The sequence below is a fragment of the Plecotus auritus genome (assembly GCF_963455305.1).
Source record: "Plecotus auritus genome assembly, chromosome: 15".
NCBI classification, from domain to species: domain Eukaryota; kingdom Metazoa; phylum Chordata; class Mammalia; order Chiroptera; family Vespertilionidae; genus Plecotus; species Plecotus auritus.
In genome coordinates this window covers 4,576,982-4,646,300 of record NC_137781.1, presented here as the reverse complement: position 1 = coordinate 4,646,300, position 69,319 = coordinate 4,576,982, and the positions used below count along the sequence as shown (strand labels likewise).

The window sequence follows — 69,319 nt, the reverse complement described above, 5'->3', positions numbered from 1 at the left end:
GGCCCCCACAATCCAATCTCAGCCTGCCTATCCTACTGGCTCCCTCCCGGTCCTGACCCTGACCCTGACCCCGACCCCACCAGGACCAAGCTGCCCTGAGGAATGGCCTCTAAGCGCCAGCTTCGGGAAGAACTTCATCCCGAAAGTTAGAAACCACAGAGGACATGGCGAATGCACCTGACTCTAAAACATACGTGGGAAAATGATCTCCAGGTCAAAAAATGGAGAGTCAGCGGGGGGGGGGGGGGGGGGGAGGGATAATAATAATAAAAGATCTTTCAGACAAGTGAGAGACAAATAGCTCACTTACCTTGTATGCAAAGAAGTTGTATCCCCGGCTGGTGTGGCTCCGTGGTTGAGCATTGACCTATGAACAAGGAGGTCACGGTTGGATTCCCGGTCAGGGCACAGGCCCTGGTTGCAGGCGCCATCCCCAGTGGGGAGCGTGGAGGAGGCAGCCGGTCAATGATTCTCATCACTGATGTTTGTCTCTCTCCCTTCCTCTCTGAAATCAATAAAAATATATTTTAAAAAAATACAAGAGCCCTCACCGGTGTGGCTCAGTGGATAGAGCGTCGGCCTGCGGACTCAAGGGTCCTGGGTTCGATTCCGGTCAAGGGCATGTACCTTGGTTGCGGGCACATCCCCAGTAAGGGGCATGCAGGAGGCAGCTGATGGATGTTTCTCTCTCATCGATGTTTCTAACTCTCCCTCTCCCTTCCTCTCTGTAAAAAATCAATAAAATATATATTTTTTAAAAATACAAGAGCTTCTCTCCCTCCCTGGAGTCCAGGGGAGGAGGGGCGCTGATGCTGGTCTCTGCACCCCCATTCCTAGGACCCCACTCCCCCACCCCTACCCCCACCCCCCCAACCACCAATTTCACTAGATTCTCAGGAGCAGTTCCCTCACCCGCAGCCAGGGGGCGCCCCCACCCTCCTGCCTGGCCCAGCTGGACAGGACGGGGGAAATGGATGCCCCAGGCCTCCTGGCATCCGAGAGAGCTTGTGGGCTTGATGAGTTTACTTTGCTGAGTAGTCCCAAGTACGATCCGCTTGTGGCTGCGTGCTGTGTGGACGTATGTCAACACGGATACCCACGCTGCTGGGGCAGGCCAAGGCCCGAAGGAGCCCGGGGCAGGCGGGTGGCTAAACGCGGGGATGGCCACTAGCTGAGCTCCAGAGCTGAGTTTGCTCCGTTTCTATTTTTTTATTTTTTTTTAAATTGTTTTCCGAGAGGAAGGGAGAGGGAGAGAGAGAGAGAGAAACAGCATTGATGAGAGAGAACCACGGATCGGCTGCCTCCTGCACGTCCCCTCCTGGGGATGGAGCCCGCCACCTGGGCAGGTGCCCTTGACCGGGAATGGAACCGTGACCTGTGGTTCCTAGGTCCACGCTTCAACCACGGAGCCACGCCGGCCGGGCTGTTCTAGGCGTCTGTGCCTGATGGATGAATGGAGACTAGAGTCACGGGTTCCCACAGCAACCAAGCCCTCACAAGAGGCCGGAAGAAGGCCACACACCGCCTCCTCTATGGAGCGGTGAGCCCTCGCTTCCTGGCCTGGGGTCTGCCCTCCTCTGCATCAGCTACACTTCTGACTGCCCAGGAATGGGTGGGTGGGTGGGTGGGTGGGTGGATGGATGGGTGGGTGAGTGGGTGGGTAGATGGACAGATGGAAATCTCTGGGACAGGGGACCCTGGACAAGAGCTCACGGTGTTGGGAGGGTGGGGAGGGGTCTGAATGGCCCTCTATCAACAGAGACCCGGGCAGGCGGTCAGCAGCCGTCTTCATTGACCATGGGGATGAATGGTTCCTAGGCAACAGGCCCTGGGAACCCCCCACGCAGATGCCTTTGTCTCCTGCTGTGATGCTGTCCCGGGAACTCATCACCAAGACAGAAGGGGCGGGGCAGGGGGGGAAGGAGGGAAGGGGGAGTTGGCCTCCCAGCATGTGCAGCCGGAAATGACCTTGACCTTCTCCCACCCCCGTGGTGCTCAGGGGAAACAAAGGCCCCCCAAAAGGAGCAGCCAGCCCAAAGAAGTGTGTCGTTACCAGGGCAACACGGCCCAAGCACTCGCTGGCTCCCGGGCCTGGGAATCTGTCCCCGTTCCTCAGTGGGTGGGTGTTTGTTTCGGTTTTTTTTTTTGTTTTGTTTTGTTTTTTTTAAAAGACTGAACCAGGTCGGGATTTTAAAATGCGGCTCCGGGACCGGGCACCCCTGGCAGACAGCCTGAAAAGGCGGATTGAGGCGGAGAGCCCACACCGTCCACCCAGGACCCTCGTGGGTTCCCAGACACCCAGCTCCGTGTGCAGGAGGCAGCCGATCAAGGATTCTCTCTCATCGTTGATGTCTCTCTCTCTCTCTCTTTTTTTCTCTCTGAAATCAATCATGAAATATATATATTTTTTTAAATTATATCCTTTTATTTTTCAGTCCTCACCAGAGGATATTTTTCCCCATTGATACTTAGAGTGGAAGGAAGGGAAGAAGGAGGGGGGGAGAGAAAGAGAGAGACAGAGAGAGAAACATCAACGTGAGAGACACATCGATTGTTTGCCTACCCACCCATGCCCTGGCCAGGGCTGGGGATCAAACCACAACCACGGTAGGTGCCCTTGCCCAGGAATCGAACCCGAGACCCTTCATTCCCTGGGCCGGTGCTCTAACCACTGAGCAACCGGCCAGGGCTCCTTCCACCCTTTCTGCCCTGGGCATCTCGCCGGTCCAATGTGGAGGCTGGTTGAATTGACCAGGGGGTGGACACCTTCTCCTTCTCCTTTCTCCTCTTCTTCCTTCTTCTTCTTTTTCATCTTCTTCTTTTTGTTGCTTTCAGAAAGGAAGGGAGAGGGAGATAGAGAAGTTGATGAGTGAGCAGCTGCCTCCCGCACCCTCCCTACTGGGGATCGAGCCAGAAACCCAGGCATGTGCCCTGACCGGGAATCGGACCGTACGGAGCTTTTAGTCTGGGACTCCTGGGGACAGATGGTGATGAGGATCCTGCAACCCTGGGAAATGCACACACTGGGAACCGATGACATGAAACGAACGCTCCTTTCCGTGACGTGCTTAAAAAGGGTCCACTTTGCACCGTGTATGTTTCACCGTCCTAGGAACAAGGCGATCTTACTTCTCTAAATAAACTCTCGGGGCGCCTAAGAGGAAGTCAAGACAAAATAGTGTCGTTTTGCAATGCAGCCTCCACAGGGCCCAGGGCTGAGGGGGGGGTGGGCAGACCCAGCCCGGCCTCCCCTCGCTGCTGCCCACCCACCCTTCGCTGCTGCCCACCCAGTGCCGGCCGGAACCGGGCCCAAGACAATCTAGGCCGGTGGTTCCCAGCCTTGTTCTGGCCACGGCCCACCTCAGCATCTCTAACATCCTGATGCCCCCCCTCCGGTGACATAGAATTCTTATTATTAAAAAAGGGAACTCCCGCCGAAACCGGTGTGGCTCAGTGGATAGAGCGTCAGCCTGCGGACTCAAGGGTCCCGGGTTCGATTCCGGTCAAGGGCATGGACCTGGGTTGCGGGCACATCCCCAGTAGGAGGTGTGCAGGAGGCAGCTGACGGATGTTTCTCTCTCATCGATGTTTCTGACTCTCTATCCCTCTCCCTTCCTCTCTGTAAAAAATCAATAAACTATATTTAAAAAAAAAAAAAGAAATTGTTAAAAAAAAAAAAAAGGAACTCCCGTTCATGTGGAGGAAGCCAAAAGGCCATGAACTTGGTCTACACAAGCTGCCCAAGACCATGGCGTCCATGAGAGAGAAAAACAAAAGGACGAAAGGACAGTGGACGTCCTGAGGAAGAAACCACTAAGGAATTGTTAAAAAAAAAATAATAATAATATGAAGGGATATGCAAAAATAGCAAAGTTTCAAAATGTATCATGGAGAACGGAGATGCATAAATATGTCACCGTCTATATTTATAGACTGTCTACGAGGCCCCTCGAACCGTAAGACACGCAAAACATTCTCTGTGAATAACGCCTTCTCGAATCGCCCCCCTGAAACGTCAAACTGCCCTCCAGTGGGGCGTGTGCCCCACGCTGGGAACCACTGCTCTCCACAGAGGAGGCTCCAGGCCAGGGGTCCTCAAACTTTTTAAACAGGGGGCCAGTTCACTGTCCCTCAGACCGCTGGAGGGCCGGACTATAGTTTAAAAAAAAAAACTATGAACAAATTCTTTTTTTTTTTAATATATTTTATTGATTTTTTACAGAGAGGAAGGGAGAAGGATAGAGAGCTAGAAACATCGATGAGAGAGAAACATCGATCAGCTGCCTCCTGCACACCCCTCACTGGGGACATGCCCGCAACCAAGGTACATGCCCTTGACCAGAATCGAACCTGGGACCTTTCAGTCTGCAGGCCGACGCTCTATCCACTGAGCCACACCGGTTTCGGCTGAACAAATTCTTATGCGCACTGCGGGCCCGGGACGCGTCAGCTGCTAAGCAGGACAGGCAGCGGCACCCGGCGGGCCGGTTCCATGTCCTCGGCGGGCCGCATGTGGCCCGCGGGCCGTCGTTGGAGGACCCCTGCTACAGGCACTGTCTGGAAAGACCCTGGGCCCGGGGCCTTCATCCCTTTGTAGCCTGTGGAAGCAGCTGGCGCCCCCTTCAGGCTCAGGTCATCACCTCTGCCTGGCCGGTGTGGCTCAATGGTTGGTGCTGCATCCCTCCCCGCCCCCACCGTTGAGGGGGGAGCCCCGAAGCCTCGTCTTCAAAGAAGCCCTTACAGGGAACTCTGTCAGTTTATTCCCGGCTGGCTGCCAGCAAACCATTGGGGTATTGACCAAGGGTTTCCAAGGATGTGCTGCATGGTCTATGAAAGGTTATACCTGTCACGGGCACTCCATGTGTTCGTCCCAGAGAGAAACGGAGCACGTGTTGGGACAGACGGTAATTTGTGAGGGAATGTTCAGTCACGTCGGTGGAGATCCACGTTCAGTACATGTCATAGATGCCCGGCTGGTGTGGCTCCGTGGTGGAGCGTCGACCTAGGAACCAGGAGGTCACGGTTCGATTCCCGGTCAAGGGCACATGCCCGGGTTGCGGGCTCGATCCCCAGCGTGGGGCGTGCAGGAGGCGGCCGATCCATGATTCTCTCTCATCGTGGATGTTTCTCTCTTTCTTTCCCTCCCCCTTCCTCTCTGAAATCAATTTTTTTAAAATATATTTTATTGATTTTTTTTACAGAGAGGAAGAAAGAGGGATAGAGAGTTAGAAACATCGATGAGAGAGAAACATCGATCAGCTGCCTCCTGCACACCCCTCACTGGAGATGTGCCCGCAACCAAGGTACGTGCCCTTGACCGGAATCGAACCCGGGACCCTTCAGTCCACAGGCCGACGCTCTATCCACTGAGCCACACCGGTTTTGGCTGAAATCAATTTTTTTTTAAAATATTTAGAAAAAGAAAACAGAAAGGCGGTTGTAGGATGTGGTTTTGAACACATTGCTCAACCTCAGCCTAGCCGCGCTGAGGAGGAACTTTGAACGTGCTGGAGCGGAAACGCCCGGTTAGAGAGGAGCAAACAGCTCTGAGTGGGGACGCAGCTGGCCCAGGGGGACTTCCCGAGCGTGGACGGGAGACCGGAACCCAGGCTCTGTGTCCCTGACCCAGCCCAGCACCCCTCTAGGGCAGGGTGGGTGTGCGCCAGGAGGAGTCCTCGTCATTGAATAACTGCTGCTTGGGGCTTCCCCGACTCATCTACCTAATTAGGATGAAGGACACGCCTTTTTCATTTCTGAGAAAACATGTGTATTGATTTTATGCCCAAACCGGTTTGGCTCAGTGGATAGAGCGTCGGCCTGCGGACTGAAGGGTCCCGGGTTCGATTCCGGTCAGGGGCATGTGCCTTGGTTGCGGGCACATCCCCAGTGGGGGGTGTGCAGGAGGCAGCTGATCGATGTTTCTCTCTCATTGATGCTTCTAGCTCTCTATCTCTCTCCCTTCCTTTCTGCAAAAAATCAATAAAATAATTTTTAAAAAATGTGTATTGATTTTAGAGAGAGAAAGGGAGAGGGAGCAAGAGAGAAACATCGATGAGAGAGAAGCATCAAAAAGACCTGCCTCCTGCATGCCCCCTACTGGGGATCCAGCCCACAACCCTGGCACGTGCCCTTGACCTCCTGGTTCAGAGGTCAGTGCTCAACCCACTGAGCCACACTGGCCAGGCTCTCTGCCTTTCCTTGGGTGTTCGTCTAGGACAGTGGTCGGCAAACTCTTTCGTCCACAGAGCCGAATATCAACAGGACAACGATTGAAATTTCTTTGGAGAGCCCAATTTTTTAAACTTCAACTTCTTCTAACGCCACTTCTTCCAAATAGACTCGCCCAGGCCGTGGTGGTATTTTGTGGAAGAGCCACCCTCCAGCGGCCAAAGAGCTGCCTGTGGCTCGCGAGCCGCGGTTTGCCGACCACCGGACTCTAGAAGAAGAAATACGGAGTTGAAAGCGGGTTAGAATATTGAAACCACCCCGTAGGTCACCCAATGGAACATCCGTGCCTCGTCAGATGTGTGCTTGATGGGAAAATCATGGTGAATTGGGCGGGGGGGGGGGGGGTACTGCCGAATTTGGGGGATCTGATGACAAGTCAGGGATCTGCGGCTTTCGGTCTTACTAAAAGCCCCACTGGGACGGTGTGTGAGCCGGTCATTGGCGGCGGTGTGTTCTGTATTTTTCCCACAACCACGGCCAGAACCCTGCATCGTGTATTCACTGCATAATGAGTCATTTTAGACGTGGGTCGCCTCTGAGGGGCGGTGTTTGTGGGAAGGCTGGGGGGGCGGGGGGGGGAGCACTATTTTTGACATAAGTCACAAGTGCCGGGAAACGTGATGCCATTCAAAGGACAAACAGGGGCGGCGCCATTCAACTGCAGAAATGGCCAATCCTCCACCCCCCAGCCCTCCCAACTGTGTAATACGTCTGGCCGGTGTGGCTCAGTGGTTGGTGCTGGTTCATCAGATCATAGTATTCTTCTTCTTCTAATATATTTTTATTGATTTCAGGGAGTAAGGGAGAGGGAGAGAGAGACACACACACACATCCATGATGAGAGAGAGAATCGTGGATCAGCTGCCTCCTGCACGCCCCCTACGGGGCATCGAGCCCCCCACAACCCGGGCATGTGCCCTTGAGAAGGCTAAAAAGGGCTAATTCCAAGGTAACCCTGATAGTTGGGGGCTAGTGATCTGAATCCATGCCAGCAAGCTCAGTGTACATTCTTTTTTTTTTTAATATATATTTTTAAAATACATTTTTATTGATTTCAGAGAGGAAGGGAGAGGGAGAGAGAGATAGAAACATCCATGATGACAGAGAATCATTGATTGCCTGCCTCCTGCATGCCCCCCACTGGGGGTCGAGCCCGCAACCCAGGCATGTGCCCTTGACCGGAATTGAACCTGGGACCTTTCAGTCTGCAGGTCGACGCTCTATGCACTGAGCCACACCGGCCAGGGCTCAGTGCACATTCTTGATAACCTGTCATTAAGTCCCTCTCTCCTTCCCAGGTACTGGTCTTGCAGAGCCTGTTACTGTGAACAGTGCACTGCCCCAGAGGGAGGGTTATTAACGCCGGCGCCAGGCCAGACCATCATCAGATATGGCCCGGAGACCCCCCAACACCTGGGGGCCTTCTTGCAAGGCCCGTGGAAAGGACCGGAAGCATAATCCATGTTTGTGGGACAAGGACCACAGGGAGATATAAGGGAGGGCCCCAGGCGTGTTCCTTCACTCAGATTTGGAAGGCTGTTCCCTGAGCCCGCCGGTGGATTAAACAGTGTCCCTCCTCTTCTTTGAAGCGTCCTTGGTTTTCTTTGGTCTTCTGCAACACCCCAACAGGGAATCGAACCGTGACCTCCTGGTTCCTAGGTCTACGCTCAACCACTGAGCCACGCCGGCTGGGCCAGCTAGGCGTTTTAACAATGAGGAACGCCCTGGCCGGTGTTGCTCAGTGGATAGAGCGTCGGCCTGTGGACTGAAAGGTCCCAGGTTCGATTCTGGTCAAGGGCACGTACCTTGGTTGAGGGCACATCCCCAGTAGGGCGTGTGCGGGAGGCAGCTGATGGATGTTTCTCTCTCATTGATGTTTCTAACTCTCTATCCCTCTCCTTTCCTCTCTGTAAAAAAGCAATAAAATATATTTTTTTAAAAAAACAATGAGGAAAGACCCAAGGATGCCCCCAGGCACACTTATCTTCTGTCTCGAAGCCCTGGGTTCACCGGATCAGATGTCAGGCCTGGGAACATACTCGGCTCTCCAAACGTTTCACTGGAAAACCCCAATATGTTGGCCACGAAGTCACTCGACTAATCCAGGGAAGGCAAAGGTAGATGGACAGTTGTTCGCAGGGGAAAGAATGCACGAATAAATAACAACACGAGAGTAAACTCGTGTTTCACGTACTCGCAACTGGTACCCCATTTTTGCCCCGCCCCGTCTTTCACTCTCGACAAACATTGGTTGTGTGGGAACTTTCTCAGCTTCTGTGGCTGTGGCTGTTGTCCGTTTGTTGTTTTTTTAAGATTAGAAATGCATACAACTGAAACTCCAAAACCTGTCTTTTTATGGATGGACCACATTAAAATGTTGACAAAGGCCTTGGCAGGTTTGGCTCAGTGGATAGAGCATCCGCCTGAGGATGGAAAGGTCCTGGGTTCAATTCAGGTCAAGGGCACATGCCCGGGTTGCAGGCTCGATCCCCAGTGTGGGGCATGCAGGAGGCAGCTGATCCATGATTCTCTGTCATCATGGATGTTTCTATTTCTCTCCCTCTCCCTTCCTCTCTGAAATCAATAAAAATATATATATTTTTTAAAGTTAAAGACTCAGGTTAGGGTACCTGCGGACTATCTGCCCACATAGAATATGGGGGGGAGGGAGAGGATCAGACTTCGCACCCAAGTAGGAACATCCCCTACCATTTATTCCTCATCCATTAAATGCTAGTACTGTTAGGGGCTTGGACAGGAAACATACGCGCTTTTTAATTTTTTTTTAAATTTTTTTATTTTAAGCATCGAAAACGAGTGACAGGGAACAAGGCAACTGAATTCACGGTTCACTCCCCAAGCGCGCACGTCGCAAACGCCTCCCGGAGCTGTTGATTCTATACGTGCTCGTCCCGCCCGCAGAACTGGCGGGAACAAAGGGACAGTGTGAACCGGGACGACGCGGGGAAGGGGCGGCCAGGTCCGCCCGGCTGGAGCGCAGGGCGTGGACGGCGGGTTGATCCGAGGACAGGCTCGGCCGGGGCGCACCCGCTGATCGGGGATAGTTTGGGAACCAAGAAGCCCCCTCCGCACGTTGGCCTCGCAGCGGGCAGCCGTGCCGCCGCCTGGGGAAGCGGGGCCGGGGAGGCGGGGTCGCCGGGCGCCTAACGGGCCACTCGGGCGCCGGTCCGGGATCCCCTCCCGCGCCTGTCAGGCCGTGCGCCCCCGCCGCTCCGAGACCCCGATGCACCCCGCGCGGGTGGGGCAGTGCGCGCGCGCCGGGAGGGCTTTGCTTTTTTTTTTTTTTCTGGTTAAACTTTAGCCACGTGCACCGCCCCCCATTCACTTTTGCACCAATCGGCGGGCGCGGACGGATCCCGAGAGGGGCCACGACGCCTCGCCTCCCCACCGCTTCTTAACGCGCCGTGCGTGACGTGAGGGGCTCCTGTTGCAATGGCGAGCTGAGCCGGAGGATGTGCGGCTGCAGCGGCGGCGCCGGCCACGACGAGGACGGGCACGGGCGCAGCGCAATCGCAGCCGAGCCGGCCGGGGCGCACGCGGACGGGCAGGACCGGGGACCCGGAGTCGGCGGCCACTGCGGTCGCCGTCGAGCTGGCCCTGCGCCCCCGCGAGCGAGCGGGAGGAGCCGCCCCCGCGGCCCCCGCCCCCGCTGCCGCCGCTTTGCGCCCCAGCCGCCGCCGCCGGCGCGCGCCGGGCATGGTCCCGCCTTAAAGGCGCAGGCCGCGGCGGGGCGCGCGCGGAACAAAGCGGCAGCGCGGGGCCTGCGGGCGGCTCGGGGGGCCGCGATGGGCGCGGCGGGCCCCCGGCGGCGGCGGCGCTGCCCGGGCCGGGCCTGGCGGCTCTAGGACGGGCTGGCCTCCGCGGGCGGGGGCGGCGAGCTGAGCGCGCGCGGAGCCGGCGGGCGGAGAGCGGCGCGGACATGGCCGCGCGGGGCCGGCGCGCCTGGCTCAGCGTGCTGCTGGGGCTGGTGCTGGGCTTCGTGCTGGCCTCGCGCCTCGTCCTGCCCCGCGCCTCCGAGCTGAAGCGAGCGGGCCCGCGGCGCCGCGCCAGCCCCGAGGGCTGCCGGGCCGGGCAGGCGGCGGCGGCGGCGGCGGGTTCGCAGGTCGGCGGGGCGCAGCCTTGGCCCCACGGCTCGGCTCCCGAGGGCGGCCCGCGCGACCGGAACTTTCTCTTCGTGGGAGTCATGACGGCCCAGAAATACCTGCAGACCCGCGCCGTGGCCGTCTACAGGTGAGCCCTCCCTCCTCCTGCAGCCGGCATCCTGGCGGGCGGCCCCGCAGACACTCCCACGGCTCATGCCTTTGCCTGGTTCCCAGGACCCAGGCTCCCGGGGCGCCCCTGGGAGCGGGGGGGGGGGGATGCCCCTCGGGGGGATGCCAGGCATTGGGCATCAGAGGTCAGAGGCAGGACGTGGAGTTCATCAACCCAAGATGCAGGGGCTTGTGGGGTCAGAGGGACCACGGTGTCCCTCTGGGTGTGGCCCTCACCCTGACTGTGCAAGGTACTTTCTTTAAAAAAAATTTTAACACATTTTTTTGACTTTAGAGAGGAAGGAAGTGGGGGGAGAGAGAGAGAGAAAGAGAGAGAGAGAAATGTCAGTGATGAGAGAGAATCCTGGATCGCCTGCCTCCTGCACAGTCCCTACTGGGGATGGAGCCCCGCACCCGGGTATGTTCCCTGACCGGAGATCCGTGACCTCCTGGTTCCTATGAGGACGCTCAACCACTGAGCCACACCGGCCGGGCTGCGCAAGGCACTTGAGCTTTCCATGTTCCGCCCTGTCTTTTGTTTAAATGGTCCTGACTGAACGCATCTCCCTCATAAGGGGGTTGGAACAGCTCTGAGGGTGACAGCGGTGGTGGTGGTTAGCTGATGGTCTGAAATGCGCCCCGTTGCCCTGGCCCCAGCCCATGGAAATGAACCCGGTGAGACTCCCCCCACCCCCTTCCTTGGCTTGCGTGTAGATTTCACTTTGGCGGCGCTGCTGTTGGTGAAAGGGGGGTGCCCACTGCCCTCGGAGCCGGCCGGTGTGTGCAGTGGATGGAAAGCGCACCTTTGGGAAAAGCGGGTTCAGCGATGGGATCCCCGGGGCGATGGGATCCCGGCAGGGCCGGGCCCTAGTTGGCCAGATGAGTCAGAAAAGTGGCTGGAATCATGTTCAGGGATTAGCGAAGGGATTAGGCAGAGTCGTCTTTAGGAGGGAGATGGTTTGGGAATGGCAGATGGGTGCTGGAGTGAATTTGAGGTAGACGAGGGGCATGGATCCCTAACAGAAAACTTACACGTGTGAAGTACAGATACGCTGAGGCGCAAACCCGGCTGGGAGGGCCTCCGGGAAGGAAGTTTTGGAGCCCGCAGCCCTGAGCAAGACCAAGCTGGTTGGTTCTTTGTTGTTGTTGTTGTTTTAATATATTTTTATTGATTTCAGAGAGGAAGGGAGAGGGAGAGAGAAACATCCATACATTAAGGATGAAAGAGAACCATGGATGGGTTGCCTCCTGCACCCCTACCCTGGGGATAGAGCCCGCAACCCGGGCCTGTGCCCTGACCGGGAATCGAACTGCGACCTCCTGGTTCCGTTTGCCCTTTCATTGCCTTGATTCGTGAGTGTTCCCTTTAGGATCTCGTCTAAATCCAGAGCTGAGGTTCTCTGCCCAGAAGGACCCTGAGCGACTGGACCGCTCAGAATGCCCCTAAGTGCAAATGTAGACCTTGTGAACCTGCAGATCAAGGTGTGTGTTCCTCCCCCCCCCCACCCCGCCGCCGCCCCGCCCAGATCTAGAGTGAATAATTACCCAGAATTGTGCTTTTTGGCCCGAGAACTATCCACACCAGAAATTGAGGGTGAGGCCCTAACTGGTGTGGCTCAGTGGATAGAGCATCGGCCTGCGGATTGAAGGGTCCCAGGTTCGATTCCGGTCAAGGGCATGTACCTTGGTTGCGGGCACATCCCCAGTGGGGGGGTGTGCAGGAGGCAGCTGATGGATGTTTCTCTCTCATCGATGTTTCTAACTCTCTCTCCCTCTCCCTTCCTCTCTGTAAAAAATCAATAAAATATATTTTTTAAAAAAATTGAGGGGGAGCTTTGAAAGTACACCCACATGACTGCCACTCGGTGACAAGTCCTGTGACTGTATACCATTGGGTAAGTTCTCAGAGTAGTTGGTTCAAATAGTAGATGGTGTGACTCCTTAAACCACCCCCCCCCCCCCCCCCGCACACACACCAAACATACACATTTTTGTGGATGCAAAATCCAGACGGCGTTCTGGTATACCAGCAGGATTCAGAAAGTGAAACTCGGGCTGAACCTAATGTTTTACCCTTGGAGGTGATTTTTGTCCCACAGCCCAAGCTTTTGACCTTTTGTGGCCTCCTTCCAAAATCTCCTCTCTCATCTTTTTCAGAGGTCCCATTTCTTCTCCTTTTTTTTTTTTTTCCCTCCCCCCCTTCAGGCACTTAGAGGAAAATGCAAACACAGTTTACCCTCAGCCCTCCCTACCCCCCTGCTTCTCTGTGACAACTGCCTTTCTGATCAAGAAAAACCTTATCGGGACACATTGTATCCTGTCTTCCTTCTTGGTGGACAACCCTGCCTTTCTGATAAAGGAAAAGCCCTTAGGGAGGGGAAACAGTGTATCCTATCCAGTCATTCATCCGCCCTCCCACATACCTTTTCATTTATCTCTTTGATCTTAAAGAAGTTACAGTTCCTTGGAGCTTGAGAAGAACCTGCCCCGCCCTGTGAAGGGCCTGGGCTTCTCAGCTGTCCACCCTGTGTTTAGACTGGCTGCCAGAGATGGCACAGGACCCTGTTAGCCTGAAGGAACTTGGGAGGCAGGCCCGAAGTGGGATGGAGGCCGTAGGGTGTAACTTATGATTACGACTTTGCTGTGTTCTGCAGCCTGAGCCAGAAGTCGACGCTCTGCTCTTAGATCAGAAAGAGTTCGTGCAGGGCTCTGTGTAAAAGTCAGCTGGGCCCTGGCCCGTGTGGCTCAGTGGATAGAGTGTCGGCCTGCGGACTGAAAGGTCCCGGGTTCGATTCCGGTCAAGGGCATGTGCCTTGGTTGCGGGCACATCCCCAGTGGGGAGTGTGCAGGAGGCGGCTGATGGATGTTTCTCTCTCATCGATGTTTCTAACTCTCTCTCCCTCTCCCTTCCTCTCTGTAAAAAAATCAATAAAATATTTTTTTAAAAAAAAAATTGAGAGGAGATTTGCATCTAAAGTGATGGTATAGTTTGGGGCTCCGAACCGTTCTTGAGCTAAGCTTCCTTGAAGGCTCTGGGTAGCTGGAAGGTGTACAGATAAAATGGGACAATTGTTTTGACTGCTCTGCAAAGGATTTGTATTCCAGGTCATCTCACTTCCGAGTGGTCCCGTGAGTCCCCCGTGGGGACCGTGTCGCGTTGCTTTAGAGACAGATCACCAGGACACCCGGGTTCCTTGCATCTTCCTTTGCTAGTTGCAATTCAGATTCTTCCCCCTTTAAAAAAAAAAAAAAAAAAAAAAAAAAAGAAGTACATTGTTTGATATACAGAAGTGACATCTTCAGGCCTAGCCAGTGTTGCTCAGTGGGTAGAGCACTGGCCTGGGGACTAAAGGGTCCCAGGTTCGGTTCCAGGCAAGGGCACCTACCTGGGTTGCAGGTTCCCCGTCCCTGGTCGGGGCGCGTGCAGGAGGCAGCCAGTGGATATGTCTTTGTCACATTGATGTCTCTGTCTCTGTCTCTCCCTTCCACTCTCTCTAAAAATCAATGGAAAAATATCCCCGGGTGAGGATGAACCAAAAAGGAAAAAAAAAGTTACATCTTCATGTCATTCACTTTTTAAAAAAATATATTTTATTGATTTTTTACAGAGAGGAAGGGAGAGGGATAGAGAGTTAGAAACATCGATGAGAGAGAAACATCCATCAGCTGCCTCCTGCACACCTCCCACTGGGGATGTGCCCGCAACCAAGGTACATGCCCTTGACCGGAATCGAACCCGGGACCCTTGAGTCCGCAGGCCGACGCTCTCTCCACCGAGCCAAACCGGTTTCGGCATCAGGAGAGAGTTTTAAAAGTAACTTTTTTCTTTCCCTAATCCTAAAAGGGGGGGGTAGGAACACCCCAACCTCCCGTTTTCCCCAACCGGTAGATTGTCATGGCACCGTCTTCCCAATCGGCCCCGGTCTCCCTACCAGACGGAAGGCCGTCTCCACCATCCGCCGAGTTCCTGGGTCTGTTTCTGGAATTTGCGATTGGGTTCCCTGGATCTTCCTGCCTGTCCTCATGCCAGTCCCACCGTGGAAGGGACTGGAAGTTGAATAACATTTTAATTTCCGGTGGACAAGGGCTCCTTTGTTACCCGTCTGTCCCCGCCACTTCTTGGCGATCCTTCACCTGTTCTCGCTGGGAGAGTGTTGATGCTATTTAGAGATTTAAAACAATTAACGGATTGATTAAAAGCATACATTCTTAGCTTGTCAGTCCATGTGTAGCCCTAGAGCACTGAGCTAAACCAACACCTCTTTTTTTTTTTAATTAGTTTTTATTGATTTTAAAGAGGAAGGGAGAGAGAGAGACATAGAAACATCAATGATGAGAGAATCAGGGATCGGCTGCCTCCTGCACGCCCCACACTGGGGATCGAGCCAGCAACCCGGGCATGCGCCTTTGACCGGGAATCGAACCGTGACCTCCTGGTTCCTAGGTTGATGTTCAACCACTGAGCCACGCCGGCCGGGCTAACCCAACAACCTTTTTTTATTTGTCTTGGTTCTTAGCTGCCCTGAGCTGAAGACGAGAAACTATTTTTGTTTTGTTTTGTTTTTTTTGTTGTTGTTGTTCATCCTTCCCCTGATGTCCATTCATTTTTAGAGAGAGTGGAAGGGAGAGGGTGCGACTGAGAGAAACATCGATGTGAGAGAGACACGCATCGATGGGTTGCCTCCTGCACACGCGCCCCGACCCGGACTGGGGATCGAGCCTGCCACCGAGATACGCGCCCCGGACCGGAATCGAACCCGGGACCCTTCAGCCCGCAGGCCGGCGCTCTATCCACGGAGCCACACCGGCCAGGCCTTGTTCTCTCTTTCCTTTCTCAGAAGGTAGAGGGGTGGGGGGGTTTCCCTTCATTGCCCTGGGGGTGACACCGGACTCCGGGAGAGATTAGCATCGGTCCGCAGGGAGCTGCGGGAAGCAAGTTTGAGAAACGCCAGCTCTGGATGCCGGAATCTCCCCGCACGATGTCACACCCCTCGGTGGCCTGGTCCCCGCGTTCCTTCCCCGCCCTGGGTGAGGGCGCCCTTCCCGCTTCCCGGAACTCAGTAAGGACCTGGTTGATCTGGAGACACTTTAGAGCCACACTCGGTGCCTCTGCGCCGATCCCAGTGGTCAGCCAGCCTGGCAGGGAGTTTGGGGAGCACAGCCCATCGCTCGTTCTCGGTTTCCTGCCCAAGAAGATGCGCGAACAACAAGGCAGAACAATGAGTTTCGTTTTATGTCACGGGGGCTGGGGGGGGAGGGGCCCTGCGGATCTCGGTGCCCTCAAACGGCTGGAATCATCCAAGGAGAGTTGTGGTTGTCAGTACGTTATCCCCGATGGTGTCTGTTTCCTTTTAATTACGTTTTTATTGATGTTAGAGCAGAAGGGAGGGGGAGGGAGAGATAAAGGCAATCAGGCCCGGCCGGCGTGGCTCAGTGGTTGAGCATCGATCTAGGAACGAGGAGGTCAGGGTTCAATTCCTGGTCAGGGCACATGCCCGGGTTGCAGGCTCGATCCCCAGTAGGGGGCGTGCAGGAGGCAGCCGATCCATGATTCTCATCATTGATGTTTCTCTCTCTCCCTCTCCCTTCCTCTCTGAAACCAATAAAAAATATTATTTATTTTTATTATTTTTAAATATATTTTATTGATATTTTACAGAGAGGAAGGGAGAGGGAGAGAGAGCTAGAAACATCGATGAGAGAGAAACATTGATCAGCTGCCTCCTGCACACCTCCCACTGGGGATGTGCCCGCAACCAAGGTCCATGCCCTTGACCGGAATCAAACCCAGGACCCCTCAGTCCGCAGGCCGACGCTCTATCCACTGAGCCAAACCGGTTTCGGCCAATAAAAATATTTCTAAAAAATAAAATTAAAAAAGGGATCCGGAAAGGCCTGTCCCTGGCTCCGGCCCCTCTTACTTTCCCTTCGTCTTTTCTGTATTTAGGTTTCTGAGAGGAAGGGAGGGAGGGATCGAAACATAATGATGACAGAGCATCATGGCTCGGCCGCCTCCTGCCCTCAGCCTCCCGGGCATCAGCCCGCAGCCCGGGCCATTGCCCTGACCGGGAATCGAACCGGTGACCTTTGGGCGCACGCCCAGCCCGCTGTGCATACCGGCCCGGGCCAGTGCAGCTCCGAGTGTGTTAAACCGTCGGCCACTGCGAGCCTGCTGGGCACCGATGGCGTGTCGGCTCCCAGCTCCCTGGCGCTTGGCCGGGGTCATTCTTGTTTCAGTAAGTCCGCTGATCCCACCCGGAAATGTAGGACTGAGCACGTGTCTGTCTGGTCCCTGGAATTCGGTTTTCCTCGGTTTCCGGAACATCTCCACGTGCGGGTGATCCTGGGGGGGCGGGGCGACCGCATGTGTAACAGGGACCCCGTGTGTTAATGTGCGTCCTCCGCGCTGCCGCCCGCTGTCAGCATCGGTTTTGCCTTCTGGTCCCGGGCAGAATTGGGGGAACAAGAAACAGTGATGAGCCTGGCCGGCGTGGCTCAGGGGTTGAGCATCGAACTAGGAACCAGGAGGTCACGGGTTCGATTCCCGGTCGGGCACATGCCCGGGTTGCGGGCTCGATCCCCGGTCGGGGGGCATGCAGGAGGCAGCTGATCGATGGTTCTCTCTCATCATGGATGTTTCTCTCTCTCTCTCCCCTTCTCCCTTCCTCCCTGACATAAAAAAAAAAAAGAAACAGTGATGATGTAGAAGCAGCGGCGCTGTCCATCTTTTCGTTTTAATCCGGTTTGTGAAGCATTTGTCGCTACCGTTACTTGTTCTGTAGCTGAGGACATTCCTTTTGGGTTGGTTAAATACAAGCTGTAGGCGGACCAGTTTGCTCAGTGGTTGGCGTCGCCCTAGGAACCAGGAGGTCACAGGTTCGATTCCTGGTCAGGGCACATGCCCGGGTTGTGGGCTCGATCCCCAGTGCGGGGCGTGCAGGAGGCAGCCGATCCATGATTCTCTCGCCTCATGGATGTTTCTCTCTCCCTCTCCTTCTCCCTCTCCCTCTCTCTCTCCCTCCCTTCCTCCCTTCCTCTGTAAAAATAAATTTTAGCCCTAGCCAGGCTCAATGGATAGAGCATCAGCCTGCGGACGGAAGTGTCCCAGGTTCGATTCCCGGTCAAGGGCACATGCCCGGGTTGCGGGCTCGATCCCCAGTCGGGGGCGTGCAGGAGGCAGCCGATCCATGGTTCTCTCTCATCACTGATGTTTCTCTCTCTCTCTTCCTCTCCCTTCCTCTCTGAGATCAATAAAAAAAAAGTATTAAAAAATAAAAATCAATCTTAAAAACACATTTAAAAATTCCTTGCACGTTTACCCTTTTCCGGGTAAATAAGGTAGCGCTCCAGCACTTGAACTTGGGGACCATGTCGTGGGATCAGAATCCCCGCCGCGTGCTCAGTCTCCACGTTTTCCTTCTGCCCTTCGGAGAGGGCGCATCTGTGGTCCCTGCTTCCGTTAGCTCCTGAGAGCCTGAGGCCCCTCCTGGGCCTTCTGGGCCCGAGCCCCGGCCATTGTCCCGGTGGGAAACCTGTAATCCACCCGCCGGTAGCTTTGTTAAAGCAAAAATAAAGAGAGAGAGAGAGAGAGAGAGAGAGAGAGAGAAAGGTGACTGTAATTTGATTTGTCTTGTTTCCTTTTTAATCTCCCCACCTTTTTACCTGCTTTCACAAAGCCTGTGAGATCGCTCAGGCCTAAGGTGCTTGCACAATGAGACAGTTAGCGATTTTTAAAAGAGGAAACGGCGCGTCCGGAAAGCACAGAGCGGAAGCAGACGCCTGCGGCCAAGCACCCCGGCGGCCTGGGCCGCGCCCCGCGCGCGTCAGGCCAGGTAACGGCCTGAATCACCGAGTCACGCTCCTGACATCCGCCCCAGCCTGTTCCCTCGGCTCCCTCCCGGCAAAGCCTGGAGTCATCATTCTTAAGCCTTGGTCTTTTTTTCTTTTTTTTTTTTTTAAATATATTTTTATAGATGTCAGAGAGGAAGGGAGAGGGACAGAGAGAGAGAGAAACATCCATGAGGAGAGAGAATCATGGATCGGCTGCCTCCTGCACACCCCACACTGGGGATCGAGCCCACAACCCGGGCATGTGCCCTGACTGGGAATCGAACTATGACCTCCTGGTTCCTAGGTCCATGCTCAACCACTGAGCCACGCCGGCCGAGCTGTAGTATACATGTAATTCCTGGTATCTATCAGTTCTCAGGGGAAAACTCTATTCTCCCTCCCTCCCTCCCTCCCTTGACTCCAAACTCTGAGATGACTTGATCATCTGAGTCCCCTCAAACTTAGCAGACAACATGTGTCGTAGTGATCTGGGGGAACTCACAGACAACCTCCCCTTTTTACCTGTCATAAGCAGCAAAACGTACAGTGTAGGAACTTGTGAGAGAACGTGTTCCATCTCACTGTTTGTCTGAGTTTTTGTCCATCGGGTAGAGTGGAACCTATTTTTACGACACCGGTAAAAGTTTCTGTTGTCTAATCTTTTCAGTGTGTTTTAGATGCTCTTTTAGGGCTTAAAGCGTTCCCCCAAATGTAATTTTTTTTTTCTGACTCGAAAAGCGCCTAGCCGTTGTTCCAGAAAATTTATCAAACGTAGAGAACACAAAGGAGAAAGTGAAATAAGTCCTTTCTGATCCTTCATCCGAAAACAGCCAGAATCGGGCTGGCCGGTGTGGCTCAGCAGTTAGAGCATCGGCCCCCAGACCAGAGAGGGTCACGGGTTTGCTTCCTGGTCAAGGGCACGTACCTGGGTTGCAGGTTCGATCCCCAGCCCTGGTCACGGTACGTGGCAACTAATCAATGTGTCTCGCTCTCATCTATGTTTCCCCCCCTTCTCTCTCTCTCTCTTTTTCACTAGCCACTCCCTTCCACTCGCTCTAAAAGTCAGTGGAAAAAATATCCTCCAGTTAGGATTAACAAAAAAATAAAAAGCAGTAAGCACTTGAAGGTAGAGTTAATAATAATAATAATCCCACACCACAAGTCTATATACATACCACTGTCTGCTTTGTAAACTTTAAAAAAAAAATTTTTTTTTTTTTTGTTAATCCTCACACGAGGGAATTTTTCCATTGATTCTTAGAGCGAGTAGAAGCAAGGGGTAGAGAAACATCGATGGGAGAGAGACGTATCAATTGCTTGCCTCCCACATGAGCCCCGAGCAGGGCCGGGGATGGAGCCTGCCACCGAGGTACGTGCCCTGGACCGGAATCGAACCCGAGATCTTTCAGTCCGCAGGCCGACGCTCTGTCCACGGAGCCAGATCGGTTAGGGCCACTTTGTAAACGCAGCTCTACATGATGAACGTGGACCCGGGACCGTGGTCACGCCATAGATGCAATGTTGCCCAGAAATGCATTTGACGTCGTCATTCTTTTTTTTTTTTTAAATATATTTTATTGATTGTTTACAGAGAGGAAGGGAGAGGGATAGAGAGTTAGAAACATCGATGAGAGAGAAACATCTACCAGCTGCCTCCTGCACACCTCCTACTGGGGATGTGCCCACAACCAAGGTACATGCCCTTGACCGGAATCGAACCTGGGACCCTTCAGTCCTCAGGTTGACACTCTCCAGGGGTGGGCAAACTTTTTGACTCGAGGGCCACAGTGGGTTCTTAAACTGGACCGGAGGGCCGGAACAAAAGCATGGATGGAGCGTTTGTGTGAACTAATATAAATTCAAAGTAAAGGAGCGGAGGGGAGAGCAAGAGAACCGGATAGAACAGCCGGATCCGGCCCGCGGGCCGTAGTTTGCCCAAGGCTGCTCTATCCACTGAGCCACACCGGTTTCGGCGGACATGGTCGTTCTTAAAGCGACACGACGTAGGAACGGAGGCCCAGGAGGTGCCCGCTCCGCAGAGGGCTCCGCGGGGGGGCCGGCGTGGGCCGGCTGTACTGCCCGGCTGTGATTTCCGGCGCTGGCCAGACCCCGTCGGGCGGAAGGCTGCTTGGCACGCTCACATTTCAGGTATCTTATCTGGGCTCGAGCGAGAGCCGGTTATCAGGTGGTGGAAAGCCGAGCCGGCTGGCAGCGCCTTCGCCAGTGTTCGGTGATTTCCATTCAGGGAGAGCTCTCCGTCCCGGTCACCAGCACGTGGCGACGACGCAGCGTGGACGTTTGCTTAGGAAAGTTAGGGAGCTGACCCGTTCCTGTCACAGCAGCTCTGCCTTCGTTTCTTTCACATCGTTCATCCACGCCCCCTCTCCCCCCAGGACGGTAGGTCACCGTGTACCAGTACGTTCAGAGCCCTCTGACGCGGTGGAGCTGTTTGAACTATAGCCACCCTAAGTGGAAAGATCTTCATCTCTTGAGATTGGAGGGTTTACAAAAACTTGAGATCGCCCTGGCCGGTGTGGCTCAGTGTTGGAGCGTCGACCTAAGAACCAGAAGATCATAGTTCAGTTCCCAATCAGGGCACATGCCCAGGTTGCAGGCTCGATCCCCAGTCGGGGGCATGCGGGAGGCAGCCGATCCAGGATTCTCTCTCATCATGGATGTTTCTCTCTCTCCCTCCCTCTCCCTTCCTCTCTGACATCAATAAAAAAATATATTTTTAAAAAATAACATTTTAAAAACTTCCTATTAAGAGATTTGCCTCCAACCACCAGTCATTTAAGATGAGGACAGGGCCACGAGGTTTTCCCTAAAAAGGAAAAGAGAACTGGGTGGAGTTGACCATAAAACGGCAAAGGAGGCCTTGACAGTGGTTTGAGGTTGGATGGTCCGCCTTTGACATTAATTGGTTTCTCTTCTTGGACAATGACATCACTTCAAGTCACGGTTTAGGCACGTACGGTGTCGGTGATGGTCGCTCCGGCCTGGCTGGTGGGCCAGACTTGGACCCTCGGTGTCACTATGAAGGATTCTGGTGTCTTCAGGGGAAACACTTGTCAAGTTCAACGTCTGGTTCGACTGTGACCCTGACGTTGTCTGAGATGGATGGTGCAACGGAATCGTAACCGCCCCGCCGGCGTGGCGCCGTGGTTGAGCGTCCACCTACGGACCAGGAGGTCACGGTTCGATTCCCCGTCAGGGCACATGCCCGGGTTGCAGGGTCCATCCCCAGTGTGCTGCGGGCAGGAGGCAGCCGATCCATGATTCTCTCTCATCATGGATGTTTCTCTCTCCTCTTCTCCCTTCCTCTCTGACATCAATAAAAATATATTTTTAAAAAAACACACAACACACAAAACAGAATTCTAACCCAGAATAAAAGGTGAAAGTCACCTTTACCCCTTACACTTCCCATTGGGGATACATGCTGTTTTGACCCTTCAAGTCACTGTTACCTTAATAAACCCAAATCTAACAGTTAAGTGAGATAGAAATATACCGGGAAGGACATTTGCGGGGGGGGGGGGGGGGGGGGGCTGTGTTTTTTTATCTTACTATGGCTAAATTCACTGATTGAAATATCCTGTATGAGATGTTTTTCCTAGAAGGTGACTATTTCAGCTCTTTTTTTAAAAAATATATATTTTATTGATTTTTTACAGAGAGGAAGGGAGAGAGATAGAGAGTTAGAAACATCGATGAGAGAGAAACATCGATCAGTTGCCTCCTGCACACCTCCTACTGGGGATGTGCCTGCAACCAAGGTACATGCCCTTGACTGGAATCGAACCTGGGACCATTCAGTCCACAGGCCGACGCTCTATCCACTGAGCCAAACCAGTTAGGGCTATTTCAGCTCTTTTTTAAAATATATATATATTTTTTTTATTAATTTCAGAGAGGAAGGGGGCGAGAGAGAGAGAGAAACATCCATGATGAGAGAGAATCATGGATCGGCTGCCTCCTGCACGCCCCCCACTGGGGATCGAGCCCGCAACCCGGGCATGTGCCCTGACCGGGAATCGAACCGTGACCTCCTGGTTCCTAGGTCGACGCTCAACCCCTGAGCCACGCCGGCCGGCCTGATTGCTTTTTTATTTTGTAGAGCGGAGGAGTTTGTGGCGAGGGAGTGGACAGTGTCGGCAAATCCGCCTGAACACTCCGCCCTCGGAGGCCTGGCAGTCGGGTTCTCCGCCGTCCTGGACCCGCTTCAGCGCTCCATCCTTCTTTCTCGTCGTCGTCGTCGTCGTTGTTGGGATTCTCCCGAGAATGAACGGGGACTCGGCGGTCCCCCGGCGCGCGGGCTTCCGCCGAGGGGAAGCCAGCTGCTCAAGTGGCTTCTTATCCGAGTCCCTCTGACACACACACACACACACACACACACACACACCAGCCGACGCCCGGGTGTCGGCGAACGCGGCGCCCTCTCACGTCGCCTCTGCTTCCCGTTCCAGGACGTGGTCCAAGACGATCCCCGGGAAAGTGGAATTCTTCTCGAGCGAGGGCTCCGACACGTCCCTCCCGATCCCCATCGTGCCGCTGCGGGGCGTGGACGACGCCTACCCGCCCCAGAAGAAGTCCTTCATGATGCTCAAGTACATGCACGACCACTACCTGGACCAGTACGAGTGGTTCATGCGGGCGGACGACGACGTGTACATCAAAGGGGACCGGCTGGAGAGCTTCCTCCGTAGCCTCAACAGCAGCGAGCCGCTGTTCCTGGGCCAGACGGGCCTGGGCACGACGGAGGAGATGGGGAAGCTGGCCCTGGAGCCCGGGGAGAACTTCTGCATGGGGGGGCCCGGCGTGATCCTGAGCCGCGAGGTGCTGCGCCGGATGGTACCCCACATCGGCGAGTGCCTGCGGGAGATGTACACGGCCCACGAGGACGTGGAGGTGGGCCGCTGCGTGCGCAGGTTCGCGGGGGTGCAGTGCGTCTGGTCCTACGAGGTAAGAGCCACCCAAACCCGTCTGTTGTTTCATTTTGTTTGTTTTTAGGTATTTTTATTGATTTCTGAGAGAGAGAGAGAGAGACAGAGAGAGAGAGAGAGACATCCACGAGGAGAGAGAGTCACGGATCGGCCGCCTCCTGCACGCCCCCTGCTGGGGATCGAGCCCGCAACCCGGGCACGTGCCGTTTACCGGGAATCGAACCCGGGACCCTTCCGTGCCCAGGCTGACGACGCTCTATCCCAGCCGTGGGCCCGCGGGCCGGATCCGGCCTGTTCGGCTGTTCTATCCGGCCCGCGGAGCCGGAAGAGCGGAGGGTTCTCTTGCTCTCCCCTCCGCTCCTTTACTTTGAATTTATCTTCGTTCACACAAACACGCCATCCATGCTTTTGTTCCGGCCCTCCGGTCCAGTTTAAGAACCCATTGTGGCCCTCGAGTCAAAAAGTTTGCCCACCCCCGCCCGAAACCGGTTTGGCTCAGTGGATAGAGCATCGGCCTGCGGACTGAAGGGTCCCGGGTTCGATTCCTGTCAAGGGCACGTACCTTGGTTGTGGGCACATCTCCAGTAGGAGGTGTGCAGGAGGCACCTGATCGATGTTTCTCTCTCATCGATGTTTCTAACTCTCTATCCCTCTCCCTTCCTCTCTGTAAAATATCAATAAAATATATTTAAAAAAAAAAAAAAAAGTTTGCCCACCCCTGCTCGATGCACTGAGCTGAGCCAGCGAGGGCCGGAAACCCGCCTGTGGATGTCCCCATCAGCTCTGAAGCGATGGCGGGAAATCGGTGGTGAGGACCTCGTCAAGGCTCGGTGTTGGTATTCGGTTATCACACGCTTTTCGTTATTCATACGTTTCTATCGGTTTCAGAGAGGAAGGGAAGGGGAGAGAGAGAAAAACAACAATGAGGAGAGAGACTCATGGATCGGTCACCTCTTGTACACGCGCCCCCTCCCCCGCCCCCAGGATCGAGCGCCCTGACCGGGAATCGAACCGTGACCTCCTGGTTCATAGGTCAATGCTCAACCCCTGAGCCACACCTGATGGGCTATTGCTACATTTTTGCCTTCATTTTTTTTTTTTTTTTTTTTCATTTGAATTCCCTCCTGTTACCTTTTTTTCTTGAACCAAGAAAACGTGCCTTCTATACTTTTTGTCCCGCTTCCTCAGGCAATAAATAGATGACACCTGGGGCCCCCAGAAAAGACGGTTTGCACAGCTCGCACTGATCCCGTCATGGTTACCCAGAAAACGGGTCCAGTCACCTCCCGTTGGTTCCTCAGATGTGATTGCGACTGTGTGGGGTATTCTCATTCTCCCCGTCCCTCCCGAGACCTGGCTTTCCTCCTCCGGTCGTGTTGACCCACACTGTTTACACGTCCCTGTTCTGAATTCATAAAATGAGTAATGCTGTTTTAAAAAGCCAAGAGCATGGGGCTTCGCCTGGCTTCTCAGCCTGGGCTGTTTCGATAGCTATTTTGATCTGTTGTTCTGCAATATAAGCTGTTCCTTTTGGGATAAGGGGTAGGCAGGTTCCGAGTGATCTTGAGACAGAGGTGCAGGATTTTTTTTTTTTTTTTTTTTCGTACTAGAGGCCCGGTGCATGGAAATTCATGCACTGGAAGGGGGGGGGGTGGTCCCTCAGCCTGGCCTACCCCCCTTTCACAGTCCGGGAGCCTTCAGGGGCAGGAGGCAACCCAGAGATCAGAGGAAGGCGACGCCCCCATCGCACCTCTGCTGCTGCCACTGCCGGCAGCGCAAGCCTCGGCCGGCCCTGGTTACCCTGAGCCTCGGGCGGCCCTGAGGGTCTGGGGGGCTGAGGGGACTGGGGGGACTCTGGAGGCAGGCGCCCCGGCAGGGCTGAGGGGATTGGGCACCGCCACTTTGGGGGATATGGCAATCAATTAACATATTCCCTCCTTATTGGCTGTGGGCGCCACCATCTTTGCGACGGCGTGAGGGTCAATTAGCATATTCCCTCTTTATGAGATAGGATATTGTTATTGGTTTCCATGAGGAAGGGAGAGGGAGAGAGAGATAGAAACATCCATGATGAGAGAGAATCACGGATCGGCTGCCTCCTGCCCGGCCCCACACTGGGGATCGAGCCCACAACCCGGGCATGCGCCCTGACCAGGAATCACACCCTGACCTCCTGGTTCCTAGGTCTATGCTCAACCACTGGGCCACGCCGGCCGGGCCAGAGATGCCGCCAGTTTTTGGAAGGATGTCTCCACGGAGACGTTTTCTCTCTCATCGTTCTAGGGGACATGAGTCCACTTTGACTTTGTTGTGTTTTCATTGGCAGATGCCTGCCCCTGGCCTGTGATCAGGGGACCCAACGTTAGTCAGAGTGGAAAGAATTATGGAGGTTGGGTTGTGTTGAGCTTGATAAACCCCTGATAGCCGTGAGCAGCAGGGGAAATCGCCCGACTTTCTGTCCAAGAAAAAGAAACACACTCTCGGATGGAAATGGTTAGTTTCTCCCCGGAGTGAATTCTCCAAAGCGCTTGCGTGAAGGGGACGGATGAGTGCCTGGACTTGTCCTCCCGCCGGACTGGGTTCTCCCGGGGTCTCCTTGTCGCTCTGCCTCCTCCTTCCGGGGACGTGGACGTGTTCAGGTACACGGGAAGTCGTCTTCGTGTGGTTTGTGATTGTGAAAGACACATTTCAATCCCAGACGGGATTCCGGCGAGCCCCTCGTCTCCGTGTGTACCCAACACGGGCGACAGACACCTCACCAGATTTAGGGATCCCTGTTGTCATGGATTTTTGCGGGGGGGGGGGGGGGGCTTTATTGTGTTTTTTGGATTTTTTTTTTTAAACATTGTATTGATTTCAGAGAGAAAGGGGGAAGGAGAGAGACATAGAAACATCCGTGATGAGAGAGAATCATCCATTGGCTGCCTCCTGCAGGCCCCCCCACTGGGGACCAAGCCTGCAACCCGGGCCTGTGCCCTTGACCGGGATTCGAACCGTGACCTCCTGGTTCATAGGTCAGTGCCCGACCACTGAGCCACACCGGCCTGGCTGTATCATGGATTTTTTTTTTTAAATATATTTTATTGATATTTTACAGAGAGGAAGGGAGAGGGATAGAGAGCTAGAAACATCAATGAGAGAGAAACATCCATCAGCTGCCTCCTGCACACCTCCTAATGGGGATGTGCCTGCAACCAAGGTCCGTGCCCTCGACCGGAATCGAACCCGGGACCCTTCAGTCCGCAGGCCGACGCTCTATCCCCTGAGCCACACCGGTTTCGGCTGGATTTTTTGCAGCAAGAAAAGCGGGTGGGGTACTTCATGCCGTTCTCAGCAGGATATAACTGGCAGCCTTTCCGCGTTTCCCCTCCCTTAATGGAGCCGCTGTAACCTTCACGTTGTGGGTGAGGCCCGTAACGCCACCCGTGTCTTGGCCCGCTGTTGGCTGCCCCTGACCTCGGCGAATCACCTTCCTGCCTCGATCCTAGGGGACAGGCCCGCCTCGCACCTCGATGTCCCTCTCGCGCATGCGCCCTCCTTCCCCCTTCACTTCCTTCCACCCTCTCTAAAACCACAGGGAAAAATAGCCTTTGATTTCCTGTCTTTTTGTCTCGCTGTTGCCGTGCTGTTACATCGCCCATACGTCTGGGCGGGCACCAGGAGAGCCGGGGTCCTGAGTGGATCAAGAGCCGAGACCCAGCGTGAGTGCCAGCACCCAGTTAGAAAGCGCCACCCTGCCGGGCCGGCGTGGCTCCGTGGTTGAGCATCGACCTATGAACCAGGAGGTCACGGTTCGATTCCCGGTCAGGGCACACGCCCGGGTTGCGGGCTGGATCCCCAGTGTGGGGCGTGCAGGAGGCAGCCGATCCATGATTCTCTCTCATCATGGATGTTTCTGTCTCTCTCTCCCTCTCTGCCTCTCTCCCTTCCTGCCTCTCTCCCTTCCTCTCTCCAAAATAAATTTTTTTTTTTTTTTGAAATAAATTTTTAAAAAAGAGAGAGTCACTCAAGACATTTGTCACAGAGCGAATTTCCAGGCCCAAACCCAGAGCCAGACCCTTGGCGGCGGAGTCGGAGGATCCGCGCTGTTGACGGCTGCTCTGGTGAGGTCTTCTGGATGCTCATGTTCTAAGCCCTTCATGCTCTGACCGCATTTCCTGTGACCCGGTGACGTTTTCCCTGGAGGCAGAGGTTATCTTGCGGTCACTCAGCATCATCTTTAGCCCCCCTGACCCATGCCAGGCTTTGTCCTGGGTCGTGGAGAAGACAGAAGAGTTTTATTTGTGTGTTTTGTTTTAATACATATTGATGTCAGAGAGGAAGGGAGAGGGAGAGAGAGAGAGAGAAACATCAGAGATAAGAGAGCATCCTGGCCAAAACCGGTTTGGCTCGGTGGATAGAGCATCGGCCTGCGGACTGAAGGGTCCCGGGTTCAATTCCGGTCAAGGGCATGTACCTTGGTTGTGGGCACATCCCCAGTGGGAGGTGTGCAGGAGGCAGCTGATCGATGTTTCTCTCTCATCAGTGTTTCTAACTCTCCCTCTCCCTTCCTCTCTGTAGAAAATCAATAAAATATATATATATTTAAAACAAACAAACAAATTTCAGTTAAAAAACAAATAGTGGCACTCTGGCTGGTGTGGTTCAGTGGTTAGAGCGCCGTAGGGTCCATGCACCATAGGGTCTGGGGTTGGGTTCCCGGTCAAGGGCACCTACCTGGGTGGCAAGTTCAATCCCTGACCCACTCAGGGCCTATGCAGAAGGCAACCAGTGGATGTGTCTCTCCCATGTCAGTGATTCTCCCTCTCTCTCCCTCCCTCCCTCCCTCCCAGTCTCTCTCTTTAAAAAAAAAAAAAAAAAAAGGAAAAAAATAACACCAGGTGAGGATTAACAACAAAAAGGAGTTACAAAGTATTTATTCCTGACTGTGGCCCCTTTAACATGCACACACTTCCCTCCTGGAGGCGGGACTTAATTCCCCTCCGCTTGCCTGTGACTCATTTTTAATGAATGGAGTAGGGAATGGAAAAATATATTAAGCCCTGGCTGGTTTGACTCGGTGGATGGAGCGTCAGCCTGCGGACTAAAGGGTCCCCAGGTTCCATCCAGGTCAGGGCACGGGCCTCGGTTGCAGGCTCGCTCCCCAGTGTGGGGTGTGCAGGAGGCAGCCGATCAGCGATTCTCTCTCATCATCGATGTTTCTCTCTCTCGATCCCTCTCCCTTCCTCTCCGAAATCAATAAAAACATCCTCCGATCTAATAAAGAGGGAATATGCAAATTGACCGTCACACTGTAACAAGATGGCTGCGCCCACAGCAGAGGCCAAGTTCCCATAAGGAGCCTTAACGAGCAGTCAGCAGGGACCTGAAGTTGCATGGCGCTGGGCCGGGGCAGGGGACCTGAGGCTGTGCCCCTCCCTCCCACTCCCCCCCCCCCCACTCCGCCTGGTGGGGCTTGATAGGGGGACTTCAGGCCGCATCCCCCACCCGGCAGTGCTTGATAGGGGTGGGGCCGGCCGGGTCTGGATCTAACCCAGTGGGGGTGGGGCCGGCTGGGTCTTGGTCTCGAGAGATTTCGAGGCGCACCTGAGTGGGTGGGGACTTGACTCTGGGTCCCACGGCGCGCCCCAGACTCTTGACAGGAGGAAGATTTTCACACACATTTTACTAATTTTCTTTCATCTCTGACACTTCCATTATAGAGAAAGGGCAAATAGCAATATTAAAATATTTCCTCTAATTAATCCCCTTTTAATGTGCACGAATTTCGTGCACCAGGTCACTAGTGTATATATAAAAAAAGAAAGAGCCCTAACTGGTTTGGTTCAGTGGATAGAGCATCAGCCTGCGGACTGAAGGGTCCCGGGTTCGATTCCAGCCAAGGGCACATGCCTGGGTTATGGGCTTGATCCCCGGTGCGGGGGGCGTGCAGGAGGCAGCCGATCCATGATTCTCTCTCATCATGGATATTTCTATCTCTCTCTTCCTCTCCCTTCCTCTCTGACACCAAATTTTAAAAAATAAATAAGAAAAAGACGTTTGGGAGGGAGGGAGGGAAAAGAAAAGAAAGAGTACTTGGGACCAGGGATGTTCTAACCGGACGTGAGGTTGCTGCGTCGGCCGCGGTCTCGTGCTCGCCGCCCGGCGCGGGGTGAGGCCGCGAAGAGGGGCCCCTCTGTGCGTCTGAGTGGGCATTGTGCAGGATGTGAGTTTTCGCTTCTCGACTTCTAGGAAATCGCAGACAGAGAGGCCTTTGTGTGCCGAGGGCCGCAGACTGCGCCCCTCATAAAGAGCTTATCGTCGGAGCGGGCTCATAACACGCCGTGTTATTCCTGTAAGAGGCGCGTCACGGTCCCAGGGCAGCGAACCTGCACCCGCCGACAAAGGGTCTTTCAGCGTCCGCACAGCGGTTCCCGGCCAGCGCCGCCCCCCCCCCCCCAATTCGATCACGTCATCACGGCTGACCCGTGGGGTTCGTTTCTGTTCTCTCTCAGTGAACACTCGCAGGGAGAGAGAGAGAGATGTGTACCAGGTCATTTTCTCTGATGCCTGCCATTTATTTCAACCATTTTTCTCTTTTTTTTTTTTTTTTTTTTTTAATGTTTTTATTGGTTTCAGAGAGAGGAAGCGAGAGAGAAGGGGGAGAGAGAGAAACATCCATGAGGAGAGAGAATCATGGATCGGTTGCCTCCTGCACGCCCCCTCCTGGGGATCGAGCCCGTATGTGGTCTAACGGGGAACCGGACCCGAGACCCTTCGGGCCCAGGGGCAGACGCTCCGACCGCTGAGCAACACGGCCCAGGGCTGGAGTGACCAATGGTGAAATGCCGTTGTTTGCCGGCCACGTCGGGGAGGCACTTGGCGATACTAATTCCTCCCGCTCTGAAGCTTTACAAAGGGTGTGACTCTTTCCTCCCCTTCCAGCCAAAGCCTTTTGTTTGTTTGTTTGTTTCCAAAAACGAGGCGTTGAGGAAAAGGCTCGTCTTCCCATCCTAGGTGGGTGCATGGTTCCATTTTCCTTTCGACGGGAAATGCTGTTCATTAAAAAGAAAAAGAAAAGCGTTGTCAGGAGGGGACTCGTTCTGAGAAACAGGCAGGATTTGTTTAAGTGTTTCTCCCCCTTTAGGTGTCTCTCTTTGCTTTCGGTTTTGCTTCCTCGTGTCTGTCCTTGTTTCTCTTCAGTGAAATGGTCATTTCGGCCCGGCCGGCGCGGCTCAGCGGTTGAGCGTCGACCTGTGAACTCAGAGGGTCGGTCGCTGGTTCGATTCCCGGTCAGGGCACCTGCCCGGGTTGCGGGCTCGATCCCCACACGTTTTCTCACGGTTACTGAGGTGGCCGAACTCGTCTCTTTTCTGCCTCCCTAGCTTCCATTGCATGCTAGCTTCCCATCGAACATCCTTCTTTCAATGAGTGGCTTTTTTTAAAGGGTATCTTTTTTGGGAGGGGGGGGGCGTGTTTTTGTTTTTATAATCTTCCCCCAAGGATATTTTTTCATTGATTTTTTTTTTTTAAGGGAGAGTGGGAGGGAGGGGGAACGAGAGAGAGAGAGAAACATTGATGTGAGAGGGACACATCGATTCGTTGCCTCCCACACGAGCCCCGACCGGGATGGAGCCTGCAACCCCGAGGTCCGTGCACCCGTGACCGGAATCAAAGCCGTGACCCCTCAGCCCACAGGCCGACGCGACGCTCTCGCCACTGCGCTGGTGGCAGAAAACTCTGTGGATCCCGTGCGGATTGAGAGCTTCTTGGTTTATAATGAGGGATCGATCCGATCGATCGATGAGGGCCAGGCTCTCCCGTACCCGACCAGAGGGAGGGCATGCTGGTTTGGGCCGCCCATGCCGGTCTCTTTTACCCTCTGAATCATCGGTGTGGATGGTGGTAATTTAGGGGCCAGGAGGCACTCCAAATGATTGGTTAGAATAAATCGATGTCCTGCCCACGGCCCGGCTGGCAAACAGGAGGAATTGGAGACAGAAATAGTAACAGTTTTTTTTTTTTTTTTTTGTCTAGGAAACCTCTAAGAATAGAATGAGGTCTTGCCATGTTGGCAACTTTATTTTTTTTTTAATATATTTTATTGATATTTTACAGAGAGGAAGGGAGAGGGATAGAGAATTGGAAACATCGATGAGAGAGAAACATCGATCAGCTGCCTCCTACACACCTCCTACTGGGGATGTGCCCGCAACCAAGGTACATGCCCTTGACCGGAATCGAACCCGGGACCCTTGAGTCCGCAGGCCGATGCTCTATCCACTGAGCCAAACCGGTTTTGGCGGCAACTTTAATTTAAAAAAAAAAAAAAAAAAATTAAGGGAAAAAAATCCAAAGTATACAATATTGAAAGCTTAGGTTCAAGGAGACAGATTTCAGGTTCGAAGCGTCTGACTTTCTACTTCCGAAAATCCCCTTGAGCGGCCAAAGAACCTTTAGGAAATCTCTGACCATCATTCCACGATTTATTTGTTGGCGGTGGAGTAATAACGGTGTGGCCAAAAACCATCCCTGTCATTTCTCACCACTTTTTGGGGGGTAATTCTCTTATTTTAAAATAATTCTAGACTCAGAACAATTCCAGGAATAGCACCGAGAACTCCCATGAGTCCTTCACCCACATTTCCCAAAGGTGGGCCTCTGCCACATCCGCCTTACCGTTTTACTCTCTGTACGTATACATTCTTTTTCCCTGAACCACTTGAGAATAAGTTGCAACGTAAGTTGTAGACCCAATGCCTCCGCTTTTATATATATATATATATAAAATACATATTTTTTAACTGACTTCAGAGAGGAAGGGAGAGAGAAAGAAACATCCATGATGAGAGAGAATCCTGGATCGGCTGCCTCCTGCACACCCCCTACTGGGGACTGAGCCCGAAACCCAGGCCTGTGCCCTGACCGGGAATCGAACCGTGACCTCCCGGTTCCTAGGTCGACGCTCAAACACTGAGCCACACTGGCCAGGCCCAATGCCCCCTTTTGCCCCTAAATACGTGGCTGTGTTATCTGTCTCCTAAACACAGGAACACAGCGTGACCCTCCCAGTCAGGAAATGCATGCTGACGTAGGACCAGTATCTAATCTCCCGGCTCTATTTATATTTCACCTAATAACGTCCTTCGTGGCCCAAAACAAAACCCTGAAACAGCCCTGACTGGTTTGGCTCAGTGGATAGAGCGTCGGCCTGCGGACTGAAGGGTCCCAGGTTCGATTCCAGTCAAGGGCATGTACCTTGGTTGCGGGCACATCCCCAGTAGGGGGTGTGCAAGAGGCAGCTGATCGATGTTTCTCTCTCATCGATGTTTCTAACTCTCTATCCCTCTCCCTTCCTCTCTGTAAAAAATCAATAAAATATATTTAAAAAAAACCCTGAAACATTCGAGGGATCTGGGGTGCAGGCCGGGATCACACACACTGTTTAGTGAACAAGTCTCTCAAGTGTCTTTGAACCTTGACCTTGTCTCGGCCATTCTTGACCTTGATATTGTCAACAGGTGCCAGCCAGTTTCTTTTTTAATTTTGTTTTGTTTTCAGGGGCCCTTAAGTGAAACGAGAAAAAAAAAATCCTAAATTGGGGCCAGTGAATGCAGCCGGGAGTCACAAATGCCCTCGTACCATTGGGCCCCCCTCAGGCCCCGGGGCAGGCTGGGTGGACGGGGTCCTGCGTGAGCAGCCTGTGGCCCCGCGGCCCCGTTGCCAGCCGTGTCCCCCGCTGTGGAGACGGGCCTCTAGCCGACTTGAGATGATGAGAAAGCATCATGGACCGGCCACCTCCTGCACGCCCCCCACTGGGGATCGAGCCCGCAACCCGGGCCTGTGCCCTGACCGGGAATCGAACCCTGACCTCCTGGTTCATAGGTTGATGCTCAACCACGCAGCCAAGGCCGCCTCCAGTTCTCTCCTGGGCTCAGAGTCAGGAAAGGTGGATGGTGACCATCTTCCTCCCCTCCCTCCCTCCCTCCCTCTCGGTCCGTCTGGTGGAGGAAGGACATGCAGCCCTGGGCTAAAAAGGGAAGGGCGGCCCTCCAAGGCCAGGATGCCTGTCTGCGTGTCTCCCCTGCCGCCGGCACGGCCCACCTCGTAATCTCTCCACCCGGTGACTCACAGCCGCAGCCGCAGGGAGGACCCAGCTCCTTGAGCTCGCCAGGAAATGCATCCCATTAGCCCCCAAAGGACCTGGAGGCTGAGGCCGGGGCGAGGGAGGAAGTGGCATTAGGCCAGGCGCCCTGAGGCCCCTCTCTGCCTCCCCAAAGCGCGTGGCCACATCGCTCTGAATGAACGCGGGACCAAGAAAAAAAAGCACGATTTCTAAATAGAGCACTTTGGCTAGTGAGGGCGAGATTGATGGCCAGATAGCCCCACGGCCGAGGGATTCAAGCTTTTCATCCTAACAGAACCCCTTCCCACAACCGCACGTTCAGCCTGGCCGGCGTGGCTCAGTGGCTGAGCATCGACCTAGGAACCAGGAGGTCACGGTTCGATTCCCGGTCAGGGCGCAGGCCCGGGTTGCAGGCTTGATCCCCAGGTGGGGGCGTGCGGGAGGCAGCCGGTCCATGATTCTCTCTCATCATTGTTTCTATCTATCGTCCCTCTTCCCTCCTCTTTCTGAAATCAATGAAAATCTGCTTTACAATGAATACATGGTTCTTTTCATGCTCTAAAGCAGGGGTCCTCAAACTACGGCCCGCGGGCCACATGCGGCCCACCGAGGACATTGATCCGGCCCGCCGGGTGCCGCTGCCTGTCCTGCTTAGCAGCCGACGCGTCCCGGGCCCGCAGTGCGCATAGGAATTTGTTCATAGTTTTTTTTTTTAAACTATAGTCCGGCCCTCCAACGGTCTGAGGGACAGTGAGCTGGCCCCCTGTTTAAAAAGTCTGAGGACCGCCCTAACCGGTGTGGCTCAGTGGATAAGAGTGTCGGCCTGCGGACTGAAGGGTCCCAGGTTCGATTCCGGTCAAGGGCATGTACCTCAGTTGTAGGCACATCCCCAGTAGGAGGTGTGCAGGAGGCAGCTGATTGATGTTTCTCTCTCATCGATGTTTCTAACTCTCTCTCCCTCTCCCTTCCTCTCTGTTAAAAAATCAATAAAATATATTAAAAAAAAAAAGTTTGAGGACCCCTGGTCTAAAGCATTGGACGGCTGTAGTAGAACCAGGCCTGGCTTACGGCGGATGCCCCACCCATCACCCCGCTGTGCGAACAGAACGGTGTGAATGGAGCCGCTCCTCCTGCTCCCCCATTCATTCCGGGGCGATGTGTCCAAGCGCCCTGGTGACTCACGCGTATCCAGTGGCTGACGCAGCTGGAACGCGGGTTAGAGACGGCTGAAAGGGACAGGCCCGGCTGTTGGTGGTCACGGAGGGTTCTATTCCGGGGAGGGCCGCGTCTGTTTTTAGTTTCTCGAAAACCGCCTTTTATGCCCAAAACCGGAGAAGAACAAACGTCCCCCGCCCAAGGGTAAGGCGTGCCCGGTGCTCTCCCGGCTGGTACTTCAGCTCGAAGCAGATGTGTTTAAAGGAACTCAGCCCGGCCGGTGTGGCTCAGCGGTTGAGCTTCGACCTGTGAACCAGGAGGTCACACAGTTCCATCCCCGGTTCAGGGCACATGCCCGGGTTGTGGGGGGCGGGGGGGGGGGTCTATCCCCAGTTAGGGGGCGTGCAGGAGGCAGCCGATCAGTGATTCTCTCTCATCATGGATGTTTCTAGCCCTCTCTCCTTCTGAAATCACTAAAAATGTATTTTTTTAAAAATAGAAGGATGTGCCCTAACCGGTGTGGCTCAGTGGATAGAGCGTCGGCCTGCGGGCTGAAGGGTCCCAGGTTCGATTTCGGTCAAGGGCATGTACCTTGGTTGCGGGCGCATCCCCAGTGGGGGGTGTGCAGGAGGCAGCTGATCGATGTTTCTCTCTCTCGTCGATGTTTCTAACTCTTTATCCCTCTCCCTTCCTCTCTGTAAAAAAGCAATAAAATATATTTTTTAAAAAAAATTTAAAAAATAAAAATAGGAGGATGTGAGGACTTGGGAATATTCTCAGAATACAGTCTGAAACAGAACAAATCAGCCCAGATGGGAAATGCCCCCGACGGCATCTTTTTAAACACGTGCAATGGGCAGGTTTTAGCTTGACCCTAAAACCGTAACACCAGCGCTGGGGGTTGCATTTGGGATTAAACTGGTGAGTGAGTGAGTGAGTGGGAGAGCATGGACGTTCCTTATTGTTAGTTACCAATAAACTGGTGTTTCAAGAAAGACTCTAAGGGATGGGCTTGCTGTCAAATCCATCAGTAACTCGAGGGAGAATCTCGAATTGGAGTAACGCCCCCCCCCGCCAGGCCGGGGAAGAAAAGCCGAGTGGGTCTCGGGTATTTGTATAGACGCGTGTTTGCAAACAAGCTCCCCCAGAGACGAAACTAATTAAAAGGAAACATGCGTGGCTTCTGTGTGTTCCGGGGTGAGGCCCGGTCTTCCCTGAACTGCTGGGGTTACCCACGCCCAGGGTCACGTTGGAGGCAGCCGATCCGTGATTCTCTCCTCAATGTTTCTCTCCCTCTCCCTGGTTGAGGGCTCCATCCCAGTAGGGGGTGTGCAGGAGGCAGCCGATCCATGATTCTCTCTCATCATGGATGTTTCTCTCTCCCTCTCTCTTCCTCTCTGAAATCAATTTAAAAAAAATTTTTTTAAAAAGGTTTAAGTCCTAAGCGGTGTGGCTCAGTGGATAGAGCGTCAGCCTGCAAGACAAAAGGGTCCCGGGTTCGATTCCGGTCAAGGGCATGTACCTGGGTTGCAGGCACATCCCCAGTGGGGGGTGTGCAGGAGGCAGCTGATGGATGTTTCTCTCTCGTCGACGTTTCTCACTCTCTCTCCCTCTCCCTTCCTCTCTGTGAAAAATCAATAAGATACATATTTTTTAAAGCAGTCCTCATGGTGACGTACAGTTTTACGAGACGGCTTTCCAGAATCACGTGGCTGACAGCGCAGACTCATAAAAGGCTGTGTGTCAGGCTCCCCAGGGCTCACGCAGTCCCCCCGATTTCATCATCAGAGCCACTCATCATCAGAGCCACGTCTCCATTAGGAGACACACATAGTCTCTCGTCATTGTTTTATGTTGTTCATCCTCAGCCCAGGATATTTTTCCATTGATTTTTTTTTTTTTTTTTTTTTAGAGAGACTGGAAGGGAGGGAGGGGGAGGGAGAAACATCGATGTGAGAGTGACATTATTATTATTTTTTAATATATTTTATTGATTTTTACAGAGAGGAAGGGAGAGGGAGAGAGAGTTAGAAACATCGATGGGAGAGAAACACTGATCAGCTGCCTCCTGCACACTCCCCACTGGGGATGTGCCCACAACCAAAGTCCATGCCCTTGACCGGAATCGAACCCGGGACCCTTCAGTCCGCAGGCCGACGCTCTATCCACTGAACCACACCAGTTAGGGAGAGAGAGAGAGAGAGAGAGAGAGAGAGAGAGAGAGGAAGGGAGGGAGGGGGAGGGAGAAACATCGATGTGAGAGTGACATTATTGATCGGTTGCCTCCTGTACCGCCCCGGCCGGGGCTCGGACCCGTAACGTGCCCTTGACCGGGATTCCATGGAGCCGTGACCCCCTGGTTCGTAGGTCGCCTCTTCCCCCCTTTCCGACCGAAGCGCTCTAACGAGGAATGGCTTTCCTGCCTGCGGAGGGCACGGGGTTGGGGGGCGGAGGCGGCGGGGGGGTGGAGTGGCCGAGTTCCTTTGAGTCATTTCCACTTTGAAAGACGCCCAGGCTGGCATTTGGCATTTGGACCGGCTCCGCGCTGGTTCCTGGTTCCGGGCCAAGGCAGGGCGGCTGCCGGCCGGGAGCGAAGGAAGGGAAGGAAGTGGGTGGAGAGGGAGGCGTGCAATCCCCGCTGCCCCCCCTCCACCACCACCCTCCTCCCCGCCCCCCGGCCCTGCCCAGACTCAGTTTCCCACAAAGCCCGATGCCCGGCGGTGGGCTCCATCGCCAAGTCGGTAGCTTTTCTCAGGAAGCGCAGGTTCCCGAGGGCTCTCACCGCCCCGTGTGGACCCCGGCGCTGCCGCCAGGGCTCCGGGCACCAGGGATGGGGGCGGTGCACATGGCACAGGCACTGGCCCGCTCCTGCACGGCGCTGATGCTTTCTCCGGCGGAATCTGGTTCCGCGGAGTGTCCTCGCGTGTTCAGAAAGGTGGGGTCATGGTTTCTAGCTTTCAATAGATATTTTTTTATTTTATTGATTTTAGAGAGAGGAAGTTGATGGGGGGAAAGGGGGAGAGAGAGAGAGAGAGAGAGAGAGAGAGAGAGAGAGAGAGGGAGAGAAACATCCATGATGAGAGAGAATCATGGGTCAGCTGCCTCCTGCACGCCCCACACTGGGGATGGAGCCCGCAACCCGGGCCTTTGCTCTGAACAGGTGTGGCTCAGTGGTTGAGGGATGACCTAGGAGCCAGGAGGTCACGGTTCCATCCCCAGGAGGGGGCATGCAGGAGGCAGCCGATCCATGATTCTCTCTCATCATGGATGTTTCTCTCTCCCTCTCCCTTCCTCTCTGAAATCAATAAAAATATATTTATAAAAATAGAAATAAAGATAGGTCCATATGCATTCATTCTTCATAATGTGGCCGCCTTTGCTTATCTTTTTTATTATTACTTTTAATGTATTGTATTGATTTTTTACAGAGAGGAAGGGAGAGGGATAGAGAGTTAGGAACATCGATGAGAGAGAAACATCGATCAGCTGCCTCCTGCACACCCCCCACTGGGGATGTGCCCGCAACCAAGGTACATGCCCTTGACCGGAATCGAACCTGTGACCCTTCAGTCCGCAGGCCGACGCTCTATCCACGGAGCCACACCAGCCAGGGCCACCTTTGCTTCTCTATGGGAAAAAAAAAAAGCCAGTGATGTCTGGAAAGCGGAAGTGATCCTCCCCCACCCCCCACCCCCCGCGTTCGTGAAGAGCACACACAGACGGGGGTTCAGATACGGTTCCCGGCTGCCCCTAGGCCTCTGCTCACGCCCCGTCCAACTGTGGCTGACAGTTGTCTTATTACTTTCCCAAGCATCACCCTCAGTTATTTCGAAATGGGTCCAACTTCTCCTAAAAGGTGTTTAGATTCCAGGATTGGACACACACCGTTCAGGACGCATACAGACGGCCTCTTTCTTTACCACTGGAGGCCCCGCTCCATTCCCATAGAAAACGTGACTCTTTGTTAATGGAGCCTTTGCCATACAAAGCAGCTCCTCCGTGAACAGATCGGATGGCCATTGGCCGCGCCCACAGAAAGCGAATTAGGAGAGACCTATGGGGGGGGGGGGCCCCTGTGTCCTGAGAGCCGGGGTCAGCCCACTTTCTGCCTGTGGGCTTGGCCTGGTTTTTGTTTTTTGTGGGGTTTTTTTTTTAACATATTTTTATTGATTTCAGAGAGAGATAGAAACATCCACGATGAGAGAGAATCATCGATGGCTGCCTCCTGCACGCCCCACGCCGGGGATGGAGCCTGCAACCCCGGGCAGGTGCCCTTGACCGGGAATCGAACCGGTGACCTCCCGGTTCATGGGTCGATGCTCAGCCACTGAGCCCCGCCCGCCTTGGGGTGTGACGTTACTGCTGCTGCTGCTGCTGCTTCCTGGGAAAACCTTCCCGGCCTTCTCTCTGCCTGCGGAGTGACACTGGCCAGTCCTGGACTGTGAGGAAGGCCTGTTTCTGTACAGGGTTCATAGGTTTGAATCCCTCCGACTTCCTCGGGCTGCCGTCGAGCAGGCTTTCTCCAGGCCTTGGGCATGCTGGGGCTCATCTAGAAATATTTCTGATTTTTTTTTTTTTTTTCTAAGTAGGCAGGTAGAACGGTCCGGTGTTGCTCAGTGGTTAGTGCCGGCCTGTGTTCCGATGGGTGGCGGGTTCAATTCCCGGTCGAGGGCACGTACCTGGGGTGCAGCTTTGATCAATGGCCCCGGTCGGGGCGCGTGTGGGAGGCAACCGATCGATGTGTCTCTCTCACATCAGTGTTTCTCTCTCTCTCTCTCTCTCTCTGTCTCTCTGTCTCTCTCTGTCTCTCTCTCTGTCTCTCTGTCCCTTTCTCTGTCTCTCTGTCTCTGTCTCTCTGTCTCTCTCTCTTTGTCCCTCTCTCTGTCTCTCTGTCTCTCTCTCTTTGTCTCTCTCTGTCTCTGTCTCTCTTTCTGTCTCTCTCTCTCTGTCTCTCTCTCTCTGTCCCTCTCTCTGTCTCTCTGTCTCTCCACCTCCTCCCTTCCACCCTCTCTAGAAGTCATTGGGAAAAAAAGATCCTCGGGTGAGGATTAACAAAACAAAACCAAAAAAAGTATGCATGACCTGGAGGAAAAGGAGACATGCCATACTTTAAACAATAGAGAATTTAAATTTTTTATGAGAGTGTGCGTGAGCCCTGGCCGGTGTGGCTCAGCGGATAGAGCGTCGGCCTGTGAACCGAAGGGTCCCAGGTTCGATTCCAGGTGAGGGCACATGCCTGGGTTGTGGGCTCGATTCCCCAGTGGGGGGCGTGCAAGAGACACCCAATCCATGATTCCCTCTCATCACGGATGTTTCTCTCTATCCCTTCCTCTCTGACATCAATAAAAATATATTTTAAAAAATAATAATAATAAAAGTATGCATGACTGGGAGGGAAAGGAGACACGCCATACTTTTAAACGGTAAAGAATTTAAATTTGTTACGAAAACGTGCGTGACGTAGGGACGTAGGGGGGCGCTCGGTCCCGCCGCACTAAAAAACGCCGCCTTTTTTTTTTTCTTCTTCTTCTTCTTCTTTAACCCCCGCCCCCCCGGCAGATGCAGCAGCTGTTTTACGAGAACTACGAGCAGAACAAAAAGGGCTACATCCGGGACCTGCACAACAGCAAGATCCACCGCGCCATCACGCTGCACCCCAACAAGAGCCCGCCCTACCAGTACCGCCTGCACAGCTACGTGCTGAGCGGCCAGATCGCCGCGCTGCGCCACCGCACCATCCAGCTGCACCGCGAGATCGTGCTCATGGGCCGCTACGGCGGCGGCGAGACCCGCAAGGACGACCTGCAGCTGGGCGCGCCCCCGTCCTTCACCCGCTTCCAGCCCCGCCGGCGCGAGGAGATCCTGGAGTGGGAGTTCCTGACGGGCCGGCACCTGTACTCGGCCGCCGACGGCCAGCCCCCCCGGCGGGGGATGGACTCGGCGCAGCGGGAGGCCCTGGACGACATCGTCCTGCAGGTCATGGAGATGATCAACGCCAACGCCAAGGTCCGGGGCCGCGTCATCGACTTCAAGGAGATCCAGTACGGCTACCGCCGCGTCAACCCCACGTACGGCGCCGAGTACATCCTGGACCTGCTGCTGCTGTACAAGCGGCACAAGGGGAAGAAGGTGACGGTGCCCGTGCGGAGGCACGCCTACCTGCAGCAGACCTTCAGCAAGATCCAGTTCGCCGAGCTCGAGGAGCTGGACGCCCAGGCGCTGGCCGACAAGATGAACCAGGAGTCGGGCTCGCTGTCCTTCCTGTCCAACTCCCTCAAGAGGCTGGTGCCGTTCCAGCTGCCCGGCGCCGGGAGCGAGCGCCCGGAGCCCCGAGAGACCAAGATCAACATCCTGATCCCGCTGTCGGGCCGCTTCGACATGTTCGTCCGGTTCATGGGCAACTTCGAGAAGGCGTGCCTGGTGCCCAACCAGAACGTCAAGCTGGTCGTGTTGCTCTTCAACTCGGACTCGAACCCGGACAAGGCCAAGCAGGTGGAGCTGATGCGGGACTACCGCGTCCGGTACCCCAAGGCGGACATGCAGATCCTGCCCGTGTCCGGGGAGTTCTCGCGGGCCCTGGCCCTGGAGGTGGGGTCCTCGCAGTTCCGCAACGACTCGCTGCTCTTCTTCTGCGACGTGGACCTCGTGTTCACGGCGGACTTCCTGCAGCGGTGCCGGGCCAACACGGTGCCGGGCCGGCAGGCCTACTTCCCCATCATCTTCAGCCAGTACGACCCGAAGATCGTGTACGGCGGCAAAGCCCCCGGCGACCACCACTTCGCCTTCACGCGGAAGACGGGCTTCTGGAGGAACTACGGGTTCGGCGTCACGTGCATCTACAAGGGGGACCTGGTGCGCGTCGGGGGCTTCGACGTGTCCATCCAGGGCTGGGGCCTGGAGGACGTGGACCTGTTCAACAAGGCGGTGCGGGCCGGCCTCCAGACGTTCCGGAGCCAGGAAGTCGGGGTGGTCCACGTGCACCACCCCGTGTTCTGCGACCCCAACCTGGACCCCAGGCAGTACAAGATGTGCTTGGGGTCCAAGGCGTCCACGTACGGGTCCACGCAGCAGCTGGCCGAGATGTGGCTGGAGAAGAATGAGCCGGGGTACGGGAAAAGCGGCAATACCAACGGCTCGGCCAGGACAGCCTGACGTCCCGTTCCCCCCCCCCCTGCTCCCCCCACCCCCCCCCCCCAGCTGGGCCAAGACCTTTTTAATTCTCTAATTTATTTTTCCAGAAATTTTTTGTTGTTTTGGGTTTTTTTTTTGTTTTTTTTTTTGGTACCGACCCCGTTTTGCAAGCCTATGGCATCAGGATCTATTTTACACGTGACCTTTCTTGCTACCCGGGACTCCTTGTTGAAGATGGAGCTTTTTGTTTCCCCCCCCCCCCACCCCAAACAAAAATGGGATGTTTCTGCCTTCAGGCACATTTTTCTCCTCGCAGGACACTCTGTAGCGGAACCCGCTGTTCTATCACGACTTGAAATGTATCTGATGAATGAATGAAACATTTTTGTGGTGGTTCTATCGTTTCTTCCCCAGGCCCCTTCGCTACAGAGTATCCTCGTCACAGGACGCGGTTTTGCTCGCTGTTTCATTGTAACTGTTCCCGCTGCACAGTGTCTGCCTGTTGTCTCCGCCGCGGCGACGTTGTGCAAGCCATGTCGGGTTCCGGCCGGTCGGCGACGATCACCGTCGGTAGCGTGGTCCCCGGAAGAGCCGTCCCCCCCCCCCCCCCCGCCCTCCCGCTCCCCGCAGTCACGTGGGGTTTCTACGGAGGGAGCGAGGGAGACGCCATAAGAGAACAGGGCTGTTCTCGCCATTCCCGTGGCCTCCGTGGACCTGGCGTTAAAATCCAAGAAGGATCTGGTATTTCCTCTCCCCCCGGCCCTTCTCAAAGAATAAAATATTAATTTTTTTTTTTCTCTTTTAATCCTTCACCCGAGGATGTTTTTCCATTGATTTTTATTTTATTTTATTTTATTTTAGGGAGAGTGGAGGAGAGAGAGAGAGAAAGACAGAGAGAAACGTCGATGTGAGAGACACACATCGATCGGTTGCCTCCTGTACGCGCCCCGACCGGGGACCCGGGAGCAGCCTGCCACCAAGGCACATGCACGCCCTTGACCGGAATCGAACCTGGGACCCTTCGGTCCGCAGGCCGACGCTCAATCCACTGAGCCACGCCGGTTAGGTCTAAACCCGTGGTTGGCAAACTGCGGCTCGCGAGCCACCTGCGGCTCTCTGGCCCCTGGAGTGTGGCTCTTCCACAAAATACCACGGCCTGGGCGAGTCTATGTTGAAGAAGTGGCGTTAGAAGAAGTTTACGTTTAAAAAATGTGGCTCTCCAAAGACATGTCCGTCGTTGTCCTGTTGGTATTTGGCTCTGTGGATGAAGGAGTTTGCCGACCGCTGGTCTAGACTCTCTGTCTTTAGGATGGCAATGAATCGGACGTCACCCCCGCTCAGACGAAAACAGAACCCACCCCGATGAAAGGGTGTGTGTCGGGGGGCGGGGGTGAAATTGTATTTTGCTTTTGTCCCTCCATCTCCTGTCTGTGTTTCATCGGTGGGGACGGCTCTTTCCCTCTGTAATCCCCGTCATTTCCCTTCGTCTCCGAAGCACCTTTAATTTATTTGATGCTCCTTGTTGTTAACGCGCCGCCGCCGCCGATTCTTCAGCACCTGCCGGGCGGCCTCGTGTGGGTGCGCATCTGGACGTGTGAAGTGGGTCTCACTGGCCGTAAACCGAACTCCAAAGATTTCCTCCCGGGAAATGCGCCCTCCCCCTGCTTCCTACATTCCTTACCGTTTTTTGGGGGGATTATTATTTTTTTTTTTAACTAAACTATCAAGTGTTCTTGGACAATTCTGGTGCTCACGCGTTTTTAGGAACAAAAGCGGAACGAACCTGTCACCGGGCCAGCAAGTTCGGTCTCGGTCCGGCGGCCCACACGTGCCTTAACCCAACGGTGTGTCCCGTTTCGATGCGCAGCGGCGACAGACTTGCCACGTCCGCGTTCGTCCCTGGAGGTCTGCTGATCTGTAAATAGCCGGTCGCTCCTTTGGCGAAATAAACCTGTCGACAGTGTTTTTCTATCAGACGCTGCAGAGCCGTTTTTGTCTCGTCGCTCCTCTGTTCCAGCCCAAACGGGGTGACATCTGGGGAGTAAAAAAAAAAAAAACGGAAGCCACGCATTCATAGCGTTTCTCGGTTGATTTGAGGGCGATATTTACGTGGATTGCAGTGTGGGAGTGAAAGGAAACGAACCTTTTTAAAAAAATATATATTTTTTTATTGCCCTAGCTGGTGTGGCTCAGTGGATAGAGCATCGGTCTGCAGACTGAAGGGTCCTGGGTTCGATTCCGGCCAAGGGCGCATGCCTGGGTAGCAGGCTCGATCCCCAGTAGGGGGCGTGCAGGAGGCAGCCGATCCGTGATTCTCTCTCATCACTGATGTTTCTCTCTCTTTCTCTCTTCCTTCTTCACTAAAATCAATTAAAAATAGATATATGTATAATCAATGGTGAGAGTCATAGATCAGCTGCCTCCTGCACGCCCCACCCTGGGGACCGAGCCCGCAACCCGGGCCTGTGCCCTGACCGGGAATGGAACCGTGACCTCCTACTTCCTAGGTCGATGCTCAACCCCTGAGCCACGCCGGCCAGACTCCCCTGTGCTTGCCCGTCAGTCCTCCCCCACCCCCGCCTGGGGATTAGGCGGCATGGCTGCGTCTGAGTTGCTGTAATCTAGCTGCAAAGGCGCTTAGGTGTGGCAGGGACTGGGGGCCAGCGGGGGGATCTGCCTGCTGCCGTGGCCCCACGGGGCTGCACCTGCCTCCACGGGCCCCCCTTCCCCCCCTGCCCTCTCCGCGTCCCCAGAAGGTGTCCCTGCTGTCCCACTCGGAGGGAAAGGCCCCGGACACCCAACCTGCACAGTCTAACTTGCAACAGACACAAAGGAGCGTGCAGGTTGCAGTGCGGTGGTTCAGACGACAGCGGCTCCTGTATGACTCCCAGTAAAAGGAAGAGAGGCTGCCTGGCCGGTGTTGCTCAATGGGTAGAGCGTCGGCCTGCGGGCTGAAGGGTCCCGAGTTTGATTCCCGGTCATGGAGGGCGCGTAACCCGGGTTGCAGGCTCGATCCCCCGGCCCCGGTCGGGACGCGTGCGGGAGGCAACCAATAGATGAGTGTCTCTCACGTCGATGTTTCTCTCTGTCTGTCTGTCCCCCTCCCTCTCACTCTCTCTAAAAATCGGTGGGAAAATGTCCTCGGGGGAGGAGGAGCAAAAAAATAAGGACTGCTAAGGGGAGTCGGCACCCGGGATCTCGGTTGCATCATCGGGTGAAAACGCAACCCCCAGGCGCCCCGCTGGGTCGGTCGCTGCAAACGCTGAGTCACGGCAGAGAGAAGCCGGGCAGACGGCTGTCTCGGTGACTCAGGGCGTGAGGAGTGGCCGGTTCCCGGCACACGGCCCCCGCTCCCCGGCCGCAGACACTGGTCTCCGGAGACCAGAGGTCAGAGCAAGGGACGGAAGTGGCCGGCTCCAGATAAGAGCAGCGTCCGGCGTGGCTCAGTGACTCAGCATCGACCTGTGAACCAGGAGGTCACCGTTCGATTCCCGGTCCAGGGCACAGGCCCGGGTGGCGGGCTCCATCCCCAGTCGGGGGCCGTGCAGGAGGCAGCCGATCCATGATTCCCTCTCATCATAGATGTTTCTCTTCCTCTCTGAAATCAATTTAAAAAAAAAAAAAGAATTCACGGAAGTGGGCATTGCAGGGACAGGATGGGCAGGATGAGGGAGACTGAGTCTCTGCTGTGAGGTGTTGCCCTGTATCTGTGTCCCATTGGGTACACCAAGCTGTGGCTCTGTAGACCCGTGAGAGTTTGGAGGGTGAGGGGCAGAAGATAAAAACACAGAGACCGGTGTTAGGTTTGTCCCTGTGGACCAGGCGTCCTCAAACTACGGCCCGCGGGCCACAGGCGGCCCACCGAGGACATGGATCCGGCCCGCCAGGGGCCGCTGCCTGTCCTGCTTAGCAGCCGACGCGTCCCGGGCCCGCAGTGCACATAGGAATTTGTTCATCGTTTTTTTGTTTTAAACTAGAGTCCGGCCCTCCAACGGTCTGAGGGACAGGGAACTGGCCCCCTGTCTAAAAAGTCTGAGGACCCCTGCTGTGGAGGGAGCAGGGGCCTCTGGGTGGGAGCCAGGGGCAGGCTGGCCCGGCCAGTCCAAGGTCACTCCCATCCCACCGGCTGCCTGGGGTCAGGGAGGTGGGAGCGTTTACACCACAGGAAGCGGCAACTGCTTCACATGGGCCTTTTCTGATTTATTTTTTCAATGTATTTTTATCGATTTCACAGAGGAAGGGAGAGAGAGAAACATCCATGGAGAGAGAATCACGGATCGGCTGCCTCCTGCACGCCCCCTGCCGGGGATCGAGCCCTCAAGCCAGGAATGGAACTGTGACCTCCTGGTTCGGAGGTGTTTGCGCGACCCCTGAGCCACACCACCCGGCAGGCTCTCCCTCGTCATTATTCTGGGGAGAAGCCCCTCTCTGGACCTGGCCTTGCTGCTCGCGGGCCGGGGAAGTGGCCAGGAGGCGGGCCCCGGACATGCTCCCCACCAGGACTGTCCCCTTGAATGCTTGAGCCAGAGGGTCGGCATGCTGGACTGTCCCCTCGAACCATGAGCCAGAGGGTCGGCATGCTGGACTGTCCCCTTGAACCATGAGCCAGAGGGTCGGCATGCTGGACTGTCCCCTTGAACCATGAGCCAGAGGGTCCGAGTGGAGCCTCTCAGTTCAGTTCCCCAGAGGGTTTCTGGTCACTCCCCCGGGGGTGTTGGCCGGGACCGCGCCGATGCCTTTGTCCCCGTGGTCGCCGGGAGCTTGGACGCGGTCCCTGGCCAGGCCCCGAGCCACCAGCTGGTTTCCTTCAACGGAAGACGCTGTCTGTCTGCTGACGGGTCTGTGGCAAGGACCGTGGGCAGCCTGCCTCCCGGAGGGCCAGCTGCGGGAGCTGAGCTGCTTCCTTTTCCTCCCGGAGGGGACCCGGCTCTGGGCTCCGCTGGGGAGCCGTCACCCCGTCCCCTTCGTGACCTGCCCCCCTCTCTCTCTCTCTCTCTCTCTCTCTCTCTCTCTCTCTATATATATATATATATATATATACACATATTTATTTATTTATGTCAGAGAGGAAGGGAGCGGGGGAGAGAGAGAGAAACATCCATGATGAGAGAGAATCATCGATCGGCTGCCTCCTGCGCGCCCCCCACTGGGAATCGAGCCCGCAACCCCAGGCATGTGCCCTGACCGGGAATCGAACCCTGACCTCCCGGTTCCTAGGTGGACGCTCAACCATTGAGCCACACGGCCATGCTGATCTGATCTTTTCATCACCAGCATTAAAATGCAGCCGGCCAGCTCACCCTTGGCTGGATGTGCAAGACCCACCCCACCCCCCCCGCCGCCCCGTGTACCGCCCGCCACAACCACCCCCCTCCCGCCGCCCCGTGTACCGCCCGCCACAACCACCCCCCTCCCGCCACCCCATGTACCGCCCGCCACAACCACCCCCCTCCCGCCGCCCCGTGTACCGCCCGCCACAACCACCCCCCTCCCGCCGCCCCGTGTACCGCCCGCCGTGCGTGTAAAAGGCGCTTCAGGAGGCCCCACGCCTCCTGGCTGGCTGTCACGTCCATGTGCGTGATGACAGTTCTCCGGAGACTCCGGGGCAGTGGGGTGGGGGGGCCGCCCCCCCAGGCGGGTGAAAGGCGTTGGGATTTCAGAGGCGTTGCCCTCACAGGTGAGTGAAGGCCCATGGAGCCAGGACAGGGTGTTTAGTGCAGGCTTGTGGGGTGGTAGGGACACCCCCCTCACCCAGACCTCTCCGTTCCTAGCAGCAGAGTAGAAAGGGGACACGGGCCCAGCGGGCGTGGCTCAGCGGGTGACCTTTGAACCAAGAGGTCACGGTCTGATTCCCCGTCAGGGCACATTCCTGGGTTGCTGGATCGATCCCCAGCAGGGGGCGTGCAGGAGGCAGCTGATCCATGATTCTCTCTCAGCACTGATGTTTCTGACCCTCCCTCCCTCCCTCCCTCCCTCTCTGAAAGCAATAAAAATATTAAGAAAAGAAAAGAAAAAGGACACATGTACGGTAGGTAGCATTTAGTCGGCTCCGGCTGTATGCGGTGCCCAGCTAGGCCTTCCCGTGCATCCTCTTCAGTCCCCGCCCGGGTCTGCAAGGCAGAGGGTCTGTGTCTATTTCGCGTTCCCAGTCGGGGCTTCTGTCACCGCAGCAGCCGAATGGGGCCCCTCCCCCACCCCCCAGGCAGCCAGGCCCCTCCCCCCACCCCCACCCCCACCCCCCACCCCCAGGCAGAGCCTCTGAAGGGAAGCTCCCCACACAGGCAGCCTGGGCCTGGCGCCTCCACAGATGAGGTCACGTTTTGGGGGTTCCTGGGTGCTCTCCCCTTGTGGGGCAGAGACTGGGCAGCCTGGGAACCCGGGCCCCAGCGAGGCAGGAAGGGGCTGGCCCCGGCCCGACCTTGGCTTCACGGCCAGGCCAGAGCAGGCCATTGGCGGGGGCGAGGGGGTCCCTCAGCCTCCCACAAGCCTCCCTCGGCATTGCGGGGGCCAGTCTCGGCCCACCTCGGGAGCTTGGGCTCCTGGCGGGGAGGGACAGCGGCTCCTTAGGGCCGGTCCTGTCTACCCTTCGCTGTGTCTGTGGGCATTCACCCCACAGCCATCAGAGCTCTGGCCACAGCGGGGCGAATTGCTGCTGCTGTTATGCTAGTTTTCTTCCTCTTGCCCTGGGGAACGCTTTTTTTTTTTTTTTTTTTTTTTTTGGTACCCGCAATGCCTAGAAGGCAGGAGTATGGGATGGATGGATGGGCTGACAGACGAGTGAATGGATGGGTAGATGAGTGGGTGGATAGATGGGTGGATGGATGGATGGGAAGATGAGTGGGTGGGTGGGTGGGTGGGTGGGTGGATGGATGGATGGGAAGATGAGTGGGTGGGTGGATGGATGGATGGGGGGCTGGGTGGGTGGATGGATGGATGGATGGATGGATGGATGGATGGATGGAAATATGAGTGGGTGGGTGGGTGGGTGGATGGATGGATGGGAAGATGAGTGGGTGGGTGGGTGGGTGAATGGATGGATGGAAAGATGAGTGGGTGGATGGATGGGTGGATGGATGGATGGGGGGCTGGGTGGGTGGGTGGATGGATGGATGGATGGGGGGCTGGGTGGGTGGGTGGGTGGGTGGATGCATGGGGGGCTGGGTGGGTGGGTGGTGGGTGGATGGATGGATGGATGGATGGATGGGTGGGTGGAAAGATGGGTGGGTGGGTAGAAAGATGGGTGGGTGGGTGGATGGATGGATGGGGGGTGAGCAGATGAGGAAGTTGAAGGCAGAGAGGGATAGCTGCCCAGTCTGCTGCCACAGAAGCCGGCAGCACCCAGTCTTGCTCGCCCTAAGTGTTCTGTGGGTCTCTCCTCCCGCAGGTGGGGCACATGCCTGGCCTTTGGCCCCAGCAGCAGGCCGAGGCTCTGGGCACCCTGGCAGGAGCTCCCCGGGCCGGTCGGGGGCAGGCAGCCAGGCCTGAGCGGGCAGCCCCTCCCCGTGCCCACCCAGGTCCCCGGGAGCCTGCCGTTGCCCACACGGCCCCCCCTACCCCACAGCCTGAGTGTGAGAGAATTGGAAACATATGGCGGGAGGCCCTGACCGATGCGGGCGGCAGCGTAGGCGCCCTGCAGCTGTGGCCAGGCCAGACTCAGGCCCTGGGCTGTGGGGTCCTGCCAAGCTTAGGAACCCAATGCCAGAACATGGGGCTGGGGCAGAGGAGGGTCAGGGGTCAGGAGGAGGGTCAGGGGTCTGGAAGGGAAGGGTCCGTGAGCACAAGGATTAAAATTTTTTTAATTGATTTTTAGAGAGAGGCAGGTGTAGCCTGGCCCATGTGGCTCAGTGGATAGAGCGTCGACCTTTGGCTGAAGGGTCCCAAGTTCAATTCCGGTCAAGGGCACAGGCCTGGATTGCGGGTCGATCCCCAGTAGGGGGCGTGCAGGAGGCGGCCGATCCATGATTCTCTCTCATCATGGATGTTTCTCTCTCCCTCTCCTTTCTGAAATGAAAAAAATAAAATAAAATAAAAAATCCAGGTGTAGAGACAGAGGCGGTGACCTCTGCCCCTGCCCCTGGGTCACGTGGCTGAGGCAGCAGCCCCGGGCCAGCTGGTCCCCGGGCGTCGTCCCGGGAATCGCTCCAACCCTCCAGGCTCTCCATCGAGCCCTAAGCCCCTCGTTTCCTGTCTAAACTCCCTTTTGCTCAAAATCGCTCGCACAGTTTCTGTTTCCTGTAACTAAACCCGGGCTGATACGGGGTGGGATCTGAAACCTGTCACGCTTTTTTTTTTCTGTTACGTCGACAGACACGTTTCTCAGGCCGGCCGTGAACGAACCGTGGGGTGCTGGAGGACGGTGAGACATGGGCCCTTTTTTTTTTGTTTTTCATGTAAAAATATATTTTTTATTGATTTCAGAGAGAGAAAGGGAGACGGAGAGAGAGAGAAAGAGAGAGACATCGATGATGGGAGAGAATGATCGATCGGCTGCCTTCTGCACGCCCCACACTGGGGATCAAGGCCGCAACCGGGACATGTGCCCTTGACCGGGAATCGAACCCTGACCTCCTGGTTCCTAGGTCCACGCTCACCCCTGGACCAGCTTCTCTAAGTCCTTGGTTACGCTTCTCCTCGGACCCCGGGGGGACATGGATGTGTGTGAGGTCACAGGCTCGTCCCCTGCTGGAGCCAGGAGGGCGCCCCTGTCCCAGCCGCTGAAGGGAGAGCATGCGTGCCCTGTGGCCTGGCTCGGCCGCACCAATGTGGTGTTTAAATATTTATTTTTAGTGGCCGCTGGTTAAACAAATAGCAGCCTTGGTTTAGGTGAGGGCAACCCTGCGAAGTAAAAATAAAGCCGACCTGTGCCTTCTCAGTCACTCCGACCAGCGCCTGCTGGGTGGACCCCGGGCCGGGAGCCCCGGACGGCCAGGGCGAGTGGCGAGGCCAGGGCCCTGCGGGGGGCCAGGCCAGCGGATGACCGCAGCTCCTCGCTGAGAAAATCGCAGCTGGCCCGGCCGGCGTGGCTCCGCGGTGGAGCATCGACCCAGGAACCAGGAGGTCACGGTTCGATTCCCGGTCAGGGCACACGCCCGGGTTGTGGGCTCCATCCCCAGTAGGGGGCGTGCAGGAGGCAGCCGATCCATGATTCTCTCTCCTCATGGATGTTTCTCTCTCTCTTCCGCTCTCTGAAATCCATAAAAATATTTTTTTTCAAAAAGAACATGGCCCTGGCCGATTTGGCTGAGTGGATGGAGCGTCGGCCTGCGGACTGAGGGGTCTCAGGTTCGAGTCTGGTCAAGGGCACACGCCCGGGTTGCAGGCCTGATCCCCAGTGGGGGGCGTGCACGAGGCAGCAGATCAGTGATTCTCTGTCATCATTACTGTTTCTCTCCCTCTCCCTTCCTCTCAGAAATCAATAAAGATATGTGTGTTTTTTTTTTTTAAAAAAAAGAATATGAAAAGCAGCAGCCCCCATTATATGGGGTAACTTGTCTGGTGAAGATGAAATAAAACCACTTCGTTGTGCAACCTGCCGGGAAGTGTCTCCTGCCTGGATCTGGAGGCCGGGGACCCAGGGCACTGGTGCTGGCAGGAAATACGGATGAATTTCCGTAGCAGGTAAGCCAGCCGGGGCTGACGGGCTGAGGCCCCACAGGTCAGCAAGAGCCCCCAGGAGGCCCGACACATGCGCCAATCCGGTGAGATCCTTCTTCCTGGCGATTGTGGACAGTCTGGCTCCAATAAGCTACAGGTTAGACTGTTCCCTAGGGCAGTGGTCGGCAAACTCATTCGTCCGCAGAGCCAAATATCAACAGGACAACGATGGACATTTCTTTGGAGAGCCACATTTTTTAAACGTAAACTTCTTCTAACGCCACTTCTTCCAAACAGACGCGCCCAGGCCGTGGTATTTTGTGGAAGAGCCACACTCAAGGGGCCCAAGAGCCGCATGTGGCTCGCGAGCCGCAGTTTGCCGACCACGGGCCTAGGTGAACAGGACCCGGCAGATGGCCTCAGCAGCCCCAGCCAGCACCCCGGGGAGGCTAGGAAAGGCCCTGGTACCGCGGTGTTTTAGAAACAGCAGCCCCTCCCGCATCCGGTGGGCGAGCTGGGCCCAGGGCCCCCGCCCCACCCAGCTCCCCGGGGAGCCGCTCAGGCCTCGGAGCAGCTGCTGCGGAGCCTGGAGCCTTCCCTCTCGGCGCCGGATGCTCCCCAGCTGTTCCTGCCGGCCTGGCGATCTGTCAGAGCTCTCTGCCAGGACCACAGCCGGCCGGCCAGCCTCCAAGGACCAGCCCGGGGCCGCAGCACCTGGCCAGCCTGGGCCGCCGCCGCCTGGATGGATGGATCTGGCCTTTGTTCGCTCCGAGCACCTGGCTGAGGAGGAGGCAGCTCGAGTCCGGGAAGTCGGGCCTCCGGGGAGTCGGGCCCCGGGCTGGGCTGAAGGGCCGCCTCATGAATGGTGCACAGGGCGATTCACGGGGAACAACTCCCAGGGGCCCCCTCGGTGGCGAGAAGGCCTTGAACGCCAGGGCTTGGCTTTGCAAGGTGTTCCGTGATGTGGGTGGTTTCCTGAGAGGGATTCAGCAACGTTCCGGTTTGGAAGGAAGCAAAGAGAGAGGAAGGGAGGGGAGAAGGGTGGGAGGGAGGGAACGAAAGAAAGAAAGGAAAGAAGAGGCCTAGCCGTTTGCTCAGTGGTTAGAGCGTCGGCCTGCGGCACGAAGGGTCCCGGGTTCGATTCCGGTGAAGGGCATGCATCTTGGCCGCAGTCTCCATCCCCAGGTCAGGGCGCAGGAGGCAACCCAATCAATGTCTCTCTCACATCGATGTTTCTCTCTCTGTCTCTCCCCCTCCCTTCCACATTCTAAAAAAGAAAAGGAAAGAAAGAAAAGTTTGTGGCAAACGCTCTCCCAGCCTCCGCGGGTGCTGGTGTGTGATCACTGATTTGCATCACGCTCCCCAGATATTTTATGGAGCAATCGGGCCCCCGGTGACCCCCCCCCCCGCCCCGCAGTGCTCTTTTCTGGGGGCCGTGGCAACTAAGTGCCTTGACGCCTGCCCTCCCCTAAAAGCAACCCAGCCCTCGTGAGAGATTGCATAAACCCTGTCACCACGTCATCGAGATGCTAAGCGACTCAAACGTGTCGGCTCTTGTTGCCGGAGTGCGGTTTGTGCAGCGAATTTCACAAGAAGCAAAACAGGCAGCCAGATACCACCATCGCCCCCGCCGCGGCCCCCAATGCTTCAGAGCCATTTAGTTCCCCCCCCACCCCAGGCCCCCTGCCCCCCTGCTGGTAGGAGAACAAGCCCTATAACTTATTTGGAAGGCAGTTTTGTCCAAATTACAAGTGCATTTACCTTTGACCCAGCCCTCCCACTTCTGGGAATTCTTCTCCAGTCTTACCAGCACAAAACGACAATTGGAAAAGGTTCTTTTTTTTTTTTTTTTTTTAATATATTTTATTGGTTTTGTGTTTTTTTTTTTTACAGAGAGGAAGGGAGAGGGATAGATAGTCAGAAACATCGATGAGAGAGAAACATCCATCAGCTGCCTCCTGCACACCCCCCACCGGGGATGTGCCCGCAACCAAGGCCCATGCCCTTGACCGGAATCGAACCCGGGACCCTTGAGTCCACAGGGCGGAAAAGGTTCTTCTTTGCCACGTTGTTGGTGACAGGAAAAGATTAGACCCAAGTGTCCATTTATAGAGGAAGAGAGAAGTAAGGGGACCCAGCTCCCGTCCAAGAACGAAACACAACGGCAGACGTAAACCAGGGAGCAAGCGCGCCGTCTGGTGGCGGAGAAAGGTTACTACACGGTGCAGAACAGGAAGCAGAGAGGTTTGCTAGTGTTTTATTTTTATTTTTTTAATTTTTTTATTTTTTCTTTCTGAGCTTCCTCATTAACATGGTTATTCATGGTATTTGCTGGTCTCCTCTGTTTAGGTATTTTTTAAAAAATATATATTTTATTGATTTTTTACAGAGAGGAAGGGAGAGGGATAGAGGGTCAGAAACATCGATCGGCTGCCTCCTGCACACCCCCCACTGGGTATGTGCCCACAACCAAGGTACATGCCCTTGACCCGAATCGAACCTGGGACCCTTGAGTCTGCAGGCCGATGCTCTATCCACTGAGCCAAACCGGTTAGGGCTAAAAATACATTTTTATTGATTTCTGAGAGGGAGAGAGAAATGGAAACATCAATGAGGAGAGCCATTGATCGGCTGCCTCCTGCACGCCCCCTACTGGGGATCGAGCTTACAACCCAGGCATGTGCCCTGACTGGAACCCAACCGTGACCTCCTGGTTCCTAGGTGGACGCTCAACCACTGAGCCACGCCAGCCAGGCCTCCACCTGGGTTTTTTAATTATGTGAGTGCATGATCCATCTAACTCTCCCCACAAAGAATCCATTTCCCCCAAGTTGAAGCCCTAAAACGCTGAGCAGAATATTGGTCCCCGAGACCACAGATTCGATGTGAGGGCTTCTGTGGTGCAACTGCCCCTGTTTGTTTATTTTTTTAAAAATATATATATATTTTATTGATTTTTTACAGGGAGGAAGGGAGAGGGATAGAGAGTTAGAAACATCGATGAGAGAGAAACATCGATCGGCTGCCTCCTGCACACCACCCACTGGGGATGTGCCCGCAACCAAGGTACATGCCCTTGACCGGAATCGAACCTGGGACCCTTCAGTCCTCAGGCCGACGCTCTATCCACTGAGCCACACCAGCTAGGGCGCAGCTGCTCCTGTTTAACGGGGAGTGGACACGGGCCCACTGGGGTTCCTCCCGCGTGGGAATAGCAAGAGCCTCCTCCAGCCATCGAAACGCTCCTCCTGCCTCCCGAATCCATTTCTCCGATAGTTTTATTCTCGCTCCTCCCTGCACTTCATCTTTGCGGCGCCCGTACGCCCAGGGCCCCGGGCCAGGCCTGGTTTCCCTGGAAACCCTGAAGCGCACACAAGAGAGACTCCCTTTGGACAAGGTCTTGGCCTGTTGTATTGAGCAGAGGGCTCGGGGGCTGGGGCCCTGTGACAATGTCGCCCTCTTGTGGTTCGTAGCTGTCCCTGTTACCAGGAGGTCTCTCTTGGGCCCAAAGAGAGTCGCCACCAGATCTTTTCCTTCTTCCTGGTCCATCATAACCCTTCTTGCTGCTCTGCAGCCCTGTGCTTCCCCCATGGTCCCCTTCATTTCTAAAATTTCCTAAGCCTGTCTGTCCTCTGTCACCCCTGAAATTCCTGTTTCAAGGGGAACAGCACCAGCCAGTGTAAACGGGTTGTAAGGGTCCTGGATGCCGGTGGGGAGTGTTGGGTCCCCTTGCAAACCTGGCCGGGTCACAGCAGCAGAGTTCACACTGCAGGGGCTGTGAGGCCCCTCGGGACAGAAGTTGGGGGGGAGAAGGGGGCACGTTTGCTGCTCTCAAAACGCTCCCTTTCATCTGTTTGTGCTCATATGAACTGTGGGTGGCAAGACTGTCTGCCCACAATGGTTGCCTTGCTTGTGTGCCCCCAAGAAAGACCCCAGTGCCCCCACACCTGAGTCAGGGCAAAGGGAACATGCTTTTATTCTCGCTGGGCCTGGTAGCCAGCTGCTGCCGGACACAACGGGTCAACAGGAGCAGATTATACCCAAGCAGCAGCATCCGTTTTCTTCTCCCCGGGCCCTGGGGTTCGAGGCGGGAACGTTCACTCGCTTCAGTGAGAAACGGGCATGTATGCTGAATGGGAAATGGGAACGTGGGCCCCTTCCCGTTCTCCCCCACCCCTTCCCACCCCGTGGGGGTACAGTGGGGCCGGCTGATCGCCGTGTTTCTCCTCCCGTCCGCAATCCGAACCTCTTGAGGAGGAACGATCCCAGCGATGGCCCCAACACACGCTGGGTGTCGCTGTCACAGACAGTCCCAGGCATTACAGCCCGGTCCTCCACCCGCTGCCACTTCTCACCTGTCCCCCCTGAGAACCACCTTATGTTATCCTATTTGAAATGTGAGCAAGATGTCCTGGCCCGCTTGGCTCAGTGGATAGAGCGTTGGCCTGCGGACTGAGGGGTCCTGGGTTCGATTCCGGCCAGGGGCACATGCCTGGGTTGCGGGCTCGGTCCCCAGTGGGGGGTGTGCAGGAGGCAGCCGATCCATGGTTCTCTCTCATCATTGATGTTTCTAGCTCTCTCTCCTTCTCCCTTCCTCTCTGAAATCAATAAATATTTAAAAAAAAAAAAAAAAAAGAAATGTGAGCAAGACCTCAAATGCCCCTCTGTCCTTTTATTTTTTCAATAGCTCCCTTGCCCTACCTTTTTTTTTTTTTTTTCTCAAAAAGCCTTGCATTTCAAAAATATATGTTTGATTGATTTCGGAGAGGGAAATCGAAACATCAACGATGATAGAGGATCATTGATCGGCTGCTTCCTTGCACGTTTCCAAACTGGGGGTGGAATCGGCAACCCAGGCATGGGGCCAGATCGGGAATGGAACCTTGATCTGATTGATGCATAGGTCGATGCTCAACCACGGAACAACACCGGCCAGGCAATGGTTCATCGTTTACAAGTGAAACATCAAAAAGGACATGTTAAAAAAGAAAATCCAGCCCTCACCGGTTTGGCTCAGTGGATAGAGCGTCGGCCTGCGGACTGAAGGGTCCCAGGTTCGATTCCCGTCAAGGGCATGTACCTTGGTTGTGGGCACATCCCCAGGTGGGGGTGTGCAGGAGACAGCTAATCCATCTTTCTCTCATTGATGTTTCTAACGCTCTATCCCTCTCTCTTCCACTCTGTAAAAAACGCAATAAAAATAAATAAAAAAGAAAACCCAGCCCCAGCAGGTTTGGCTCAATGGCTCGGCGGATTGAGGGTCCGGGGTTTAATTCCGGGCAAGGGCACATGCCCTGGTTTCGGGCTCGATCCCTGGTGGGAGGGCGCGCAGGACGCATTAGATCAGTGATTCTCTCTCATGTTTCTCTCTCTCTCCCTCTCCCTTCCTCTGTGAGATTAATAAAAATATATTTCTCAGAAAAGATGTCATTGTCTTTATTGAGGGAGTCATGAATCGGGCAGCATCGAATGCAGCAGCTAGAAGGGCATTTAGAAAAGGGAAGGTGTTTCGAGGAAGAAAGGTGGGGCAAAGGGGCTGTTGAAAAAGAGAAAGGAGCCCTGGCCGGTGATGCTCAGTCGATAGGGCGTTGGCCGGTGGACTGAAGGGTCCGGGGTTTGATTCAGTCTAAGGCACCTGACCCCCTTTTGGCGGGTGCAGGAGGCAACCAATCCCTCCCTTTCTCTGACTCTAAAAATCAATGGGAAAATGTACTCTGTGAGGATTACCAAGGAAAAAGAAAAGGACAAGGACAGGGGGGCATTTGAGATCTTGCTCCGTGGTATATGTTGTCAGTTTGGCTGAAATAAGCACATATAAAATGGGGGTGGGGGTTGGGGGGAAGGGATGCCGAGGGACTGTGACCATTACCTTTCCTGGTGCCCGATCAGAACTTTCCAGACTGGTTGACTATGTTTCTGGGAGAGGGTCCATCAGCAATTAGGTCAGGCACTAAAACTAGGCTTGGTATCACGGGGGCCTATGGTCTCTCTCTTTAAAAATCATATTACTAGCCCTCACCGGTGTGGCCCAGTGGATAGAGCGTCGGCCTGCAGACTGAAGGGTCCCGGGTTCGATTCCGGTCAAGGGCATGTACCTTGGTTGCAGGCACATCCCCAGTAGGGGGTGTGCAGGAGGCGGCTGATCGATGTTTCTCTCTCATCGATGTTTCTAGCTCTCTATCCCTCTCCCTTCCTCTCTGTAAAAATCAATAAAATATATTTTTTAAAAAAGAATGGTTTAAAAAAAATAAAAATCATATTACTAATTGTCAATTATCTTTTGAGACAGGTATGTACCCTTCAAAACCTTCTGGAAAGGGGGCAATGGTTAGATATGTACACATATAATACCTTAATAAAAATATATATAAAAGAAAAAAAATAAAAATAATAAAAAGATTAAAAAAAAACCTTCTGAAAAAAAAAAAAAAAAGCCCACCCCAAGTCACATGTCAAATAGGTTAAGAGAGGCGAGTTTCAGGTCGTGGGTGCAGGGCATTGGGGGCAGAGGGACGGGCTGTGACCGTGACCCCGAGCGTGTGTTGGGGCCATCGCTGGGATCGTTCCTCCCTAAGAGGTTTGCATTGCGGGCGGGAGGAGAAACACGGCGACCCGCGGGCCTTTCTTAGCCTAGAAGGTGACGCGGGCGGCGGGAGCGGCGGGAGCGGGCCGAGCCGCTTCCCTACAAACGTCAACACTCGGTGTGAGCGGACAGGGACGGCTGTCAACGCGTCCGAACCCCGCTGTGCCTGCCACTCTGCGGCTGTGCTGCGGCGCCATTGGCCGGGGAGACCTAAGCCACGCCCCCGAGCCCACGTAATATACGTAGGGGCGGGCCGGAAGCCGGAAGCCCGCCGCCGGAGCTGACGCGGCGCGGCCGGGCAGCACAGCGGCCGCCATGGAGCAGGACGGGGAGCAGCTGTCGGCGCGTCCGGCTCTGGAGTCGGAGGGGCTGCGCTTCCTGCACGTCACCGGTGAGTCGCCGCGAACCCGGGGACCCAGGGGAACCGGGGGGCGCCGCTGTGGTCGGTGCGTGGTCCTCCGCGGCGCGCCAGCCGGGCCGGGCGGGGCGGGGCCTGGGAGGCCTTTCCCTCCTGGAGCCGCTCTTCCCACGGCGGCGGCGGCGGCGTCCGGCCGCTTTATTTTCAATTTATTTATTTTTATTGGAAAGCAAGCTCTGGGCTTGCGGTCCCTGGGATCCCTGGGCCATAGCGTGCGCCTCCAGGCCTCGCTGCGCCCACCCTCGCTCCCAGCCGCCCGGGTCCCCCTACGCCGGTCCCCCCTCTCTCCGAGTGCCCGGGAGTGGGAGGCCTCTGCCCGCCCGAGGTGGCTCGGCTTCTCTGTAGCCCCAGTAAGTAGTGTTTTGTCCTTTCAGTTTCTCACAAACTGTTTTGTGGGGTTTGTTTTTTTGGTGTTTTTTGCTCGCAGTGGGCTCCCTGCTGGCCGCCTATGGCTGGTACCTGGTCCTGGGCTGCATCGTCCTGCTGGCGGTCTTTCAGAAGCTCTCCGCCCGCCTGAGGGCCTCCGGGCAGAGGCAGCCGGACCGGGCGGCAGCGGCTGTGGGTGAGTACCCGGTACCGATAGCAAAGGGAGGCTGTGGTGGAGAGGAAGGAGCACCGGATGGTGATCGGGTCTGCCTGTTAACCCCGAGTGACCTCAGGCCTGGAGCGAGTGAGGAGAAACTCAGGTGTGGGTTGGTTAGGTCTTGCCACTGGCTCCATCCCGATCCATCCCAAGGCACTCCTTTGTTTACACAATCCGTGCCTCTGCAAGGGTAGCCTTCTCCACTTGTCGGACCCGATGCTACCGTTTCCATAGCAGCAGCATCTAACACACGTGGTCGTGCATCGGGGTCACCATGGTTACCGAGGTTGGGGGCGGAGAGCAGATGTCCTAAAACTCATCAAGCCTGCCTCTCCTTCCTCGTGGGCCGTGGGTCTGCACGGCCAGTCTCTTGGCTTGTTGGCTGTAGGGGCACAAGTAAACGACAAAGTACAAGCGTAAATCTTTCAAGCGGGTTGAGAGTGGTGTCTGGGAACAGCCCCCGGCACCCGCCACAGCCGCCTCCACCAGTAACTGTGCAGGGAAAAGGCGTGTGCTGATGCCGTTCAATTTGGGGCAGAAGAAGGTAGGTTAAAAAACGACACTTGGCCTGGCTGTAGTGGCTCAGTGGATTGAGCGTCGTCCCATAGACCAAGAGGTCCCGGGTTCGATTCCCAGTCAGGGCACATACCCGGATTGCGGGCTCAATCCCCAGTAGGAAGCATGCAGGAGGCAGCTGATCCATGATTCTCATCACTGATGTTTCTCTCTCCCTTCCTCTCTGAAATCAATAAAAAATATTTTTAAAAAGCCCTAACCGGTTTGGCTCAGTGGATAGAGCATCGGCCTGCGGACTGAAGGGTCCCGGGTTCGATTCCGGTCAAGGGCATGTACCTTGGTTGCGGGCACATCCCCAGTAGGGAGTGTGCAGGAGGCAGCTGATCGATGTTTCTCTCTCATGGATGTTTCTAATTCTCTATCCCTCTCCGTAAAAAATCAATAAAATATATATTTAAAATATATATATATATATATATATATATATATATATATATATATATATATGTTAAAAAAAAAAAAAGACACTTGGTTGATTTTATTCTAAGCTGACTCAACAGTTAGCAACGTTCCTATAATCACACCTCCCTCTCCAAAGCGGAAGTATACTTTTGTTTCCTTTTTATTTTAAAAATATTTGTATCGCCGAAACCGGTTTGGCTCAGTGGCTAGAGCGTCGGCCTGCGGACTGGGGGGTCCCAGGTTCGATTCCGGTCAGGGGCATGTAACTTGGTTGCGGCCACGTCCCCGGTGGGGGGTGTGCAGGAGGCAGCTGATCGATGTTTCTGCCTTCTTCCTTCCTCTCTGTGAAAAATCAATAAAATATATTTACAAAAAATAAATAAATAAATAAATAATATTTGTATTGATTTCATAGAGAGGGAGAGATGGAAACATCAACAATGAGAACCATTGATTTTAGAGAGGGAGGAAGAGGAAGGAGAGATAGAAACATCAGTGATGAGAGAGAATCACTGATCAGCTGCCTCCTGCACGCCCCCCACTGGGGATGGAGCCTGCAACCCAGGCATGTGCCCTTGACCGGAATCGAACCCGGGAACCTTCAGTCAACAGGCCGATGCTCTAGCCACTGAGCCAAACTGGCCAGGGCTTGTTTCCTGTTTCAAGTTTCGCTCATCCCTGCCACCCACACCCACACCCACACCCCTACACCCCACTTGAGCATGACACTTGATCCGCGTTTTATGTGGATTCATTCAGCTCAGGGGCCTTGTTCCTATGCTGTCTGTAGGTAGTGATGTTCACCTCCCTGTCCCCTGAGTGGTCATGATGGGAATATATACCTTCTAATGCTAGCGGGAGGGATTTTTCTTTTCTGTGGAAACCATGATAAAAATACCTGAGGCTTGCCCTAGCTGTTTTGGCTCAATGGATAGAGCATCGGCCTGCAGACTGAAGGGTCCCGGGTTCGATTCCGGCCAAGGGCACATGCCTGGGTTGCGGGCTTGATTCCCCCAGTGGGGGCGGGGGGGGGGTGCGTGCAGGAGGCAGCTGATCAGTGATTCTCGTCATTGATGTTTTTTTAAAAATATATATTTTACTGATTTTTTTTCAGAGGAAGGGAGATAGTTAGAAACATAGATTAGCCCTAACTGGTGTGGCTCAGTGGATAGAGCGTCGGCCTGCGGACAGAAGGGTCCCAGGTTCGATTCCGGTCAAGGGCATGTACCTTGGTTGTGGGCACATCACCAGTAGGGGGTGTGCAGGAGGCAGCTGGTTGATGTTTCTCTCTCATCAGTTTCTAACTCTCTCTCCCTCTCCCTTCCTCTCTGTAAAAAATCAATAAAATATATTTAAAAACAAACAAAAAAAAACGTAGATTAGCTGCCTCCTGCACACCCCCTTCTGGGGATGTACCCGCAACCAAGGTACATGCCCTTGACCGGAATCGGACCCTTCAGTCCGCAGGCCCACGCTCTAGCCACTGAGCCAAACCGGTTAGGGCTCTCATCATTGATGTTTCTCTCTCTCTAAAATCAATAATGTATTTTTTTAAAAAAATACTTGAGTATCTCGAGCTTTCTGGTGTCAACCTGGACTGATTTCAGTGAGGGCCAGTGGTCAGGAGATGTGATCTTTACTGGTCAACCTAGGCACTGGGTGCCGGGAGGTGCCGCGGCTATGGACTGACAGCCGTGTGTGCCGTCAGAGCACTTGCATTTCAGGGCTGCGCCCCTCCAGGTCTTTCTGAATTTGGAGTTGGGGTGGGCGGGGGCAGAAATCTGCATCTCTGGGAGGTTTCCGGTGCTGTGGGGCAGCCTCCTCCCACCGGCAAAACAGATGCTGTGGGGGTGCGGGGGGGGGGGGGGGTCCCACGTCTTTGTAATCGTGTGGACTCTGCAGAGTTTCCGTGGCACACGGTGCTTTACAACTTCCCTCATTCTTCTCTCCTCGCAGCCCCCGAGGACGTTGTGAGACGGCAGGAGGCTGTAGCGGCCGCGCGCCTGAAGATGCAGGAAGAATTAAATGCCCAAGTAGAAAGGCACAAGGAGAAACTACGACAGGTAGGGTTGCTCCACCCTCAGCCAACCACAGGGTCTGAGGCTTAGCGGGTACACACTGTGTGCACGGGGCAAGTCCTGGAGTCACGGGTGCTCGCAGTGTCTTTTCAGCTGAGGGCAACGCTTTCCTTGTGCGATTTGGTGGGGGGGGCTTCAAGAAATGTCTTGTACTTAGGTTTTTGTTTCTTGGTGGCTCTCCCAGCAGGATTTCAGCCACGGTGTGCGCGTTGCGGGTGTCATGGCAGCAGACAGCACACATTCTATGTCAAGCTGTGTGTCTCACATGCGCCGGCCTGCTGGGGCGAGAGCAGGGACAGTCTGATGGGTTACGCCCAGGGCTGAGAGGGCGTTTTGAAAGATTTGTTGGGGGCCCTAGGGGAGGGGAAAGGAAGAACCAAGCATGGAGGACCGGCTGTGACCCAGTCTGTCCCGACGAAGGGAAATGCAGCCTGGCCTGCTTATTCGATCCAGCAGAGGCTTCTGGGCCCCCTCTCCCCTCGGAGGAAGCCTGTAGGGCAGCAGCCCAGTGAGTCCTCCTGAGGGTGGCTCTGTGCGTCATCCAGCTTTGGCTGGAACCCAGAACAAGACTGCTCAGGTTCCGGTAATCCGGTAACCCAAAATTTAGCACTAGCACCTTTCTGTGACTAATTTCTTGACGCATATAGGTTAAAAAAAAATCATGGTGGGTGAAGTGGGGTCGGGGGGTCCCCCAAGGGTTACAGAGGAAGGCAGGCTGTGGTATCACAGGTAGGCATTAGGGAAAAGTAAAAACCGAAAGGGAGACATTCCAATAGGAAATTGCACAAGGAGAGCATTAGAGGGTTTCATTCCTCCAGTGCCCCCTCCCCGGGGGGAGGAGGGGGTGTGTGGCCCCATGGCTACGGACCTTATAAGCCTAGTACACGCAACACACACACTAAAAAAAAATTTAAAAAATGCTATGTAATAAAAGGCTAGGAACATGGTGGGCGTTGACTGCAGTGGGATGGTGGAGCAGGGGCACCCGCCAACCTGGTTGCTCCCGCGCCATGGTTCCACCTGGTGCTCGCACCCGCTGCCAGTGCGGGTGCTGGTGCCGGCTGCTGGCCCCGATTGCTCCTGAGGGGCAATTGGGACAGTAGCTGCCACTCGCACAGCACAGTTGCTGGTGGCCCCAATAGCTCCGCGCTGCACCCGGGACTGGGGACCGCACAGGATGGGCCGTGACCCGCCCCTATGGTGACCCTTCCTTTCAAGGTGCATGAGGTGGTGCACTGGGGCCCCTAGGAGGAAAAAAAAAAAAAAAAAAAAATGCAGTGCAAACCAAGCCAAACCCAGTCTGTTCTTTTTGCCCCGCACTTACTGGGGACCACTCACTTTGGAGCAGGTGTTTTGGAGAATAGGGGGTTGGCCTGGGGACTGCTGGTCGACCTCTTGGCAGGTGTGCAAACCCAGGGAAGTGGGGAATCCTGTTCGGGCAATTTTGATGGGCCATCTGGTCGACCCCAGCAAGGTACAACCTTCTCCCACACCTCCCCCCTCAAAGCAGCCCCATCTCATCTCCCCTATTCTCCCCTCAGCTTGAGGAAGAGAAACGGAGAAGGAAGATTGAAATGTGGGACAGCATGCAAGAGGGGAAAAGCTACCGAGGCCATGTCACGAAGCCGCAGGTGAGCCCCCAAGGATGGGCACACCTCAGCCTCCCTCCTGGCTGGACACAGAGGGTGGACACTTAGCCCAATGTTAGTAGAACGGAGTGATCACTTTGAGCCTTTGTGTCGGCCCTCCAACAGGAAGAAGACAGCCCAGGCCCTTCCACATCCAGCCTCCCCAAACGGCCAGCAGACAGGAAGAAGCCGCCTCTCCGTGGGGGTGGTAAGGACCACCCTTTTCTGCTCCTTCCTCTTTAAGGAAGACTGACAGGGAAAGGGGGCTTGCAAGGGCTGGGCCCCCACAGGTAGTAAAAAGTCAAACGGTCCAAGCCACAACTCAGATTGCAACCTTTTGGGGGTGTTTTTCCCCTTGAGGCCCTTCACACACTGAAGGAAACTCTTTTCTTTGGTCTCAACCCAGGTTACAACCCTTTGTCCGGGGAAGGAGGGGGAGCCTGCGCCTGGAGACCTGGACGCAGAGGCCCATCAGCTGGCGGATGAGGCTAAGAAAGCCTTGCCCCGTGTCACTCGACACGAAGCAAGCCCAGCCCTCGCCCCCAAACCCCTTCAATTGCCTTACGCACACTTTCTCACAGTGACCAGCCCAGGGGACACGGGGCTCATTTCTGGTCTCCACTCGCCGCGCATCTGCACAGCCCCACTGGGCAACAGCGGGCCCCCACCTCCAAAAGGAGCCACCGGACTCCCAAGTCGGTAAAGAACAGTGGGGCCTAGAGGCACGGGCCCCTCTCACACCGTCCTTGCTGCTAGGACAGTCTCTGTGACAGGTTGCGTCGAATGACGTCCTCCTTGTAAATGGTGAAGCCACCACCAAGGATTACCGAGGCCCACAGTTGACGGGGTTTTCTGTAGACCTGCTTTCATGTACAGAACACACTTTTGGAAGGCATAAAACGTTTCAAAGAGCATTTTTCCTGTCTCCACTTTTAAAGCCGTCTTCCCTTGTGCACCAGGCGCCGCTCCACAGCCGCCTCCTTTCCACTGAGCCTCCTTCGAGCCCCAAATTCCAAAGTGTCTGTGCAGGTGTAGTTGGCTTTGCCACAAAAACCTCGCCTTGCTCTCAGAAGGGCAGAGGTAAGGGCAAGGTCCCCCAGCCGAGTGAACCATGTCAAACGTGGCAGCACATCTTGCCCAAGGCTGCCAACTGGGACCACCGCCTATGCCCCCCACAGCCACTGCTTTCAAGCTCCTTAGACCCAACTCTGAAAGGCCTAGGAGCATGCAAATCTAGGGGGCAGGACAAGCAGGGCCATATATATGCCTCCCTAGTGGGAAAGCAGCAAAGCAAAGGCTGGACTGACAGCCACCACCAAGAGCCGAAAACGAGCAGAGACCACGTTGGGGCACACTTCAAGGGCAGAAGCCCGTCCGCCACGTGAGCAGACCAACAAGCAGGGAGGGAGCAGGGTACATCCCCTGGCACCAAAGCCAGCAAAGGCCCCCACAGCCATTGGCAGCCCTGTAAGCACAAGACACTGCTCACAACCACCTCAGCCATCAGTGGCTGGTCTCATGGGCCATCCCGTAGGGTCCAAGACACATCTCCCCGCACACTGAGGCCTGTCCAACCTCAGGGGTGATGTCAGTTGGAGACAAAAGCAGGGCACTCAGGGGCAGCCCATTCCAAAAACGGCCTGTGGCACAGCAGGCTCACCCGAAACCATGCACTCTCCCAACCACACCCACCTGCCTGAGGGCAGGCAGCTAGCTCCGTGGCACCTTCATGGGGGGGGCCCTGGGCACCTTTCAAGCCTCCCACTGCCACTGTGGCTCACGCACTTGACACCTCTGCACTGAGGAAGGCTCCCCAGGCAGGTTTATCCCCCACCTGCACACCACCCTGCAACTAACATAGGGGCAGCCTATTTGCAGGGGGTACACAAAGTGCTGGGCCCCCTTGCCACGTGGTAGATAGAGAGCATGCAGCCCTATGGGTTTCTCCCCACCATTGGCTGGAAGGGTGCCACCACCAAGGCCCAGTGCATGCTGGGGCCCCAAACTCCTAGGCCCAAAGCCCAGCTTATGGAAGCAAGGACCCCACACACCATGGGTCTCACCCCCCTGGCGCCTGCATGGAGGACCAGCTGGAGTGGCTAGACCTTCCTCCTCACCAGGGCACTGCAGACTGGCCCATCCGGAGCCAGGGCCCCAATCCCTGGTTCAAAAGCAGAGGACCCTCTTGGGCATCCACAGCCGGGCTGGGAGCCCTCACTGGGGTTTTGTTTCCCCTTCAGAGCTTTAGTGTTTTCAGTAAACGCCAGAGGAAATGCATCCACATGAGTGTAAAATAGAGAAGCAGTTTGGGCAAAGCCATAGGCAGCTGGGTGGGCCACCAAGTGGGCACAGAACACATCACAGGATCATCTTCCAGATGACCCAACTGCACGCCTGCTGGGCCCAACTCATCAGACGCGGTAGCAATAGCCCAAAGGAGGGCCAAGCGGAACAGGAAACCCGAGACAACGCAAGAGCACACAGCGGCATTGCAGAGGGCCCAGCAGGCCCCAGCTCCACCCTACAAGCTGCCGCACACCACGGGAAGACACGGCTAAAAAGTAATGGGGCTCCAGGTGCACGCACACCCGTCACAGCAGGGGCCAATAGCCAACACCCCTCCCATCCACAGAGCATCAGGGAATAATGGGCAAAGAGCACATCCTTTTGTCAGCAGCAACAGCCATCACACATTAGGCCCAGCTCCAGCGCCACAAGATCCAGTCTGGGGAGCCCAGGGAGCCAGCACTGGGGCACAGACCCCTTCAGTTCTGAGTCAACAAGCCAAGGGCAAGGCTTGAAAGGTGCAGTCCCACCAGGACCACAGTGAGCTTCCAGGGCCCTGAGACCCCAAGGTCAGAACCACATTGTGCTTTTATGCCCTTGCACCAAGACGAGAGGCTGCGCCACCACTGGCTTTTCAAAGACGTAGGCACCTGGTTCAGGCCCCCACTTCCCCCAGGCCCCACCGCAACCTTGCTCGCCAACAGGGCCGGCTCACCAGGAGCCACAGCGGTAGCTTTAAGAGGGTTCAACGCAGAACATGAACCTGAGTGACCAACTCAGAGCACCCATATGGGCATCATCGCAGGCCCCAAGCGCTGCTGTACAAGCTCCCACACCACAGGGAGACACACAGCTAAGGAGCAAGCGTCCTAGGATTCGGGTTCTGAATGCCAACACCGTGAGGATGAATAGGGAGAGCGAGGTCCACAGGGTCCACACCCCGGCTCTCCACACACAACTCCCAGGCAGGGAGGGAGCATCAAGCTGAAACGGGCACAACACACCCTCCTCCAGCAAGAACATCCACCACACGGGTTAGGTCCAGCTCAACAGCCACAAGCAGCAGCCTGGGAAGCGCCCAGCAGAGCCCAGGAAGAACAGGGAAACGCTCCCTCAGTTGAGTCAACAAGCCCAGGGGCCTGTAAAGTGGGTCCAACCAGGCAACACTTGTCAGAGGTGTGGATCACACAGGGTGAGAACCGCACTCACCACCTTCGGGCACTGGAGCCCAGACACGGCACCGTGGCCCAGGGCTACGACCACCTCCTGCAGACCCACTCGGGCACCCCCGCAGGCAGGCAGAGCCTGGTGAGAGGCCATAGTCAAGCCCAGAGGCCTAGTGGTCCACCCACAGAACCAAGCTGGTCAGCCACTCACCGCAGGATCACTACTAAGCTGGTGGTACAAAACGCCCATTTCAGATGAGAAAAATGACCGTGTCTTTTGGCCGGGCCTCACCACGGGTCACACGGGCATCCTCGAGTGGTGGACCGGTCACTAATCTCTCCCATCACCCCTTTTCTACCACCGGGCCGCTCACAGGGCCATCTGGTCAACCCCAAGGGCATGGTGACCAAACCAGAGCTGGGCCGGGTCACAGAGAAGGCCCGTTTGAGTCCGGGATGGAAACGAACATTTCCACGGAGGCAGCCCCACAGCGGGACGTGTGTGGCGGCCCTACTCCGTGGAGCTCCCTTCACCGCCTGTACCGGCCCCTCGCCCCTGGGGAGCTGGCACATCCCAACCAGGGACCTTCTCAACCATCAGTGCAGGCAGGGGTCCGGTCCGCCCGTGTCTGCACCTGAGGACTTAGAAAAAATTTTACTACCAAGGCGTCTTCTGGGAGCCTCACCGGGGACCTTCAAGTCTCCTACACCCAAGAAAGGGAGCCCCAAGGGAAGTGGAGAAAACACCATTCCACACGCGCCTCCCAGGTCATAAGTGGACGGCCGAGCCCCTCACGACTCCCAACTTGCCTCTCCACACGCCCCTCTGCTGAGTGGGCCTCCCGGTCCAGCTCCCCTTGGAGCCCGGGCGTCCGTGGGCGCCGGTCTAGCGGTACAGGCGGCCACACACCTTTTGGGTCGGCAGTTGCAGTGAGACACCACGTAACCTGACCTGCTAATACAATACCTGGTGAACCGATAGGGCGCAGACTCCCGGGCGTGACCCTGATGGAGCCGCAAGGCCTCCGCGGGAACCCCCTTCCCCCTCGTGCTCTGCCGCCACATTTACCTCCATCTCCCCAAGGGAGGAAACAAAGCCACCACCAGGCGCACCTGACCTAGCATCCCCGCGTGCGAGCCACAGCTCCACAGGGCGGCAAGGGAGCACAGCTAAGCCTCCTGGTGCCCCGACCGCACCAAAACCTGTCAACCTCGGAGCGTTTGTCTTGCACGGCCCCCACCACCCGGGAGAACGACGGGGTCGACTGCACAGCAAAGGCGTCCGCTCCCTCTGCGCGGGGAAGCCTTCCGGGCAAGCGGAAAGTTAGTGCGTGAGCCTCACACGCTTCTCTCTCGCGAGAGTGGGCAGCAGCCCAGGGAAGAGGTTGAAGACACCTGCGGCGCGGAGCCCAGCAGGTGGGGCCTCCCTAGGACTGCACCAGGTGAGGACGATAGCCCCGGTCAGGGTCCCAGGCACCGGAATGAATGCCAGGCCCCGCGTGGGCGTCTCATCAGCAGAGGCAGGAGGTGGATCAGTTCAAGACCCAACCCTGCGCCCAGAGAGCCGAAGAGTTCGGTTGCAAGTCACTGCAGGGAGCGCGCCCTTGTCTCCGTCAGGGCAGAAAAGGCCGAATCCGAAGGCCAGGGCTGAATCACACACAGCATAGCAGCCTCCCGAAAACTGGGTCCCTGCACCCGTTCCCCCTTCACGCCAAGCCATCCCTGTTAAGACCCATACCCGGCCCCACTCTGTAGTGTGGCCGGCTGGAGTAGGAGAGAACGGTCTCTTCCCCTGGTTGTCTCACGTGAGGAGCACTGGCGGGTGCAGTGGGTGCTGGTTGCCCTTCTGGGCCAGTCACACGTGGGTCGGGAATTGGTTAAAGCAAAGGCCCCATATCACCATGTAGGCACAAACTTCCAAGTACACGTAAGCACCGAGACACAGCAGCGACCCTGACAGTGCCACGGCCCCTGGAGCTCTGTTGGTCATTAGGCCCACTCCTTACCACCGTGCCCGTCTCCGGATCAGCGGGAAATTCCACAAAGGAGCCTCCGGAGAATCGCAGCCTCCTACATGTGCTCAAAGTCTACCGTGGGCCGGCCCCCACCTCAGCAACAAGCCCCAGAAAAGCCTGACCCGATGACCAGCACCCACAGCGACCAAGGCCAAGCCTGTCTCGCCTGCCACTCGCTTCCCTGCAGGGCCCATGCCGGCCCCATTTCCATAGTAGCACGGCATCCGTGCACCAGGCACCCTTCCCTCTGGTTCTCCATGGAGCCCCTGTGGGGCTCCCCAAGGGCGCTGCTCTAACAGTCCGGATAGGGAATTGTGGAAAAAC

At 55.5% G+C, this 69,319-nt stretch overlaps 2 protein-coding genes across 2 annotated transcripts; both read left to right on the top strand.

Annotated features, from left to right (window-relative positions):
- The first annotated feature begins 10,018 nt into the window (after positions 1-10,018).
- CHSY1 (chondroitin sulfate synthase 1) lies at positions 10,019-43,640 on the top strand. The gene is made up of 3 exons (XM_080651443.1): positions 10,019-10,479; positions 22,799-23,294; positions 40,095-43,640. The coding sequence occupies exons 1-3, from the start codon at positions 10,169-10,171 to the stop codon at positions 41,685-41,687; spliced, it is 2,400 nt and encodes a 799-aa protein (XP_080507569.1). The 5' UTR covers positions 10,019-10,168; the 3' UTR covers positions 41,688-43,640.
- A 14,112-nt stretch (positions 43,641-57,752) lies between these two features.
- SELENOS (selenoprotein S) lies at positions 57,753-64,442 on the top strand. The gene is made up of 6 exons (XM_080651699.1): positions 57,753-58,234; positions 58,689-58,823; positions 61,779-61,885; positions 63,442-63,531; positions 63,655-63,736; positions 63,935-64,442. Exons 1-6 carry the CDS (start codon positions 58,159-58,161, stop codon positions 64,012-64,014), a joined length of 570 nt encoding a protein of 189 aa, XP_080507825.1. The 5' UTR covers positions 57,753-58,158; the 3' UTR covers positions 64,015-64,442.
- Positions 64,443-69,319: the final 4,877 nt, after the last annotated feature.

Coding starts and splice junctions, on each gene's coding strand:
- CHSY1 (XM_080651443.1), top strand. CDS start 10,169: ATGGCCGCGCGGGGCCGGCGCGCCTGGCTCAGCGTGCTGCTGGGGCTG. Junction 10,480..22,798: donor CGCGCCGTGGCCGTCTACAG/GTGAGCCCTCCC, acceptor TTCCCGTTCCAG/GACGTGGTCCAAGACGATCC. Junction 23,295..40,094: donor AGTGCGTCTGGTCCTACGAG/GTAAGAGCCACC, acceptor CCCCCCCGGCAG/ATGCAGCAGCTGTTTTACGA.
- SELENOS (XM_080651699.1), top strand. CDS start 58,159: ATGGAGCAGGACGGGGAGCAGCTGTCGGCGCGTCCGGCTCTGGAGTCG. Junction 61,886..63,441: donor ACAAGGAGAAACTACGACAG/GTAGGGTTGCTC, acceptor TTCTCCCCTCAG/CTTGAGGAAGAGAAACGGAG. Junction 63,532..63,654: donor GCCATGTCACGAAGCCGCAG/GTGAGCCCCCAA, acceptor GCCCTCCAACAG/GAAGAAGACAGCCCAGGCCC.